We start from the raw sequence: 71,591 nt of genomic DNA on the forward strand, positions 1-71,591 counted from the left end.
TAAATTTTCTTGATAAACATTTAAAATACAGAATGCCCACAATTGTATTATCAAGGACAGAGTTTTCCAGGACTCCTGTAGACACTGTACAGAGCACAGATTTCATTTTCTCTTTTTCTCCCAGGATGGGAGTCATTCTCATGGGACAGATATTTGTCTTTACAGTTCATGCTTTACCTAGAAGCCATAGGATCACTAAAATGAGCCCCTATCTGTGCAATATTTAAAAACTCTTCTATAATTCCTCTCCCTCTTTTGCAAGGTTAATCACAGAGCAATAAAAAAAAGACAGAACCTTCAAGACACAGAACACAGAGGGCAGCAGGTGTCTAAGCACTCTCATGTTGACCATTTCCATGACCAGACAGGGCCAGGTTTATGCTTACATTTTCCTGAAAAGCATGAGATTTATGGTTTGTGAGAACACTCTAAAGAGGCCTGACTATTTCAAGAAACTAACATTAACTGTTTAAGATACAATGGGGGTTTTTTATGGTTTTTTTTTTTCAAATTAACAAACACCCTTATGAATCTTATCACACAAATTCATTGAGAGAAGCAGCTTTCTGCAGCAAGATTGTTATCCATCTGTCTGAGCACAACTGAGGATAAGCAGGTGGGGATTGACATGATCTGTGTGATAAACAACAATTTTCTGAGTCCTTGATCAGGTGGGATCACAAAGTTGCAGTTAGCCCAGTCTCCCCATTTTCCCCTAGTGTTCCCCTAGGGGAAAGTATTTAAGAACTGGTAGGTTAAAGAGATTGTGTTCATGGTGAACCATACAGGGGTCTGGCATTCAAAAGTGGCACCTATTATGTTTTGCTCCTGGAGCAGAATTTGTCTAGGACACTCTTACTAGCCTAATGTTAAAATATCAGATGAAAAATACAAGAAACATGCCTGGCATCTCAGCCTCCAACAGAAAACCTTCATTGGATTGGCACAGACTCTGCTGTTGCCCCTGCTCCCCTCAGGTGGGTTTAACATGCCTGAACCCCATCAGTCCTTGGACCAGAGAGCAATGGGGGAAAACAAATTATAAACTCCTTAAATGGTCCTGCCATCTCTGGGTAGCTGGGAGCCCGCTGGAAAGTTTCCCCAATGCTGCATCCCATTGCTTTTGTTTATCTAGCCTTGCTGACATTTTCTTCAATTAGGAAACAATAGCTCCGTTCCAATGTACTGAGCAGAATTACTGAAACTGAGTCACGTGGCACCAGGAGAGTGTGTTTTCAATTATTCACTCTGTCTTTTTTTGCCAGGCCTATGAAGAAGAACAGCCTTCTGCAGGAGTCAGGTTTGTCTGCCTCGTTGTTGTAAGTTCCTCCTTTTGAATTTTTATTTTACCATTAGGGTTTTTTTTAATTATAATTTTTTATTTCAACTCTCTGAGAGTTTCTTACTCTCTATTAGAAAACTTCAAAACCTTTAGCTCTTACTACTGTGGGGAAACCCTAGACATCTGCAATAATTCAGTGCTAATAGTACTGCTCAGTAATGAATCTGAGTAAGATCACAAGATCTAGATTAAATTAAGATGCAAGATCTAGATTAAAAGAGGATGCTGGTAGCATTTGTTAATGTAAAACTCATATTGTTCTTGCTAGTAAAGTCCTGTCTTTCCTACTGCCTGGTTACTAGCAGAGCATTCACATTCAATCTGGGAGCTACACCAGATTATTTGTATCTTGTAAATGCTTGGTTTAATATCCAACCAAAAATTTGAACCAAATGGCCACAGCTCAGATCGTGTATTTTGTTTGCAGAAGACAGACTGAGTTCGGGCTTTTAAGATTTAAAGCTGGAAAAATAAAGCTTGGGGAAAAAAAAAAAGAAACATAGAAGGAACATTTGGTTTGTATTACAAACCACAGACAGCTTCCATCAAGCAAGCTGGAGGTATAAGAATGGCAGAAGAAAATGACAAGCAGTGAGTGCACTGGAGAAAAAGATGAATGGTTTGAAGAATTGACTTTGAAGTAATTGTTCATGCCATCAATATCTCAAATTAAATTTGGTGGAAGATGGCAATGAATCATAAAGCTTCTCTGGCACTTGTGATATTGTAGGCTGTGTAAAATAACATTTCTGGATATTTTTATTGGAAAACTTATAGATTATGTTTTTGGTGCCTGTTATATTTCTGTCACTTATGCAACCCTGAATCAGCAGCTGTGGAAAGAATGTGGCCTTAGTTAGGACTTGTGATCTAATACTATATATAATATATATACTATATAGCAAGAGCAAGTATTTAACTGGAAGCCTTCAGGTCTAGCAGGTTCAGTTTCACATCAGCCTCTCTCTCCCTGTGAGATTAGGTAAGTCATTCAGGGTTAAACTTGGTCTTTGAGTGGACAGAGCTCTCATGGGGGCTGGGGAGGAGGAAACAGCTGATGGAGCAAGGCAAAGAGTTCTCTCTGCATCAGATAAAATTCCTCAGGAGCATTACAGGGGGATGGGAAAGCAGAATGCACTTAGACCCGTGTTTCCTTCACTGTTTTAACAGGTGCTTCTATGCATCCCTGCATCCCAGATGTTAACAGAGCCAGAGAGGCACTTCTTGGACATTTAGTACTGACAGCAGTTCTCCCTTCTTAAGCTCAACAGCTTCAGGCAGAGCAAGAAAGGATTTCATTCTAGCGTGCCAGTGTGCAAAGAGCTGCATTCTGACAATTAACCTATCAAGTCCTCTGCTTATCCAAATTCTTAATAGCTTTTTTAAAATTCTTCCTCTTTGAGAAAAGTAAGAATGTGTTTAATGTTTGTACAAAATTGAAATACTTGAATGAAAAATGTTCTTTCTTTTAGTTTCCCCACATAGCCGGGATTGTTTAGGTCTGATTGTGCAGCTTGGGTACATTTGTGATGGTGTTACCAGTGTCTAATAGCAATGGCCAGTACCACAGAAGGGGCACTGATCCCTGTGGCAGATTTTCAAGTGATGCACACTCCACTCACCTCCAGCTCTGTTGCTTCCTACCCAGGTGCTGAGAGTAGAGACTTGCAGAAATTACCTTCACCCCAGCCATCCTTTTTCAACTCCACATTCTGGTCTAATGGGCCAGATTGCATTTTTGCCTTCATTTAGACATAAAGAAAACACATAATAGGCTTTAACAAGATTAATTTCCAAATAGTGGAGATGCTAATAGGGATTTCTGAGTTCAAAAATTTTGTTCATGTATATGATGGTAGACTAAACCTTTAGGCTTATCAAAACATTAAAAAGTGCATTTCTTAAAAGTCACAAACAAGGTCTCCAAACCTTACATTTGTGTGATCTGTGTCACAGGAAGAGAGCACGGCTGTGCTGCTGGGCAGTTCTCAATCACACCAAACTCGTCATTTATAAGAGAGGCTACTCTGAAAAAAAGAAAAAAAAGTAGAATGTCTTGTGAACTGAAGGGAATGGGGAATATGCAAGTCCAGTTTGACCCTGAAAGCTTCCCTCATGCCAGTGTCAGGGAGGCTGGGAGCCCAGTGACTTCCATTCCGCTGTTCCAATCCAGCAGGGTCAGACTCCCACAGGAGCAGAGAGGATCCCAAAGACACACAGGGAGGGGCAGAAAGCACACCAGCTTTGGGGATCTTGACATATTCTGGCTACTTTCAACCTTTCCCTGAAACAGTGTCTTGCTAGGAAATCTCAGGAGTTCCAATAATGAGGGCATGAGTTTCTGAAGTGTTAGGGATTTTCTTTTGGAAAAAGAGACATAAGGGAGTAGAGAATAACAGGACTGGTGTGACAGAGGATAAGTAATGATGGAAAGCTGTAGAAACATTACCTACCAAAAATACCAGAAAAGACTGCACAAATAAACACCCTTCTCCCTGGGACATTTCTGCTGCACCTGAAAATGGTTTTAATTTACAATTTCAAGCAAATTCAGATTCATGCTGAACTGTGTATTTCTCCAGAAATGCCATATAGTTCCTTTAGGCAGGTGCTCAGTGGCATAGTGTTTATCATCTGCTTTGTTTTTTCCTGTTTAATTGTATAAGAAAAAAAACCAACAAAAACAAACCCAAGAAAAATAATCCTGCAGCTTTATTACGATGCTGACTTGGATTTATTATCTGATTCTGGCTTGGTCTGAGTTTGTAGGCCTGTGTTTATTGTCATGGCTGAAAGGTGCCTTTAAAAAATCTCCTTCTTCCTTTCTGTATCACCAATGGAACTTCAGGTACAAAGTGCACATATATCTACTCAATTCTGCATACAATCAGGGGAAAAAACAAAACCCCAAACCAAACACAACTCAGTTTAGAGCACAATGGACGAACTTTTTCTCGCAACAGGATACCTTAGAAGTGCTATTCAAATTACATTGATTTTCAGTTTTGTGTATAAAACCTACAGCATTGATGATTTATGCAAATACTTAAGTTTCAATTGGTATTTTCTCTAGAATGGCAACTTTGGTATCTGCTAGGTTTTGTGAGGAGAATAGAAACGTTTGTGTAGTAAATATGATGATAAAACTTAGGTGAGAGAGTCAAAGTAATTAAATTAGATGTTCTCTTGTTGAATTTTCATCACTGACACATACCACTAAAGCATTTCTAGAAAACTTTTTCTGAGGGAGTTTTAATGGCTCCCCTTTGTTATCTTAAAATGCTCGTTACATTACTCATTTTACAAAAGCTCTGAATTTTGCTATATTTTGATTGTATGTTTTGTTTTCCAATTTATCTTAATTTTATATGCTGAATCATGTGCTGAAAGAAACCATTTCTGTAATACGACACTTTTTGATTGATTTACTGGGGCTGTATTCCTTCATAGAATTCAATCCCTAATCAGATATTCACTTCTTAAGTGCTTCACTGGATCTCTCCGTAACTCTTAAATGCAGTCTTAAGTGAGTTCTGGTTTGCAAAGGTGGAAGTTTTATGGCAGACTGACATTCCTTACTCTCTCAAGGCTAAGATCTACTTTTGCTAAACCACTTACAATGTGGATGTGCCAGGCAGAGAACTTAGAGTTGACAATTTGATTAATCTTCTTTGAATTATAGTGGTTTACATGAATCAAACTTCAGAAGGAGCTTCTTCTTTCCAAATAATATTAGGAGGATAGAATAATGCTTTTAAAGTATCTTCCTTTTCAATTTGGGATTTCAACATGCAAATTCAGCAGATGCCCAAAGCAAGCAGACAATTGTAGCACCACAAACATTTATTAAAAGCACTCCACTCTGCTTGGGTAACATGGCAAGAGAATGAAAAGGTGAAGGAGGATCTAGGAGAGCTCTGCACAGAAGTAGAATTAGCAAGTCATGAGATATCACGTGGCTGTTCTCAGACTGAAAGGCTCTGTTGATTCGATTTATTCATTAGGGCTTTCCAGTAGCGTAGGTTATTAAGTGGGAGAAAGTGGGGTATATTACAACTTACTTTTATATTTCCTTTCCTGGAGGATATTTAGCACCACAGAAGCAGAGAAAATTATTGAAAGTATCATGCCACATAAATGGGAGAATGATAGAAAAAAGAGCAGCAGCTCTCTGAAGATGGATCAAAAGAACAGTACTGGGAACAGGAAATCAAGAAAGTTTCGCTCCATTTCAAGATCACTTATACTCTGCAATGCCAAAACCAGTGATGATGGGTCAAGTCCTGATGAGAAATGCCCTGATCCCTTTGAGATCTCTACCAGCTGGGGTCAAGAGGATTTTGACTGCTGTCCCAAAACACAGGTGCCATGTACATCAGAGGCAGAGGACAGCAGCCCACCTGATCCTCCACGTGTGGTCACCAGCATTCTCCAGTCCAAAGCTGCAGCAAATGAGAACTGCAACAACACGAAAAGAAAGTTCCTCACCAAGGTAGGCAACTTGTGCTGTGTATTGTAATGTTTCCCACTGCAGTAGTTCCTAAATGGATTAACTAATATTTCTCAGGAATTTAGGGTTCTACTTGGCTTTTTCAGAGCCTATGAGCCTGCAGTGTTCTGGCTCTGCATAAAAGGCATAGAAATATACTGGCTTCCCTGCTGTGCTGTTGTGTTCTGCTGATGCACAATCTGCTGAAATCAGTGCCTCTAGGCCACTGTCAGTGTTCAGACAAATACAGCTGGTGTGTTCTATCTGCAAGAGACTCTTCAGCTCAAAATATAAACCTGTCGCTGTAGCAAAGCACACCTGCAGTGTGATACCATGATATCTCACAAGACATGCAAGCATGAATTATATTAATACTGTGTCAGACACAGGAGATGCACTAGGCAGATGCTCTTTCCCTTTGATTCAGGAAGAAGGTAGTGATGGCTCTAAAACTATCAGAGATGTCACATTTCCTAGAGATGTGAAAAGTCTAAGAGCCTTGTATTACAATGCTATTCTTTCATCAGCTATGTGAAACCCTAACAATCTGAACAACTTTTCAGTCCGAGCAATATATTTTAGATGGCTTTAGGAAGTTCTTTCAGTAGAACAGCTTAATTTCTCCACCTTCTCTCTACCTGTTGCTGTGATGTGTAAAAGGGACCTCACTGCAAGTGTCATCCTGGCACTTCGTTTTTTACGTGCCTTTTAGCTGTGCAAATATGTGCTTATGTGAAAGAACTGATTCTTTCACATAGTTTTCTTGTATATTCTCTTTTATTTTATATAAAATAGAATATATATTAGCTAAAATTAGACATATATGTCTAAACACACAGTGGCACAAGTGTCACTCAAAATCAGAATCTCCCCTTACCCTTGATAATGACCACAGCATCCCCAGCATTGTTAAGACTGCAGCAGGATGGATGCAAGGTGTTTCCACCCTTGGCAAAGTCCCAGCAGGAAGACAAAACCAAACCAACTTGCTATTGCATACGGACAGAAAACAAGACCCGAGCCCCAAAACTCACTCAAGTCCCCTGCAAAACCTTGCCAACTTTTTTGGAAACAGTCCATATGTACCCTGCTGATGTCTCTGTGAGGGAAGAAGGAGCTGGCCCCTGTGCACTCCCCCAGATTCTCTTCAAAAGTTGAAGCACTTTGGTGTGTGTCAGCTGCCACAGTCTATTTCCTTGCACATTTCCTAAGTGTGCAGGGCTCCAGTAACTGCTGTGATCCATATCCATATGCAACTACTCATTATCTTATTGCAGACTGTAAGTTTAGATCATTTGCTTTTATAGTCGGGAAGCAGCTAAAATAGGGATCTGGGGAACGGAGTAAGTCCCACAATGCCTTTGCACATATAAAATAGAACTGCTAAGGATATAAATCCACTTTTAGGCTGAAGCATCAGTGTCACTGAAGAACATGTGTCAGATGCTGACATAAATCAGGCAGCAGCTCAGTCCCTCACAGCAGCATTTGGGTGCTTACTGCTGCTGTAGACTATGAGTACCGTTAAATTCCCACTCTAGAGCTCTCATAACAATCTAAACCTCTTCAAATTCTACTTGCTAATCTTCCATACCTTTCAGAGTCATGGATCAATGAGTGGTTCTAAAATCTTATCTTGGCATGCTAAGTAGGATGAACATTAGTAACAGCCATACTAACCCTGTCCTGTGCTGCTGCTGCTGAGGCTTTCCCCGTAGAGTATGAGGGCAATGATCTCTACCTTCCATATGGCACAAGCCTGTCAGAACAATCTTCCTGTACCACATCTTACAAAGCTTAAGCCTTCTCTCATTAAGTCAAACAAGAATTTTTTCATGTCCCAGCGTAAGTCTTTCTCCATCTAAATGTGACACTTCAGAAATTCATGATGTGTGACTCAGAGCTGAAGAATCCTTGTCTTTGTTCAAGAAAATTGATTCCATTCTTTCTGTGGTGTTCTTGAGGATATTCCACTATTCTGCTTTCCAGCACCTCCAGCACCTCCAGCCCTGAGCGTGACTCTGAAGGTGTTAATAACTCCCACAGAACTGAACAACTTAATATTGCTGTCACAAGGAAGGAGGGAAGAATGCTTAAAAGTGCTGCATGATTTAATACTCCCTGTGCATTTCTTCTACAGAGTAAGGGGGAACCTGTAACATCAGTACTCAAAATGCAAATTCCATTTTTTTTTCTGTTGAAAACCCTACGTGCCTCTCTGAGCCATATTCTACTGACTGCAGGGGATTCACCATAAGCAATAAATGATTAGCAAATGAGTGTTTCAGGACTAAATAACAGAGGTATTTTTTTCCTTCTCTAATATTCTGTCAGCAATGAGAGCAGATGAAGAGTCTTTTAATTAATTTGGCCTCTATGACCCACTATTCACTTATACTGACTATTGCTTTCTGTGTCTAGAGGCCCTGGGTTACCCAGGCATCATTTGCTCAGACACTTTCTGAGATGAGGTGGGCTTGGTCTGGTCTGGTGGACTGCCAGCTGGTCTATGTATAAACAAGCAGATCTCCTGCACAGTTTGCTTCTCACAAAATCAGAAACTTTCACACAGCCTGAAAGAAAAGAAACCAAAGAACTGGTAAGCAGTATCTGATACCAGGAGTGTGGATGCAGCAAACACTGTGGAAGATGTCTTTGATCACTTAACTGGAGTGATCTCAGACTGAAATCACTCCAGTTGTTGGAGATCTTGGCAGGAAAAGATATCAACTCCTTCAGAGAAGAGCAGGCTCTGCTGAGTGTGAGAGCTGCAAGAAGGACTTCTGCTCCAAGAAGCATTCCATTACATCTTCCCAACAACCCCAGAACCCTGGGAAGCACTGAGAACTACCAGTGGGGCTGGTAGCAGGGTTGAAATAGCATCTAGAATAAGCTAGAATAGAAAAAGGGCTGACTTCTGATGAAATAAATATGGGAGCTTAGCTGACCTGACTGCATGGCTCTGCTTGGTTCTAGAAACTTCTGCACCCTTTCTTCCTTTGATCCCTGACCCTCTGCTTGAAGGAGGTTCAAAAGGTAATTTTTCTCCTTTGGTCATCAGCAGAATATAATTTTATTAACTTGCCTTGATGCAAACACCAGTTAGCTGGCCCTTTGGTACCAGGACAAGTGCTATGGCAACAGACTGTAATGTCTCAAACACAAGCCCACAGGCAGGATGGAAAACCAAAGCCAAGAGAGGAGACTCCATTTATTTAGATATTTATGTGTTCTCCTCAGTTTTCATACTTCTCTCTTTCTGTCTTCCCAGCCTTCTTGCTTTTGCTGCACATCACCCAGGTCATCCTCAGAGCAAGCTGGGAAAGGGTCTGTTCCATTGATACAGTGTGTGCTGCAAAATGCAGGCCAGCAAAGGGTCCCAGAAAAACAGACCTAAGGGCAGAGGATGGGTGGAAAGGTCCTTCTGTAACATCTGATGTGCTGAACTGTCAATCTAGGGCAAAGCTTGGTCTCGTGCTCTGCTCCTTGAATCATCCTTGCTTTCCAGCTTCTGACACTTTACTGGTTTCAGAGGGAATATGCTGCTGGGAAAATGAATTACATCTACTGTAAATATTTTTAGAAGACCAAGGCTTATATTTTTTAAAGACCAAGGGTAAGGTACATCAGAGCCAGTGGAGTGAGTTTATGCCAGAGAGATTCTGGCCCTTTCTCCGTTACAACCGATGCAGAAAAAAATTGCTCCTTGAAGAAAATCCCCAAAGACTGTATTCTCTTGGAAATCCCAGCCATTTCACAGTCATAAGACCAGAAAAACTAAATATTTTAATACATTATTGTACTGGTGTTAGATGTATTTCTTTTCCTTTTAGTTTTTTCCTTTTTTTTTTTTAAACCAGCAGTCAATTAGCTCATTGTCATGCACTGGGTAAGTGAGTCCAAGACCTTACTTGAACTAGCCTTGTATAACATTTCAATTCAGACAATCTAACTACTGTGTCTTACTTTAAGAGTGCACAAAAGTTTTTCAGTTTTCCACAGATGCCATGGTTACCCTTATTTCTAAATAACATCTGGAATTAGATGTTTTGAGATGGGACTCTAGGCTAGAAATGTCTAATGAAAGCACGAAGGAAAAAAGAATCTTTTAAACGGCAGATAAAAAACATCCTCAGAAGCTTTGCATTTTGTATGACAAAAAACAGGAACAGGAAGAGAGAGTCGGCCTGGATGTACAAATTACTTTTCCAGAACTAAACACAAGAAAATTAATCTATTCTCACCTGTGGAAAATTCAAGAAGGCTCTTAAACTCTAATTTTTTATCTTTCAGCCAAGCAGATTCAGTTTAAATAAAAATTTTGCTTTGAGTGGAACTTACAATGCAGATAAGAGTTTCCCCAGAGTCTTGAAGCACTGTGAGAAAAAGCAGAGAGTTTATTCACTGGCAGCAAATATATGCTTAAATATATGTTCAAATAATGAAGAGACAAAGTTGACTGAGGATCCACCTGCCCCCACATCAAACCTGGCAACCTTCTTTTAGCAAATTTTCACTACTCACTGTATTCAGACCTATAAATCACCTTTCAAAACAAACAGGACACTTTAAAAAGGAGAAGGATGCAAAAATAAGTATTGTCTTTACTCTTGGAACCATCAGCAGTATTTATATGCACAAAAAAATCAGAGAGGGAAAGAAAATTAAAGAACTAAAGCCAAAGCAAATTGACTGTGGGCACAAGAATTGGTCAGACATTTATTTTTCTGAAGAACAGCTTTTATTAATTTTCTGTCATGTTGCAATAACTTGGATATGAATATAATGATCTATATCCAGGACCCAAAAAATACAGATGTTGACAACATACAGATATTTGCCACATGTCCATAGACCAACAAAAACTTTATTTCTTTAAGTAATTCATCTAAATGAATTTCAGCAATGATTGAGACACAGAGATAATTTGAAATGTGTCCCAACCGGGTAAGATGACTACATATCTAAACAAAAATTGTTCCCAAGATTTTTCTGCAGTGTACAAGGGATTTAACCTCTACTTTCCTAGTGACCAAGTGCATGCAGCTTCATATCAGTTTTGATTTGATGACATTTCACATGGATGTCCCAATAAACCCAGAATTTCCAGCCTGGCATGTGTCCCATTGTACAAAATACTATCCTATCCCCAAAGGACTTACATGTGCTGCAGTGAAAAACCTCAGAGCCAAACCCACTGCTCTCTGTGATGTCCTGTGAAACTGGGCAGAGGCATATCACTTTTAGACAATTAATTATGAAAATATTTATAAACACAGGCTATAGGAAACGTGTGACTCAGCTTTTAACAGAGACAAGTTGGGGACAGTCTGAAAAGGCCAATGAAAATCAATAAGAAAATGAAGTGTGGAGAACAGCTGTGCAAAGTTGTGTGCATGTGTCTGACAAGTGTCTGAGAAGATACATGTATCTTTCAAGGGAGCATTTCACAAGAGTAGGGACTCCTAAGAAGAGAAGTTGGCAAGTCCAAACTTGAATTCTGACTACAGGAAAAACAAAGAAAATTACTTTTTTAAACACTGAGTTTTTAGTAGCATTGTTCTTTTACAACAGCCCCAATCTACAAGCAGCTGACATCTCAGAAATACTCAGACAAATGGCAGAACAATTTCCTATCTTTAATATCTATGTTACATTTCTCATGTTTTACAACAAGCACACTACCTTACAGAAAACCCTGTGAGTTTTAGTGGATACTCCGTGTATGCAGAATCTGACCTGTAATGTCATAATCATACCTGAAATAAAGGACAGTGCAAACAAACAGAAAAGGGAACTCACATTTTTTGCTACTCAAGATCTCAAATTTTAAGGCATCAGAATGTTAAGCTTTATTTTGCTACCACGCTGAAGACTTCAAAGAACTGCCATAAGACAAAAAAAAAAAAAAAAAAAAGAACATAATGTAATCCTGATTTCAAGTAAGCATTTCCCAAGATATTTATCTTGGGTGAAAAGTAAATATAAAAGCTCCAAAACTAATATTAGAGTTCAAGCCAATTGGTTTAAGATAGAATCCTGTCCATGCTTATATCCTTACCAACATATTACTCACCAGAAGAATTCTTCACGAACAAAAAAGGCTTCGTAAAATTCAGACACTCCTCGTTAAAGGCAGACAATCTGGAATGTAAGCAAACCCACAGAGTTAACGAGTCAGTCAATACAAGTATAGCTCTTATCCATTACCTACTGAATACAGCCTGCAGTGAGCCCTGGGCCCCAAGTTAAATATTTCATTCATTCACAGCCTTAGATTTACTCTGGCAAGTTTCAGAATGGGAGCCAGCCTTCGGCAGTCAGCCTGAAAGATAATGACCTTTATTGACATTGCTGTAAATTTGTGTTTTGTGTTTGCTGTCAGTCAGGTATGATGTGATCCCTATTGATTTGTGGTAAAGGAGCACAATGATTCTCATCCTCAGGGCTGGATGAGCTCTGCCTAGGGCAGAAATGAAGCCATACTGATGGTGAAAATGGCTACACACAGCTTTCCTTGTGCTCTCAGAGGACTACAGATTACTGGAAATAGTTTATGCCACTTTGACCAGGGGCCCTGGGAGCAACACAGACAGTTGACCACTGTTATGTTTTGTGGCCTGTCCTAACATATGAAATTTGCCTCCCCTTCAGAAATCTATACCTCAGTCATACAAATCTCTTGGGAACAAGCCTGGATCCAGGATACACTGAGAGCCCTCTTCACTTTGTGGAGTATGGAGAGGCTGGCGAGGGCAGAGGAGGTGGGTTCAGTTGGGAGCAGAATGAGTGAATACTTGAAACAGGAGAAATACTAAGCAAATGGAAAAGAAATTGTGCGCTAACCTTCCAGCTTTCCTCATCTCTTTAGAATTTTTAGGTATATTTGTGCCACAGGAGTGTATTTCCTAGTCAAATGTGTTGTGCTTCATGCGCTTAGTTGCTCCATTCTTTGCTTTCCATATATGTCTCAAAGCACTACTTCTCCTTCTGAATGGCCCTGTGTTAATGATTCAAAACTGCATTAAAGATATGCTTACAATGAGTCCTCCAGATGCAATGCAGACTACAGCAACTTCAACCAGTCTGGAGTGGACAAAGAATTTTCCACCGCTGCAGACCTCTCTGGTCCCCTGCCCCCACTTAACAAGTCAGCAGCAGGGGTGGAGCTTCTAGTGTTTTGTATACACTTATTCTATTTATTTTCCATTCAGACCTCTTCTGTTTTCCAGAGCATTTAATTTTCTGGCATGTGTTTACTTTCCCCCCTGTCTTTTCTTACAATAGTTAGCATAGGCAAAGTTTACTCAGTTACTATGAAAAGTCTGTTGTCTGTTCTCTTCCCCTCATGCAAAGGCACACTATATTATAATTCTTCCCTCTTGTAGCCAGAAGCCACTGAAGTCCTAAGGAAAATAACTTTTGTAAAACACTGACTCTATATTACCATTGTTTTTTCTCAAATGGACAGTGTTAAAGGCTCCTGTTCTCCTGGGAGGCAACCTGGTTCAAAACCTTTCTTAAAAGGGCTCAGAATAAGTGTAAGTAACTTTTAGCAGCTTCAGTACATTTTTGCTCATGCAACCTTTCATCTTCTGGATCAGGACAGCTGCATCTGCAGGCTGTGTTCAACACCAGGGAATAGCAGCTCAGGAATCAAGCTCTCTAGGAGTCCAAGATGTGCATCTTTCTGGAAAGGGTTAACAGGCAGCCACGTGCCTGCTGAAGGCCCAGCAAACAGGTACAGTACATGTGGAGTTAGCAAGTTATTACAGAGACATTTGTTTGCACGGACTTTGCACAAGCAGTTTTCTGTGACAAGCTATGCCTTGCAGCTCAGCTCCAGAGAAAAGAAGTGATGTCTGGGAATCATTCCTTACATCGCTTCCAGCTGGAGACACAGGTCAAGATTCTAGAAAAATAAAACTGCCACCACTCAGGGATCTAATGCTGCTCAATTACACCAAGAAATAAAACCTGGAAGAATGAGATAGTGTACATAACATCAAGTTTTCCAACAGTGATGCCTTGTTAAAGGGCAGTGTTGGGTGGCATCAGTCCCGCAAGGCCACTGGAAAGCAATGCAAGCCAAGGCTCCTGACAGGGAGTAAATGTAGTCTTCAATCAATTTTTGAGTGCAAGATGGTGAGAAGGGAGGTATATCTTGCCTGAATGTTAGCTGTATGATCACCAGGAGCCAGTGATCACCAGGACTAAGCACAGAGAGCAGCAATGGGAAAAAATCCTAGCAGGGGATGAAGTGTGTCACACATCCAGGCACCTCATGGCAAGTCAAGGCAAAAGGAGAACTGCAGCTGGCTCCTCAGATAGACAGGCAGCACATGGAACAGGCCATATTATTCTGAGTGAAATAATTTACAAATGGTTGTTTTTTTCCTTTAAGGGACAGTTGCCTGAGCCCAAGGGATGAACTGTTAACACTAAATGTACAATCACTGAAAGACATGTCCAGAAAGGAGGCTGAGTCTCTCATTCCCCCAACAACACGGCTGGTGAACATCATGATGGCTCACAAAGTAAGCATGAGCAACTGTGGGGTGATTGGACATTTACTTTAGAGAGGAGGGGAATTTGTTCACCAGATGTTTGAAGAACATGGTTTTGCCTTTCCTGACAAAACCCAAAACCTCTCGTGGTCAGACTCTGGTGACTTTCAGCATAGCTTTTTCCCAGATAAACAGAGGCTATGGGGAGGCCGAGGCCCTGGGAAACTCTCACAAGGGCTGTTCAAACCCTTCTTTTAGAAACACACAGCTTGCCAACGTTAATTTTCCATTCAGAAGTTGAAGAAAGGCAGAAATGGATTTAAGGTAAGATCCATGAACCCCAGAAGGCCAGAGAGCAGGTCCTGTAACAAAGTTCTGTGGATCTAGGTTCTATGGTTAATAGCAAAAACTTTTCAAGATAGGTAGCTTGGTAAGAGTAACACTGCAAAATAATTTTCAAAAATCAACTTTAAGGATCTTCTCTGTATTTCTTATTCTGAAGAGTTCCCAAAGGGAATGGGACTGGAAAGCCCAAGTAGGATTTTGTTACTTGGCAATACCCCCACCTGCTGTCCAAGAGGAAAATTAGCATTCCTTATCTCCAAACAGAACTCCTGAAATCAGGGTTCTGAAACTAAGTGTTTGTCTTGGCTAGCTCCAGTTAGATTAGAACATACAGCTCTGCAACAGGAGATTCCAACTGGAAGGTACTGATTTTTTTGAAAACTCTAAAACTTGGACCTCAGAGGTTTTTAAATTCTCAGATTATATTTTGACTAAAATACATCCCTCTGAATCAGAAGACACCTATCCACCATTGCATAGATGGGCTTAAGAATTTTCCTCTTGAATTTAACACCTCCCTAAGGTGCTTGAGTAGCTGAAAAGTATGAGCTATCTCCAGAAATTAGACAGGCATGGCTATATCTTACCCATCCATCAAACCATTAATCTGTCTGGACCAACTGGGGGTGTCCAATCAATTTTCTGTTCATGCTGTCTAAGAACCTGAATCTATTTCTATCTTATTACTTTCCTATAATCATTTTTATAGTAAACTTGAGCTTCATTCCCCTTTATTGTCCTATTTATTTTAAATAACGAATTTTGCTCCATGTTTTTGTTTTTTTTTCTCTTATTCGGATGAAATCTGTGCAAGCCAAATTAGATTAAGTTTGTTTTTTAAGAATAGATCATTTTGGAAACTTCTTGCGTAGTGATGGGTTTTGTTTGTTGGGGTTTTGTTTGTTTTTTTTTAGGAAACACAAAAGGAAAGGCCTTTGGAAATACAGAATGGTTTTCTGCATGGTAAGGCTGCATGTCAGCGGACTCGCAGTAACTCCACCAGTAAGTCACAGAGCAATAATCTGTTTTCTTTTAATGCTCAGGGAGTGCAGATCACAGGCCCCCATTTTGTGATGGTACTAAAAGAAATGTTGTCCAAATTTATTCTGGGATCCTTAGCTAAGATTTGCTGATGCATAAAATCATCAGCTTCTGTATTCACAACATCCTGCAGCCAGGTTTGGTGCATAATGTTTGCATTTTATGGTCTAGGGCTTTTTTAATGGTGTATTCTACTTTTTTGGTAGGGAATGCTTGCTTTTTTACTATATTTAACATTAATGGCTATCCCTAACCTGACAACAGGAAACATCAATCCCTTCACAAAGAGATCTACAAAGGGAAAAAAAACATTTCTAAGTAACATTTACCTAAAATGCCTGTGCATATGTGTGTAACCCTTGTGAAGTAACACGCTCTGTCCCCACCGCTGGCAGGTGTGAGCCCGTTCTGGGCCGGGGATGGGGAGGCCGCAGCGCCCCTCAGGGACCGACAGCCCCTCAGGGACCGACAGCCCCACACCCTCCAGGCCAGCCGAAAGTCACTGTCCCAGCAGCTGGACTGCCCGGCAGGGAGAGCCCCGGTAAGTGCCGCAGGAGTCACCTGAAGCACCCAGCGCTGTGGCCAGCAGGGCCCTCTGCTTTCCTGCCAGAACCCACCTGCCCTGCAGGCCCTGCCGTGCTCACTCTGCCTCCTCTGCTTTCCGCCCCCATCTCCTCTCTGAGGGGTGGGAGAGCGGGAGAGGCTCCGTGCCAGCAAACCCCCATTTCTCCAGCTTCTCCCCCGCATTGCCCAGCGGGTTGTACGGTGTGTCTGAATTCCCAAGGCTGGTTTACACCACCCACTCTGAGCCCGAGTGCCGCCGATCTTCCCCAGCCACCGGCGCTGGCGCAGCCGTGGCTACCAGCGGGTACTGACTCAGCATGGTCCCCACTGAACGAGACAGCTGGAAACACCTGCTAAAGGAGGTGCAGACCGGCTCCTGTGCTCTCCAGATGGATGCCAAGTGGCCCATCAGAGGCTGGGAGAGGTTGCAGTATTCATGGCCAAAGGTCCCCAAATTCAGATCTGGAGGAGGAGATGAAGACAAAGCTCCTCACACTCAGCTCCCACCTCCCTCCCTGCTTCTCCCTGCCTTTCCCTGGCCCATCACTCACCCTGAAGGATCCAAGGCTTTAACATGAATGAGGCTGCAAACCAGAGCACAAACCCCAAGCAAACCACACGTGAGTGCACAGACAGATCCTCAGGGATTCACCAGGCTTCCTTCTCATCAAAGCTCTTGCAGGGCACATGCTGCCCATTTGACCAGGCTTTTTGGCAGCATCCTGGCTTTGGGTCTTGCTACCCACCACAGACAGAAATAAACAATACACCTCTTCACACAGAAGCAAAAGAAATTTGAAAATTTCCCATTTTGGGTACAGAAGACCCATACTGGTATAAACAGTCACCCTGGTCTGACAAAGGAATGCATTTTGGAGGAATGCATTTTGTGTTTTTGATGTTGCACACCTGTTTGCCTCTTAATCCCATTCCCAATCCCATGTTGAATAGATAATCGGGTTTTCATGTCAAAATTGAAACTCTAGCATATGCAGAAGCCAAAATTTTCACTTATTTTCCACATTCTTTGACATCTGTTAGTTTCACTTTGCTGCATTAAAAAAAAAAAAAAAAAAAAAGTGTTGAACTCTTTCAGATGTGTAATGATTGCAATTAACTCTGGCCCTGCTGAACTTCATGCACAGTTAGCTTTGGGTAATGACTTCTGTCAGTGCTTAAATTATCTTGTACTACCCAATTGCATATTGAAATAGGAGGTTTTCATTAAACATTTCACTGAATATTTCATTAAAAGTTCATTAGAATGGGGCAAATCTCAGAGGCTGAATTTAGGAAATACAGCACAAATTCATATTTTGGGGGAAATGCTGAAAATAGGTTTAGTATTTGCCAAGATAAAGTTTTAGTCACGAGATAAAGGAAAGATTTTGAATGTCTTGATTCTAGTTCAGTTCTTGAAGGCAAAAATGATAATACTTGTTTATATCCCCTAATGACCACAAATGGGGTTTTGGCATGGGGACTCAAGCCAGAGCACAAAATATCTTTCTACACCATTGCACCACTTCAATGACAAACTTCTTAATTTTTCTCCAATTTAGTCCCTACAGGACAAATTCAGTGAGCAATGATTTTCTAAATAACAAATAGCTTATGAAAATTAGTATTTTTTTAAAAAAAAAAGAATTTTTAATACCGTCAGTTATAAGGAAGAAAATTTAAAATAAACAAGTTGCTGCAATGTATGTTCAAAAAATTCTGCTTATGCATAAAAGAAAATGGTGGGTTTTGTTGTTTTTTTTAATGTTCACAGGCAATTTCAAGGCCATCTAGATCCCTAAGTACAGCACAACTAGTGCACACATCCTGTGGCTCACAGGCTTCAGTAATCTCAAACATTGTATTGATGAAAGGACAAGGAAAGGTAAGACTGGCCCTGTTGATTTACCTTGAGTTTTACTTCATCTCACAAATGTGATCTGCAAAGTGCAGAGAAGTGACTGCAGGTATTAATATTGCCACTTTTGGGCTGCCAATTCATATCCAAGCAAAAATTAAAAAAATAATTTAGACACCTTCCTATGTGCATATAATAGTGAATTAATTAATTGGAATGAACAAAAACCAAAACATGAGTGGATTCTGCTGAAATTCCCATTTACTCTTACTACAGGAATGTGTTTGACTATTTTTTTATGCATTATACTACTCCACTGACAATACTGCCCATGTAAGTAATGCAGAAGAAACTGCAAATGAATGAGAGTTATTATGAGAACTGATCATATGTTCTCACACACTTTTTCTTCCATAAATTAGGGTTTGGGCTTCAGTATCGTTGGTGGTAAAGACAGCATTTATGGACCAATAGGGATCTACGTAAAAACCATCTTTCCTGGTGGAGCTGCTGCTGCTGATGGAAGGCTACAAGAAGGTGGGAAATACATCTTCTCTCCCTTTTCCCACTTCCCAAAAAATGGTGCTGAAAGACAGATTAAAGCTGAAATGAGCCATAAGTGACTTTTACACCTGCATCCATTTTTGCATTTGCAAGAGTACTTTTGAGTGCATGTATGTTATCATGTAACTTATTGCACAATAATAAGTAATACAATTTTTTCTCTATCAAAACAGGTGATGAAATCCTGGAATTGAATGGAGAATCCATGCATGGATTAACACATTATGATGCTTTACAGAAGTTCAAGGTTATGTACTCTCCTTCCAGAACAACCTGTTTTTAGACACAATGTGCATGTAAGCTCAACCCATTCACTCATTGTCTGTTCCTTCTAGCAGGCTAAAAAGGGTCTTCTGACACTTACAGTCAGGACAAGCTTCAGCACACCTCATTCTGCTTCCAGCTGTCAGTCACCCCTCTTGTGTCAGTCACTGAGCTCCAGCACATGCATAACCAAGGAAAACAGCTCTTTCAGCTCAGAAAATGCAGCATTCTCATTAAATCCTACAAAGCCCAATGACAGGGTCATAATGGAAGTTACCCTAAACAAAGGTGAGTGTTGACATTAACTGAACACTGCCAACAAAGCACTGACTGAAAAACCACTGTTCATTTGCTCTCTGAATGTCTTTCCTCACTAACCTGATTATTTTCCTGAACTAAGTTTTTTTTAGTACACTAAATTAGATCTTGATGCCTGTCAGTGCTAACAAGTATCTATCAACAGCAGGATTTTGAACACCATCTGTCCTCAAGAGCCAATCATTGAGTTTTTTTCTCTCAAGCATTAGAGTCACATTCATATCCTTCATGTGAAAAAGTAAAGCTCTTGTCAACAAATGTGTCTTATTAAGCAGATTGTGCAACTCTTACCCATAATTATGCAAGCAGTTAATTTCACTCTTGAAAAGGCTTAAAAACCAAATAAAATAAGTATCTATAGCTTCTTGTAGTTCTTTCACCTCCTCTCCAACTGTCATCATCTTCTATTTATAAACAATCACTGGCACAATTAAATACACTTTTAAATATGGGAACATCCAAGCAACAAACAAAGCAAAGCCTCTATGAGGTACCAGTGACTTCCCAAACACACAGTATGGGATCTGACATCAGTGACTGTCCAGAGCAAAGAGGATAAACTCACAGAAGTCTGAAGTTGTATTATGTAACACAGAGGGAAGACTGAAATGATATAGCTAACAGTAACCATATATCCTTAATTTTAGCTCCTTGGTTTTTTATTCTATCTCCTTGTAAAGTCATTTGAATTCGTCTGTAATGACAGATATTTTGCAAAATAAACCAGCATTCCATTCTGTCTGTTACACTTTAATCATGAGGGGGACAAAAGCCCCCATGAGAGCCCCACAATAAAACAACAGAAAGGTATAGAAAAATGCAGTGGAAGCAGCAACAAATACTGAATGTGCAACATTTATGAACATAAGACTTTGGTTCTGCTTTGTGCAGAAAAAAATAATTAAATTAAATTAATTTTTAAAGAGGTTCTTCAATGGTTTGCTTTGACTGTTTCTTATGTCTTTTTAAAATAATGATTGATTCTTTCAGAGCCAGGTGTTGGCCTTGGAATTGGGTTATGCAGCATCCCTTACTTTCAGTGTATTTCAGGGATCTTTATTCACACCCTCTCGCCAGGCTCAGTGGCACATATGGATGGGAGACTCAGGTAGGATGAGAAAGGCTGGCTGTCTTCTGCACAAGTTTCTCACTGATCTGTTTTATGGGTTTATTTTTGACCTATTTGGGCAGGAAGAAATATTGATTTCTGGGAATTTGAGGTTTAAAGCACGTGTGCTATTCTACAAATCAGTGACTTCAGTCAGGCTCTTAATGTGTGTGAGAACTAGAGCAGAGTAAGGTAATCTTAGTTTCCATGTGAGCCAAATTTGGATTTTATCTAGAAAGATCCGGTTTAGCAGATTTTGATAGTTTGTCATTAGAATTTTTCTTTTAACAAGTTACTCACATATGTAGCAGAAATATCCTTTTTGACCTTAAATTGCACTAACATAATATAAAGACATGAAAAGTGAAGTGTTAACTGGAAAGGAAGGAAGGAAGGTGTAGGTGGAAGCAGCAGCTGAGCTGCAGACAGCAGAAAGAACACCAAGTGTGCACAGCTGCACATGCAGAAAGCTCATTTTGCATGCAATATGTCGGATCAAAACCCCTTGACATCCAACTCATTCCCATTTCTGCAACAGGACAGAAAGAAAGATTAAATCTGTAAGCAAATTAGAGGTCAACCTTATGAATTTGCTTTTTGTATGTTTTCACATGGGTGAGACAAGGTCAGGAGAAAATCTCTTTTGTTTACATCCTTTCTCTTTTTCAAAATATCTCTCTAGGTGTGGAGATGAAATTCTTGAAATTAATGAAACTTCAGTACAAAATACAACCCTTAATGAAGTTTATGCTGTGCTAAGCCACTGTGATCCTGGTGCAGTACAAATCATTATTAGCAGACACCCTGAACCACAGGTAGCACAGTCCATTTTCTTTCTGACTTTCGATATAGCATGTATTGAGAACTAAGAGGGAGTAAGTGCTAATCTAATACAGGTGGAAAAATGTTGACTACAAAAATGCTGATCTCTTTATGATCATCACTGCACACAAAAAAATCTGAGATATGCACTCTTAAGTAGAATCATTTAAGATTTGAAGATTGCTGGTGACAGTCTTAGATGAGGTTCTATGAAGTGAATAAGGAAATTACAGAAATAACATTTAAGGAATAACCCAGAATATAGTTCTTATGTAAGAAAGAATTAACAATAATAAGTAAATAATTTGAAAGAGGGAACATACCTCCCTGAGAAGAAATAAATGTTTATACACTTGTCTTTCAGTAATTAAAATTTAGGTCTTGCCCTGCCAATATTTATAATTAAATTAATATTGATGTAAAATGTTTTATGCTTGCAAGGTTTTTCTACAAAATGCTTCCTAACACCAAATACTGTATAAATTATAATCAAGTTTAAATTGTTACATAAACTATGCTATATTGAGTTACCTTATACTGGTAAATCTAAGACTCCGCTTCTAGTAAAATCTGCAAAAGAATGTTTATCTTTGAAAAGTCCCATTTTACCTAAACAGCCACTAAAAGCATCATGTCCATATATATACCTCATATATACTGGGATATATACAATTATAATGGTGTGCAATTAACTTGCCTCATGAGAGTAAAATGGCATGATATTTCCTAGGTGTCTGAGCAACAGCTAAAAGAAGCTGTTGCACAAGCTGTGGAAAGCAACAGATTTGGAAAGGAGAGACACCAATGGAGTACTGAAGGTAAGGGAATAAATGCATTCACTGAGACATGGTGATTTTGTCTTAAAAGATGTCAAGGATGAGTACATGGTGTATTAGAATCCTCGAAAACAGTCAAGTAACCCAGAGCAGAAAGAGGAGGAGACCTCACAGGACAACCCTCCTAATATATCTCCAACATTACCAGAGTGCTGAGAACAGACCAAGTCTGTCTTATTACCAACAAAAATTGTTGTGCAAGTTTCCTCTCATAGTTGCTCATCCTCTCCAATTCACAAGCTCTGCTTAGAGCTTTTCAAGCAATGGTAAGACTATGACAACAAGAACTGCACAATGAAGGTGATGTCCTAGGGGTAAACTTTGTTAATCCCTTATTTGTGAGGAAAGGCATATGCAGTCATGGCTGGAGCTATTAGCCCAGCTCAGGTATGACATCATCTCCTAGAAATGCATTGAATGATACTCCTTTGAGTGTCTTACAAAGGACTAATAGGTAACAGTCATCATCAGTAAAACTATAGTGCTGACATACTTATATATAGGGAAAAATGTTATTTGGGTGTTCAGGAACTTGGCTGTTGACTTTTGAGCCTACAAGCCTTCAATGCATAAATCATACCTTCACATCCACTGTGGATGATATTTAGCTGCAGATTTCATCAGCTGACTCCTAGAAGCGAGCACTTTGCGTGTACTGAACAGACATTTTGAACATGTTCCTGACCCAGGTGTTAAGAGGCTGGACACAAGCTGGCATGGAAAGCACCCCTGTGAGAAGCACATGGACAGGAGCGCGGGTTACTGCAGCCGCAGGGCAGAGCGGCTCATGACCCGCTCCAGCAGCGACAGCAGCTACAACCCCCGGGCCTCGTGTGCCACTGCTGCTGTGCACCAGCTCACGGACTTGAAAGCGAGAGTACACAGTGTAGATGTACCAATCACACGGCAACCTGGGCTGCTGTATTCATTCTCTGCCAATAATTCAGGGAGAAATTCCCCTCCAACCTGTAGTGAAAGCGGTCGAGCCTTGCAAAACACTAAGAAGTCATCAGAAATCCTCGTTAGAAAACCTAAATCATCGAAGCCCAAACCTCCACCAAGGAAATACTTCAAGCAGGACTGCACGTGTGACGACCAGGGTAATGCAGACAGAAAAGGAAAGCTTGTATCAGAAGTGGGTGCATCACCTTCTGCAAGTGTTCAGGTAAAGTAAAATTTACAACATTTTTCTTGTGTCTGCTTATTTGTGAGGCAGGGGAAGGAGGAAGGCAAAGTGGCTTTGCATGGCAGCAGGAAGAAGGGTAAGAAAGAAACACGTGAAAACTGGGGGAAGAAGATGAGGCTCTTCTGTTTTGAAAAGAAGGTGTGTATCTTAGTGAAAGCAGTTTAGTACAAAATGCTATGTTCAAGGTAAGGTCAGAAGGCAGAGTATTGTCTGAAGAAAATCTTCTGTACTAAGGTATCTGAGTTAAAATCCCAGCAAGAGCAGCTGCAAGAATGAATCTGAGTCCCTGCCCGTCCTCATGAGCGTGTGCCACTGGTAGTATCGAGCACACTCTGGTTCTGGGGTTATGCCCTAGGCTGGGACTGGAGGGGTTTACACAGCCTCTGATGCCAGCTTGGTGTGCCAGAGTCATAGCATTTATGAAGTAATCATGAAATAATTTCTTTGTTTCTGTAGTGGATTTTTATTGGAAGCACTGTTATGTACAGCAGGGAATCTTGGGCTCAGATGCATTACTTGAGACCAGGAGGTATTAAATAAACCCATTTAAATTGTAGTGCACATACATATTTGTTGATGAGCTTACAGTATTTGAAAAGAGTGTACTTTTGTACATTACTAAATTTCAGTTCCCTCTCTTATCTAAGGCAACAGAGAGTGTTTCACTTTTGCATGAGCGTGAAGGATTGTGAGATTTGCATGTTGAAACAAAATTGTGGTTTGTTTAAAACTGAAACCTCTTTTCCCCAGGTTTAGTAATATGCCAGTAGAAATGAACTGTTCTCAGTTCAATGCAAAGGAAAAAAACAACAAAACCCCACAAACCCACAAAACCCCAAACAGTTCCCAAGCTGGAAAGATCAATACAAAATTATATAGACCAAACTGAAGTCCACATATAATGTTACTATCCAATAAAATATCAGTTAAGCATCTTAGGTAAGGTCACTTTTACCATCCCCTAAGCAGAAACCGCTGCTAGAAAATCAACTTTCCAAAGTAAAATTAAGGGAAATAAGTACTTGTTGAACTTACCACTCCCTGCAACTTCTTATTTGGTCACTCTAAATGACGGTGAGAAAAAACTAAATCTTAAGGTCAATAAAATCCATAAAAAATCAAGGTTTGTTTAGGAAGACAACTTCCTCCATTAAGACAGTCTATATATCTATATGTACCCAAGAAAGAAAGTTTCTTGTCAGAATGTATTTCAGATCATTAAGAGAAGGTTTTATTAGTGCTTTTAATCTTATTTTTAACCTTTATTCCCCACAAAGTTTGTATTGGTCAGTCTGAGGCCTGTGTTCCACAATTTTATATGGGGTTTCTGGATTTTTTCCAGATTCATATATTTTTTCAGACTTTTTTCAGATTCATATATAGTGTGGTTTGCATACTTGCATTCTGACACATTTCTCTTTCCTGTTTGTTCAGCAGGAAGTTGGAGAACCAGTGCTAGAGGAACATCAAACTGATGTAACTCACGGTGTCTTCACCACTTCTCCTACAGCATATGATAAGGAACCCTCAACTGCTGCTCCAGTGGGCAGAGATCAAGAAAGAAAAGAAAAATTAGGTATGTTTAACTCCAAGAACTTTTTTTTTCCCACAGCTAAATAAATTGTATTTAGTTTGGATTCCAAAATGGGTACTGAGCTGACTTCACTTTCTCCTTAAATGTAGCCTTCAAACCAAAACTGTAAATTTTGGGGCGAACAGATGAAATTTCAAATTATTGATTAATCTCTGTACAGAAAGGGAAAGTAGATCAAAATCAGCATAAGAGATGATTTACTGTATTTTTTTAAATTATTGATTAATCTTTGTAAAAAAGAGAAACTAGATAAAAAGCAGAATAAGAGATGATTTCTTGTAAAAATTGTTAATGGACAGGTACAATATTGCTGTTTTGCTTCAGATGAAGCTGCTTATTTATACTAAATATCAGATATTAAAGCTTAGTTTTTAGCACTTCTAAAGGATATTTTTATGCAAAATTTCAGGGCTCTGGTATTGCAATGGCACAAACCAGTGACAAGTTACTTTTCTGCTGTGCTAGTTAGAATTAAGGAAACTTAGTGTTAAGGGAACAAGAATCTCAAGAGGTCTCTTACAACATAAAGGCTTATGTAATTCTGTAAGTTATAGCTCAGATCATTAAAATAAGTAAAAATGTTGCCTTAAAAAAGAAGTTCACACTGAAGCAGAAAACAGTACCTGTTTGCACAAACAGAAGTTTGCTGCCATTCAGCCTAACCACATCTAACATTAAAATTCTTAATTGCTCTGTGAAGTAAAAAATATTCCCATATTAGAATCACATTTTTACTTACCAGAAAAATCAACTGGAAATGCCTGGGGAAATTTGAGGAAGCATAAATATCAAAGATCTTCCTATGATAGTCTTTTTAGAGTAGGATATACTTATAAATGTAGAAAATAAAAAATGTTTTTAAAAATAATTTACCGTAGCACCAGCATTTTCTCCAGGCTGCAAACATTGCAGTTTTAACTTTCTCTTTTAGCTGTTACAGCCTGTATCAAGATTTCAGCACCCCAGAATTTCAGTACTTATAAACCTTTAAAAAAAGCAATCTTGTATTTAAGTGTACAGGAGCCTTGTTTTTCCATTTAATTTCGGTGTCTGGATTAAGAACTTAGAGATTAAGAGTTATGAATTTTTAAAAAGTTTAAACTTTCTAAAAACTTTAAAAAAATCTATCAGAGGCTTGAATGAAATTCAAGCTTAATGAATTAGTAATGATGCAGTGAGAAGGGAGGGAGAAGCAGACAGATGGTTGTTTATAATCGATGTCTCTTTATTACAGGGACTCCACTTTCATCAGTACAAAGACCTGTACTTAAAAGACAAGCACGGGTAGATTATAGTCTTGATACAACAGAAGACCCCTGGGTTAAAATTTCTGACTGCATAAAAAGCTTATTTAATCCTACCATGAGTGAAAACAATGTCCACTTGGATTTACAACCTGGCAAAGACAAAAAAAAAGAGAATCAAAATCGAAGCAGCTCCGAGACAGTTCTGAAGAAATCAGAATCAGAATTAGTCGGTTCCAAAGTTCCAAAATCAGATGAAAATGACACTGTGAAAAAGGGTCCTCCTGTTGCACCTAAGCCCACCTGGTTCCGCCAAAGTCTGAAAGGACTGAGGAAAGCAAATTCAGATCTAAAACCACAGGCAGATCAAAGTCCTCCCAACCATGACACTATTTCCAGCAAAAAACTGCCATCCAGCTTATCACGTGTGTCTCCTGGGGGATCATCAATAAAACAAAGAATAAGCTCATTTGAATCCTTGAGTGCTCCACAGTCACCTGAAAAAGCCCCCCGAAGGTTGAGCCTAAAACCATCGGTGCAGAAAGAACCTTCTCCCACTGCAGCAGGGGCAGAGGCAGCTCCAGTGTGTTCAAACCAACCCTTCCTCCACCATTGTGAAAACAGCCACCAACAGCCACCTGTGGCTGTAGCTACAAAGAGCCTGGATAGAGCTTCATCTCACAGGGAGGGTATTGCAGCCAGCTCAGAGAAAAGCAGCAATGCCAGCACTGAAAATTCATCAAGCCTCTTAACTCCAGGAGCCATTGCAAACTCCCATCTTGTGTCGGTAGCAAAAGCACACAGCCTAAGGTCACGAAGCTTCCCTCTTTCTGCAGCCCAGGCTTGTGAGATAATGAAGCCGTGTGATGAGAAGTGTAACAAAATCTATTCCATCAGCAGCCAGGTGTCATCTGCTTTAATGAAATCATTGCTTTGCCTTCCTCAGTCCCAAGCCTCTTCTGGAAACAGTGCATGGGAAACTCTGGACACAGTGTCTCAGTCCTCCATGGAGGAGGATGGGGCTCCCATCTCACCTGCAAGTGAGAATCATCACCTGGACACTGGGTTTTCCCTAAAGTAAGATATCATGTTTAAAACTCAGATTTACAGGTTTACTGATTCACTGACAGATTAAAGTTCTAAGGTAGCAGTACACTTACAGAAGTAAAGCACAGATTAAGAACTTTTGAGAGCACGAAGGTTAAATGACTCATGACCGTTAATTTTGTTCCTAATTTGTATTATGTACATACATGCATATTTCAAACATGCTCCCCCAGCATTATTTCTAGTATCTCCACGATAAAGCAGATTTAAGTGTCTTTGCCTGAGGCCATGAGATTATTCTTATTATTCTTTTATGCAATGGATTCCACTTCCTTTAAGTTAACACAATTAATTTCCATTTGCCATTATATATTTTTAAAATATATTTTCCATGTTAATAGTTATAGGAGTTACCACCAAATTGCATGGTAATAAGATGAAAAGGTGACTGCTCCAAAATTGCCTTTTATTTAGAGGGTATGTTCTCTCATAGCTCAGTGTTTCTTTTTTGTTCTTGTCACAATGTGACAGCCTCTCAGAGCTGAGAGAATACACAGTGAGCCTTGCAGACAAAGGGAAGGAGGAAGACAAACAGCAACAGGGCTCACCTCAAGCATCCGGTGTGTCGGGGCAGTCAGTCATCTCTCTGCTTTCCCCTGAGGAGCTGGCAAAGCTTATAGAGGAAGTCAAAGCTCTAGATGAAGAAACCTTAAAGGTAAACCTGCCTTTTTTTCTTTTTTTTTTGGTGCATGAGTTTCAGAAAGCTGAGAGTGAATGTGTCTAATTAATCTTTGCAACCTTATATTTTGCTTATGCCACTAAGTCTCATTAAAAAAATGCACAACAGATTTTCCAATCATTGTGCCATATCTTTTGGGAAGTTCTTGAATTTATTCCTTTCTCTGCCTAGGAATTTGATGATATTCATGTTACAGTTTTGCATAAAGAAGAAGATACTGGGCTTGGATTCAGCCTGGCAGGGGGCATTGATCTAGAAAACAAAGTGGTAACAGTAAGTAGCATCTTAAAAAATACATACCTTATTGATTTTCTTTTACAGTTTTTGGCTTTCAGATAATCAAAGCAGGCAGCTGTATTGATAGGGTTGGAAGGACCATAAGGGGTGAAAACGGGTTCCTTCTGGACCTCCTTCCCCAACAGCTCTGAAAGCTGAGGCAGAACACACAGCCCTCGGCAGGAAATAACACCACCTTACTCACGTGCTTACAGAAGACCATACAGGATGGTCTGGAGGAACGGGGTGGGTGAAAACATATCAGGGGTCTGGAAGTTAGAGATAAGTCTCACACCTCCTTCCTCTCACAAGCAGAGCGGCAAGAGGGTCAGGAAGTAGAATATGCAAGATACACAGCACGGGCAGCACAGCTGTACTAGAGCCAAACTGCTCCCCTGGCTGCTTGAGGAGGGATGTGTACAGGAAAACTTCTCCATGCAAATTTATTCAGTCCTCCATCCTGAAATGTGATAGAAGCAACTTGTTCCTGGCAAAGAATGCAAAATGCACATGGTGTAAACTGTTAACTAAGGGATTTGGTGACTTGTCCTTGTTTCTTCCCTTCTGTGTGTGTGGTGACTGGGCTCTTCAATAGGTTCACAAAGTATTTCCCAATGGACTGGCCTGTCAGGAGGGAACTATTCAGAAAGGAGATGAAGTACTCTCCATTAATGGGAAGTCTCTGAAAGGTGCAACTCACAGTGATGCCTCAGCAATCATGCGACAGGCCCGGCAACCCAGACAAGCTGTGGTTGTCACCAGAAAATCCAAAGATGGAGAAAAAAATCTCAATGTTTCAATCAGTTCTAGTACATCATCAGTAGCAAGCAATGCCTCACAAGAGTCTGGTAAGTTTAGTGGCATTATCTTGCAGCCCCCACCTGATAAGTGTTTACTCATCACCTGAAATCCAGGTGTTCGTAAAACCAGTAGTGGCTGCATAAATCTGTGAACCCTGATTAAAGACAGCACAGTTAATAAAACATTCCTGAAATAAACACTGAAATATTTGAAATAACATTATTGAAAAGGGAAAAAAATTAATGGATTTCTAAACTAACTCCTTAAAAAACCCAAGCAAGTGTGATTCTCCATATGAATTTCTGTAGATGTACAAAGATGGCTATTGTAGCAACACATCTAATTGAAGGTATAATGACTGCTCAGTGAACAGTGATTCTTTATTCTAATATTGTTACATGACTTGTTCTCCATGAAAGAGAATTCCAGTTTGAACAAACAATGTGCTGTTGTCTGATATAGCAGGTGGCTACATCAGAAACACAGCAAGGTTAGAGTTTTGCAGAATATTTCACTTTCAGAATTGTTTGGAGTTTTGGTTTGGTTTTGGGTTTTTTTTTTAAAGCATGATTTGGAGATCTGTAGCTTTATTTCCATACTGCAAATTAGCAGCCTTGTAGTCAATAACAACTTCATAACTAATACAACGTCATGTATTTCCCTTAGATTTTGTTAATTTAACAGATTTTTATAATTCCAATAAATGTCTTACATTTCCATTCTCCCATTAATTCAAACATAACTTTCTCCAACTTCCCAGAGGGCCTTGTATGAGAAAATGAGAAATTAAAAGCTTTCATTTTCTCTTTCATTTGGCAGTTTATAGGACCTTTGCAAACAACCCAAAAGTTAATGTTTTGTAACAGATGTTTGAGCTTTTTAGACTGTGTGCTGTCCATGTGGTAACTTTCCATTTGTTTGCAGCCACTGGAGATACAATCTGCACTGTAACTCTAGAAAAAACATCTGCTGGTTTAGGATTCAGTCTGGAAGGAGGCAAAGGCTCTGTTCAGGGAGATAAACCCATCATGATCAACAGGATATTTAAAGGTAAACACACTTAACATGTTCCCAACTCAGGCAGACTTGTGGGGTTCATAACTGAATGCTGATTTATAACTATGGAAATGTTATTTTTTCAAATGCAGCATTATATTGTTTGGTGCCAGTAATTTGTTGCCTCCTGGGATCAGGTGGTTTATAACATGCTGATGATCCATTCACTAGTAAGTGAAGGATCCATTAAAGTTTCTTCCACAGAAAGAATTAAAAGAAATTCTTTTTCTGTCCCCAGGGACTGCACTGGAACAGAGCAGCCCTGTTCAGCCTGGTGATGAGCTCCTACAAGTGCACACAAGTGTCATGCAAGGACTCACTCGTTTTGAGGCATGGAATGTAATCAAGGCATTACCTGATGGGCCCATCACAGCCATCATCAAGAGGAAGAATCGCAGCTCTGTTACCAGCAAGTCATCTGAAACTTTGTAAGAGGAGGGATTAGACTACTGCCAATATTAAAACAAAGGATTTTATTACTTGCAGACACTTGGCTGGTACAGCAATATACTCAGAAAATACCCATGAGGAGTACACTGGAACTTACTGCCAGTTACAGAGAAAACTGTCTGGGATTATCTAAAGTGATTCTTATTTCAGTCTTCTGAAACAGATGTTACAAAGCATATAATTATAAAATAATGACTTTGTTAATAATATACTGGTTGTAATAAAATACATGACAGCTATAGTACTCTCCTATTTAAAGTTATTAATTTAACAAGTATCAGAAGCAGACCCTGTGCTAAATTTTCAGTGCTACTCTCCAAGTCCTGTTCTCTCCCTTATCTTCCCAGCAACAAGAAACATGTCTACAAGCCTACAACTAAACATTGCCTTTAGAGAATGGGTAGGGCAGAGAAAGGGGTTGCAGTTTTGTGTGTCAAAACGTTCCCTAGAAAATTCTAGCTTTCCTATTAAAAACAGAGCATTCAGCACAGCCAAAACCTGTAAAAGTGACTTTCTACTGGCAGCTGTCAGAGCCATCTCAACTGCAGCAGGCAAACACAGGGTGGGAGGGAGTTCTCATGGTACTGCAAAAGGAAGGCAGGAAGCTGAGGGTAATGTAGAGGAAGTTTTCCTCCTCTGGCCAGAGGTCTCAAGAGGACTACAGCAGGAGAATAACAAGGCTGCTCAGAACAAAATCTTACCTTCTAACAACACTTTTAAACGTCTGTGTTAATTTTGCAAGGCAAAGTACCAGCAGGAGTAATTGTGCATCCAAGTACTTCTGAACTGTTTATTCTGGAAAGGTTAAATAACTTGGAGACAAACCTATGCTTCAAACATGGCCTCCTATATGCACTGTATGGAATTCTACCAGCAGCACAAGCACCTGTGGCAAAATGATCTCATACACCCACTTGGTCTTCTCTGACCTGCTTCATTAAAGAGAGAGATGCAGTGGCAGGATGGAAGCAGTGACTCCCTAGCTGAGAGCCAGATGGCTGGCCTGATAATTGTCCTTGGCTCTTCACCTTCCCAGAGATGGGAATTTTCTGTTCCCTCCTTCAGTTACCTAATTTCACCAGGAAGAAATTAAGGAGCTCAGGAGCTGTTTTCCATACACCCAACACAATGCCTCAAAAACAGCAATTAAAGAGAAAAGGAAGGATAATAGGCAGGAGAAGGTATTAATTAAATCCAGGCATTGAACTTGCTGTGGCCTTTTCTTGCAAGAAAACTGTAAATTAATCCTTGAAAGAACATTCTTGACAAGCCATCTGTCCCCACACTTCCAAACACTTCCTCAGCTGAGCTCTCTTTCCCAAAAAATAACCTCTATCTCAAAACAAAAATTTTATTAGTTGGGTATCGATAAGAGAAATATGTGAGAAAATCTTCCTATACTCTTTTGAACTGGTACCTACATCAAAAACTTTGCCAAAACATTTCCAACTCAAATTTGGCAGGGCAGAAGGCTGAATGTGAGAAGCTCTTAATTCCTGGCTGGAAGGTGTTGAGCACTCAGAAAAGGTGATCTTAAGTTATTCCAGTGAAGTGTCTTTCCACCTTTATTGCTCAAAGCAATAAAAAAAAATATGAATAGCTAATAAGAAACCACATTATCTGCAAAAATAATTTGCATTATTTGCAGAAATAATGAGTGGCAACCTCAGCTGTGTTTCTTGAACTTTCTGCTAATTAAATTCATGATAATCCTGACAGGACTTGCCAAGATATTAGAATGCATGCCTAACAACCTCAGTACATTTACAAAAATAGGTATAAGCCTCCATAGTATCAAGGCCCACATCTCTTCTCAGTGAACTTGTTATTCTTCCTAAGTATAGACAGCAGCAACTGGAAGTAAATACCAAACAAGGGCAAAGAACCTTGAGGGTGAGTATTCTCACCAAAATACCTCTTCCCTAGGCAGTGGACATCATCAGGGAAGGCTTTTTCCCTCTCTTTGCTTTAAATTTAGAGAAATGCTGGAGCTCTAAGCAGCTCTTTGTCTTCCCTGATGGCAGAACAGGTGTACGAGGAACGATTTCAAAGGATGATTCAGGAAAAACAGTAAGATATAGCACACAAAATATTTATTTCACCACACTCACACAAGTTTTTACATCTTTGTATACAAAGGAGACTGGACTAAAAACTGTTCCCTTGAAAAACTGGTCCATAGGATGAGGTTTACAGTGGGAAATTTATTGTGCAAGTCCATACCTATATCAAAGATAAAAAAATACAGGGACAGAAAGCAGAGCATATTAATCTTGTTAAATAATCGAGTCACCACAGTAAAATCACAACCTTAATTTAACTTCCTCACTCAAAAACTATTTTTACTTTTGTAATCATATGTAATCCATAGTAATGGTAACATTCCTGTAGCAACCAGCACCATAGATACCTCTTCAAATGGACACACCTTGGCACACAAAACCAGGTGCTGATTTCCCAACGTAATGTTGGGAGGCAAACCAGTCTTAGAAAAAAGCAACATCGTTATGGCCTGCCAAGGCAAAGCTAATGAAAAGATTATTTACCCGTTAAAACCTCTCACCACAGGAAACCAAAAAAACATTCAAATACGGTTCAAAATGGTCATTTCATGTGCCTTTTAAAAATTGGTAAGTAAAGTGCTTAATCCTCTTTATTTATTGCCTCTATGTCGGTTCAGTTTGTGTCGTGACACTATGAAACCACTGGTTTTGGTGGCAGAGAGGGGAAAGGGAGAATGTCTATTTGCCAGCCCACATACTTATGCATTGATTAGCACTGCTGGACCTTGACTTACAAAAAAGCACTTAAGGCATATTTACCATCAACATTGATGTCTGCTGGAACAAACAAGTGAAATCCTCTACATAATCCCATTTTTTCTGGCGTTCACAATTTACTGGCTGGACCCACTGAGGCATCTTAGCAGCTCTAGGAGTGCTAGCAGCAGAAGGGATAGATCTTTTGGGAGAGAAGCATTTTTCCACAGAAATCTACAGGGAGCTTCAGAGACCAAACAGAGCTGACCTGCACCTGGCTGTGGTGCTAAGTAGATTTGAGCAATGCTTCTCCTCACAGACACTGATAAAGAATCGATCCAGCATGTCCATCTTCTCCCTGCAGACAGTCACCACTGCTGCCTCCGGGATTTTTCCAGCCTCTGGTGTGGTATTTTTCTAATCATTGAAGTGAAGAATTTAATATTACATAAGACTGCATTGTTCTGCATGGAGTCAGGTAGAAAACGCTGTTTTAAAATGTATTGTACTCAGTTCATTGTTTCATATCTCCTTTCTTAAGTATCTTAGCTGATAGAAGAGTCCTGAGGCCAACTTTGTATTTTTTACCCATAAGCTGACAGGCTGTTTCCTACCCTCAGCTGGAGAGGTCAACAATTCGTCCTGTCATGCTTTTAATGCCTTAAGAGCTTTGGTCAGGTTGCTGTAAAATCCAGATATACTAGATGGAAAAAAGGAATCCACCACTGTCTGAGGAAGATAGCCACCAAGATCCGTCTGAAAGAAAGTGAGGAGCTCAGTCCTGTCTGGCTCCCTGCAAAGACAATGAAAATGATTTTATAGCCCATGGTTTAAGAGCATTAAGAACTTTTCAGTGACTCTTACTTGTAGTAGAATAGATACTTCCAAAAGCTTTTCTTTTTTAAAACAAAGAAATTTCAGTGAATGTCACTACAAAATTAAAGTTTACATATGCCCTAATTAGCTACATGAATCCATCCATAAATTATGGCAAATCAACCAGATAATCATTCACCAAAACTTAAGACCATGCTTGTACATTTTGCTGATTCTCTGCTCAAGAGGTCATGATAACATTCCTGTAACATTAAATACTTCCCTCTAGGAAATGAAGAGAAACTAACTAATTGCATAAAAATGAGAACAGAAAGGGCACTCAGTTATAACAGTTACTGGGAAGACATTGCCAAGAGCTTACAGGTCACATGTGGCCACACACACGTAAACACACCACACAATGGAGAAGAGGAGCTTCAGAATTTAAAATATTCAAGCAGATTGTTTCTTACCCTGGAACAGGTATGCAGAAACAGCCACAGGGATAATTAAAACCTCTCACAAAATTTGGTTGAGGAGGACACAGAGGGTGTTCCACATTGGTGGCTGAAAGAAAAAGCATTGAAGGAAGGTGTCATTCTTCCAGAAGACAGGAAAGATTTCTTGGTATCCAAAGCTCCAGATGGGAAGCAAACTCACTATACAAAACGTATTGAAAAAGAACTGCAGTACAACCTGTTCAGTGTGGGGCTGACAAGTGGTCAGAAAAGATCATTAAAAGGAACTACTCTGGCCTCAGAATGGGGAAATCAAAGAAGCACTGAATAAGCAATTGTTACTGAGCTCTGAAGGAGGAAGCATGGACACTTAGACACAGTTTCATCGAGTCCATGTTGCGTGAGGGCACTGCTTTTCTTGAGAGGTCATTTGGGTTACTTCCAACAAATCCACCTCACACAGATACATCACTTCCCTGCTGAAAAGCTGCACTCAAGCAAGAATATAAACTCCTGACAAGGCTTTTCTGAACGGGATGGGAAAATGGGACACATGAACAGTGGAGCAATAAAAGTTCAGACTTGTAACAGTTAAACGGAATGAAAGTGAAAAAACAAATTAAACACTTCTGTACAGTGGTAGCCCCTTGAAAATCAGCACTATTTGTTTTCATGAAACCAACTATTTTCACAAACAGGACTGGTACATTTATTCAATGGCTTCACTGAAACCTGTGCAGAAAATGCTCAAACAGTATTTAGTCTAAATGGGACTCCTTTTAGAAAGTTCTGTAAACTCATAAAACAAAGAAACACACTCAGAATACCCCAGAATTTAAGAAAGTAAATTACTTATTCGTTCTCAAAAGCATAGCAAGGGAAAAAAACATAGGCCAGTCTTATCATTATCTGAGTATTAAGATGATTTACATACTCTAGGAACAACAATGTAGGGAGATTACTATTTTCTCTTCTGATCAAGATGAGGTCAACTACTGAACAGCTTGTTACTTAGTTTTAATTATATGTTTATTTCTGGTAGCTTTTATTTTATAGCTGTTTCCAGTAGTTGTTGGTTATCTCCAAATGTAGCATGAAGCTGTTCAGAATACAAGTGCCTTACCAGCAGACAGCATTGTCCCATCTTCATATTCCTTCATTACTACTACATCCACAAATTCCCTTGGTGAAATAATCCTCATGCAGGCTGAAGGGGTTGTGGTTCTGCATACAGACACAGTCTGGAAATCATAGAACAGAGTTATGTCAGTTGATGTTCTCAAAAGTACAGCAGAAAAATCCCTGTACTTTCTGGCACTCTTTTAGTTACACGTTATAAACTCCATCAAGGAGTTGTTCTACATCCTTTGTTGAACAAGATGTAAATCAGCACAGTCAAAAGGCACTACCAAAATCAATCAAGGACAGGAAAAAAACAGAGTGACAAAGTGTTGCTTCGACATTCAGAGCGGACAGATACCACAAGGGATGCTGAAATGAAAACCTGGCACATCTGTGCTCCCAGGACAGTTAAAACCCTCGTCCTCCCCAGGACACTAGCAAAGTGAAGTGTACACAGCATACAACCTGATAACCCGGTCTGTTACACTGCACTAACATTAACACTACCGTCTGCTTCCCTGATTGGCTCCCAAAACAAGTTTCTACCACACTGGTAGGTGCTGGCAAGTCTGTGAATTTCAAGTGGCAGGATGCAGCATTCCTGAAGTTGTCTATAATGAATACTAAATGCCTATAGGATTCCTCCAAGAAAAATAAACTTCCTGGAACTCCCAAAAACATTTCTGGGACTAGTTGTGCTTGCACCTGGCTGTCTCCCAGCACATACAACCACTTCAGACTGGGGATCTAAACTCAATGCCCTTTTAATTTTCCAACACACTTTAAAAAAAAAGGAATTAGACTGTACAAGTGTGACAGCAGAAGCTGCTGCTCATACACAGCCCTGCTCATCTGTCTGCTCAAAAGTGCAGCATCTCCATTTTAATGAAAGATGCAAACCACTGGTTGCTGAGGCAGGGTGTGATGTGCAGGGCAGAGTGTCACTGCTGCCATGGTGAAAGATGGATGGGGCCTGAATTGATGGCTGATGACGTGAATGCTTCACTGCTTAGCTAAGTCTATGTACTCTCTAAACGTCCTCTTCCCTCACAGCGAGCTTGCTAAAAACAATCGTGCTTAGCTTGATTTGCAGCATTAACAACAACGTTGTGCAGGAATCTTTAACGTCATATATTTAATGTTATATGTATATATAAATATATATATATATGTTACACATTTGCAGATTTTAAGTACACAGTATTTAGGCACAAATGATTTTCCTTTCCTTTCAGAAAGATGAGCTATTTTCTATATACTTATATATGTTAATAAAAATGTATAAAATTTATAGAAAAGGATAAAGAAAAAAACAAAACACAAAGCCAAAAAGGTCATTTTTTCCAGCATCGTTCAGCTGATCCAGCCAGAAACACAGCACAACTTAAGACTTGCTACCTCCCTGCACATAAGATTGGCTGTCTCATAAGGCCCGACGCTGCATAAATTTCGCCGGAATAGTTTTTAAGGAACTTACATCACTGATGGCTTCGATGACCTCGAAGTCCTTCACGTTTTGGTCCCACTTGGTCCTGAGCCCGCCGGCCACCGGCTTTATGTACTCCCAGACATCCTGCGGGCTGGCGGCCAGGACGCCCTCTCCCTTGTACCTGCGGGGGACGAAAGGAAAGCGAACCGCGCTGCTCTACCCTGCCCGGCCCCGGCAGCACCGCGGGCAGGACCCCGCGCCCCGGGAACGAGCCGTACTCACAGATTGCCAGCGAACTCCGCCGAGGGTCTCCAGGACACCGCGACCTCACCCTGCGGGACGGGAAGCGTTCAGCCGCCGGCTGAACCGGGCAGGCTCCCGCCCCTCCCCGCCGCAGCCCCCCGACCCACCGTGCTGCGGCAGCCCCCCGACCCACCGTGCTGCGGCAGCCCCCTGACCCACCGTGCTGCGGCAGCCCCGCCAGCCCTCGGGCTCCCGCCGGTAGAGCCGCAGCTTCTCGGCCGCCGCCTCAGCGCGCCCCACGCAGTCCATGGCGGGCGGGCGGAGCCGCTGCGGCGCCGCTTTGAGCGCCCGCGCCGCGCCGCCCCTGGGCCGATGGCGGCACCGCCCCTCACCTGAGGGTGACGCCGGCCCGGCCCGGCCCGGCCCGGCCCGACGGGACAGAGAATGCGGGGCTGGCAGGGGGCAGAGCCCGGGCAGCGGGGATGGCACCGCGGGGATGGCACCGCGGGGATGTGGTAACGCGTGTGGGATCGGAGGCGGAGCAGTGCTTCCTCAGAGATGGGGCCGCCCAGCGCTCGTCACTGGTGTGATCCCAGTCCCAGGGGCACGGAGAGAAGCAAGCGAAAAACCAACCAACCTCAGTATCTAAAGGAAGTGCAGAATTGCAGTGGTGTGTAAAAAATTTAGAAACTGCAAGTAATGAAGTGGGTCTTTTAAAGGCCACGGATCGAAAGTTTACCGCTGAGAAGTTTACCAGGATGGTCTGAGACTTACCAGAAAATTAGTATAGGATCTAGGATTTAATCCAGAAGTCTGACTCATGTTGTCAAATAACTCCCCTGCCCATGTGATACACTCTAAAGAAACTCACTAGTCTCTCTAGTTAACCTTTCTTCCTGATTTGTTTGGGACACAGCATATTCAAAGCACACCAAGATCAACTCTAAGTAGCAACTCCGTTTGCAGGAAGCTGATTCCCTGCTGAATTTATTCAGGAAGCATCTTCAACTCTGTCTGTGTCAGATAGAAAGAGCCTTATCTGCTGTATTTTTGTACTGGTTTAATTGAAGTGCCTCAAGTACATGGCTTTTGATTTTCCAGTAGGCAGAGATTTTGGGTTCTGACAGCATAACAGTAAGGAATAAATTGGAATAAGCTTCTTCTCTAAAATACGCGACATATCAGTTGTGATATTAAAGCAAAGTACAATAAAGAGAAAAACACAAGCCTTTTCCTACCCTGAGTGGCTGCATACGCGATTCTTACAAAAAGTACGTCGCAGTTACTCTGACAGACGTCAAACAGAAAGTAAAGTACAACAGCACATACACTGGCTCAAAACACAACGAGGTTGAGACACTTCCTCAGACATTTGAGCACACCAGTTCACTAGGCTCAGACATACTTAGATCAACACTGTTTTTAGATTTCTTTTTGTTGAGTTTTGCCCCAGCTTTTGGATACTTGTCCTTGGTATGAATGACCTGTATGTACTGGTCATTGCTGCTGTTCTGCGGATCACTGCTCGATGCAATGGAAATGGAATCAGACTCTGTTAGAGATTGCTCCAGCTTTTGCTTTGATTTTGGTTTCACACGTGGCTCCAGATAATTCAGATGTACTTTCTTGTAAGCATACGGAGGCCTGTCCAGGTCCAGCTCAAAACCATCATCCCAGGATTTGTAATGCACTCTGGCTAGGTCTTTGCTCATTAAAATGTGACCATCAGCACGATCCCCAATGTAAAACCGTGGTGCTGGGCGAAGGTCAGACAGTGAGCGAGGACGATGGGATCTGTTCATGAATTCTCTCTCAAGTTCTTCTTCATCCTCATCATCACTGGGATGAGGGGAATACATCTGATGTGGTGTTCGAACCACATATCTTCTGATGTGGCGTGGATACAATTCAATAATGTCTCCTGATTCCTCCTTTCTGAAATGCCTTTGGAGTCGGGAGGAAGAACGGAGCGATTTTTTGCGGGACTCGTTTTCATTAACCAGAAAATACCTGGTAGCATATGGTCTACATCCCAAAAATACAGGAGCCCCTGCCCCATGGGCATCTGAATTTACCTGCCGAGTGGCTTTTCTGAAGAGAGGGTCAGAATGAACATCTTCAGTGTGCTTTTTGAAAGTCACTGGTGTATAGGGCTTTGTTTTGCACAGCTCACTTGCACTCCTATGAACAACACTTGGGTATCTTTAGGAAGGAAGAAAAAGAGAAGAAATATTAATATACACACTTATCAGTTAATGGAATTGAAACATATAAGAGAATTCACTGTTCTGGAAGTCAAAGACTAGGTTGAAAAAGTGGAGATTATTATATTTCCACTGTTCCAAATTTTTAGAACTATTTTGAGAACTACAAATTAGGAGATGTATTTGTTCTTGTCTAAGAAAAGGTAACACAATGGTCCTCTCAAGTTATATTCCCTTTCTGTTTTATTAGTGTTCTGAGAATTGTTCTTTATTCACTTGGAAAAAAAACCCAATAGTTTAAAGCATCTTCTTATTGATATACCAGACTGGTTGTCTTACAACTAAAGCTGCACAGACATTCTACATAGAGTTCCTTCACTCTGTATTTGTTTTGTTCATGGAGATGGTATCCTGCACAAACTATTTTAGTTATGTGCCTGAGGGCAAGTCTAGTATTTACCTTTGCTTGAGCTGTGTGTAAACTCCATCAGCTACATCATTTCAAAAGGTTTATAATCCCATCTCTGTTAAGGGAGAGTTAAGGATGTGGTGTCACCAGTACTATCAATAGTACCTGTAAATGAATCTGCTTTAAAAAAATTCCTCTGCTGTCTTACAGCTCCAGACAGTCTGAATGCACAGATGTTTTGTAAAAAAAACAGGTATGGCATGGAGTTGCTGGAATAAATACCATTTCAAAACCAAAGCAGTCTTACCTGTTTGTGATATGATCATTTCTTGGTTTCTGTACACTTGACACAGAGGGAGCTGGTGTTAAAGAGGTCGAAGTTGTGGGAGTTGTGTTGGCAGGTCTCACAGCATCAGCTGATGGCACAGCTTGGGGCACAGACTGGGAAATGGTTTGTATTCTGGTGCCTTTGCTCACAGGAGATTCAAAGTTCAAGACACTGCCATTCTTTCGGGGTGTGGAGGACCGAACAGAAGACTCCTGGCTGATAATATCGGTTTCTTGCTCTGGTCTTTTGTCATTAGCATCCAGATTTTGGATTCTGGCTAGAAAACAGAAATTGTTAGAGGAACTTTCCAGGTCTCTGCATTTAGAAACTGCTGTATAAATTCAGTGGCTGGAATTCCCCCTTCAGTCAGGGATCCAAGTCCAGCAGAACCCCCTGTATTCAGAAAAGAAAAACTGGTGTCACAGGGGAGACTTGGTGATAAAGGGGTAGATCTTCATACTACAGTACATAGCAGATGGAGTACTGGGGACACAGAACAAACTGATTGTTGCACTGTAGGATTCCAAAATGAGCAACAAGTCAATTTTTCTTTTGCCTACCAGCCTCTGATTTGCATGCAAAGTCTGAGATTATCTGAATCATTAGAGATGCATCCCAGGTTCTTCTCTGTGGTGATAAAAGCAGGAGAATATCCAGTTCAAATATTCCAGGTGAATTCAAGTTTAAACTACACACAATGTCTTTCAGTGTTGCCAAGATTAAGTCAAACTGAGCTCAGAAATCATCTAAAAGAAGGATTCTATGGGAAATACACTTTTTAAAATGTAGTTGTACTTCCCTATGTGTATGAGAAATCAAAATGGGTTTATGTGCACATGCTTTAGTGGCATTCTAAATTCAATTTCTAAATTCATCACCAACTTACCTACTGCCATCTGAACCACCTTTTTCTTATCTTCAGTTCTTTCCTAAAATACATTCAGAAGAATGAGAATTTGTAAATTATTATGGATTAGAGGGATGAAAAAGACAGGATTTGTTTTCTGTTGCAGAACAGTAGAAGTGACTTTTGAGATTTAATTAGGCTCATACTCTGCATAAGACCCCCCCAAATTACATGTAAAAGTGCTTTTCACCATACTCACTGTTTGTATCTTCATTCTCAGTTGATTGTTGGTGAATTTTAATGATCTTGCAATACTTTGTAGGTAGTAGATTAGCATGCTAGAAGTGAAAGGGGTGATATAAGTCACTTCAGACATTCTTGATGGTTTCTTTTTGAGGGTTTATAGGTCAAAATGATGTACAAGTTCAGCTGCTGCTCTGTAGCATTTCCCTTACACTGTAATAATGGATTACAGCCCTCTTTCAAGCAACCATGGATGAAAGAAAGAAATGACACTGAAAACAGACTTAACAGCAGTTCTAATTTCGCCTGTGGTTTTTTCAGGTCTTTTCATTGTATTTGTAACCTGGGATGCATTTCTAGTTGGTTTTATTTGTTTTGTTTGTTTTGTTTTCATTAATTCTAGACAAATCATTTTGACAGATATTGTTTTGTCTTTTTTTCCCAAGGTTACAGAACAGAGACACCAGAGTTACAGTGGAGTTTGCACAACCATACCAATGCAATTTTGTTGGCTGGCTGAAATAACACCTTGTTTACCCTGGAACAGATGAGATCAGATCCTGGCAGATTAGGGCCTGACATAATGGGTTGCACTGGCTTTCAGACAAAGTCTTATAGCTAGACTTCATACCACAAACAATTACATATGTGCTTAGCCGTCAGTTTGAAGCAGTCAGTATGAATAGTTAAATTTGTAAATATTACATGGCTGGAACCTCAGAGGAAAAGTTTGCAAATAGGAAATGTTGCTTTGGTCTTTCTGATTTGCAAAGCCACCAGTGGGATAAACTCTGCCTTTGTTTGCAGTTTACATAGGAAAAAAGAGGTACAAAGGTACAGGCAAAACAAAATAGAACTTTTCAGAGAAGCAAAGTGAATTTCAAACAGCTCAAAATCAATACTATTTCCCAACTGTGAACAATTATTTATAACCCAAGTGAGAAAAGACTTCTAGTGGAGGGTCTGCAGCCAGTTATATTACATTAACACTTAATAGCAGAGCGTCATAATTGATTTATCTTGTCATAAATCAGAATGACTGAGTAGCTTCTTTAAATGACAGCCTGAACCCTGTTCACTATCATAAACTGAACTAATGACCATGAAGAAATGGAAAATTTATTTCTGAGGAACTCTTAAAAGGGAAAAAGGTTCTTAAACTTCCTGTAACCATCAGCACTGCAAGCCTTGACACAGTACAGTGAACTTGCTCTAACAAAATATCCCAGAATGAGAAATTCCTTTTGACAGTTTTTTTAATATACTTTAATTCCTGTCTGGTCCATATACCACACATTCAGTGAGGTGTTGGAATTGTTTTTTCAGTTATGCTTAATGAAACTACAACAATGCAGTGTTTGTTCCCCAGTATCCACATTTGACTCTCCAGAGATAAGGCTAGTATTAATACAATCAATTTAGCCTGCCTACAAAAACCAAAGTACTTACAATAATAGTAGTAGTGCAGGGAGGACAACCACAGGACTGCTGATGTAAGTAATCACTGTGTTGAACCATGTGGGAAAATCATTTTGAATCGTTTCAGAAACAATATCATATATTTTTTCTTGACCACTATAGAAGGTGTGGGAGGGAAAAAAGGTAAAATTAAGTTGTAAGGAATGCTGAGTTATTTGTTAAGCAGTGTTGCACTGAATAATAAACAAGCTTGGAGGATGCAGGAAGGGAGACGCAAGACAGTGATGTTTGGGAGATTGCTCAGTGGCATATTACTTTATACAAATATAAACTAACTTAATTATGTATATAAAGCAAATCAGCTCAGAACTTTGACCTATTCACCTTGTTAAACCTTAAAATGTAAAATACTGGTAGCAGAAAAGCATTGTCCTATCAATTTGTTTTGAATTTACATCTGTAATTTGTGTATTATTAACACAATAATATGTGTTTTTGTGTTATTATTATGTGTTATTAACACAATTATATGTATGATAATTTTACTGTAAGAGGGGGAAATAAAATCTTTGCAATTTTCATTGGTCCATTATACCTTACCTGAAGGGGCCGCAGCTTAAGGATGGCTTATATCGGGCAATAGCAAAAATTGTTGGTAACATGCACAAGAACAACATAAACAGCAACATGGCCAAGTAGAAATTATTGGATCTGCAAGAAGGTGTAACATGTTTCAGATTATACTAATCAGAGAGGAAAGCAGAGACAACATAAAAGGTGCAAGTCTGAATCTACCTATCCAGTTCAAGGTCAACATGTCTGAAAGATTAAAATCATTCTGCTATAATTAGAAAGTCTGAACAGAGATGGTTTAAACAGACTCTTAATAATCAAAATTTTATTTGTACTGCTTTCCAGATACCACTGTGGCAGCCAGAGAACTGGTTACTGGACCCTTTGACAAAAGCTGCCCTTACTGCCCAGTTGTGTTGGAGGAGAAAAAGAACAGCAGCAGAAGTTAACTCATCTTAAGAAAAAACATAAGAAATAACTGATTACTAAGAATTAAAGATGCCCAAAATTATTTCTGTTTTGAGTAAACAATTAAGATATTCATCGTGATAGAAGCAAAATGAGGAAGTCTGTTGTGCAGTGCAACAGACAAAAGCAGATATTGCATAGCTTTTAAAGAGAGAAACATCAAGAAATAGGACTTGCAACAGTTAACACATACAGGTTATTGTGCTCTGTCAGATTTGTATGGAAAAAAAGCATTTATGTTAGGCCATAATAGCTATCTAGGAATAGTCCCTGAAATATTTCCTAGTTCTTGCACATCTTCAACTACTACCCTCCTTCACAAACCCTCCAGTTTCTCAGTAACTATGTCTTTTTTCCTTAGACCTGTGCTATCAGTGTTAGTGCAAAATTTGGTTGGCAACTTTTAGAGCTAAAATCTCCGGTAATTTTCTTCATATTGATGAAAGATATTTCCATTGTCTGCATTTGATTTTTTCCTTATCTTTCGTTCTCATTTTGACTCACCGAGATGCTCTGAAAACCTGCTGATGTGGTACATTGCATGTCAGCACAGCCCAGCTCCTCAGGTACATGAGTCCAATCAACTTGAGTACATTGAATGCTGGTAAGCAAGGTGAAAAGAAAGCTCCCATCCTGGAAAAATCATATCATGTCAGTGCTCAGTGTTGCCAGAAGCCATTTTGATAGCAATAGTATAGACTAAACCCCACACCAGGTAAACAGATTAACAGCTCACTATTAACAAATGATCTCTTAATATAAAAGAATACACTGTCAATATCCTACTTAAATAGAGGTTTAATTTAAATCATCAGACTGACTAGCAATCAGTCAACACAAGGCAAGAAAAAACTCGTTTGGATTACATACCAGATCATTCCTTGGTTGTAAACCAAATGCAATACATTCTCTGCAATTTTGAATTCTCCATATTCTGGCTACAAGAAACACAGTGTAAGATTAATATTTTTGTCTTAATCTTGTTTTCAGACCATTTATTAGACTCATTTGACTGAATCAGTTTGCAGACAGTACATAGCCTGAAACATCCAGATCAAATACCAACTGCTGGCAGGTAGTGGGAACACAGCAAAACCTATTCTGCAGCCACAGATTAAATTAATTTTTTCCTCTCTAGTTTACTTCACATCTTTAAGGACAAAGAACAGTCCACAGCCTTTCATGCCAACAGCTTCTTGCTAAGCATTACCCACTGTAATTTCCTTAAAGGGCTGTGTTCTTTTGATTACTCTTTCTTGTACCACTGTCTGCATTAGGTAAAGATGTTAGAGCTGCAGAAGAGAGGATATGGGGAGCAACTACATGCATTCTGTGTCACCTTAAACTTTAGGAACTTCTCTATGACATTATTTTGTGTAAACCAAAAATTTTTTGCACCAGAGCCATGTGAGTAGGCTTGAGAAAAACATTAATCACAACATTTATCCTGTACCCTCCAACTTAAGCTCAGTGTGCCTTTATAGATGTGGGCTACCAAGAAATTTTTCATCTGTGGAAAGACTTTAAGGACATTTATTACTGAGGGAAGAAGCTTACCCACCTTCAACATCTTAGCTTGATAAAATAAGGATTGTACTTACAAACTTGCTTTCTAGATCCCAGCACCAGCAATCACTCAAATATCGTACACACAGTCCACGGAAAAAATCAATTAGCAGGATGCTTGCGACTGTGAAAATCATGTCGATAATTGAAAGCTTGAGCATCTCCTGAAATACACATTGTTCACACATACTGAGTCATTCTGAAAGAAAATGGACTGCATATGGCTCTTTTGCATTTGTACTTGTATTTTTGGCTCAAGATTGGTATCCTGACAAAATATGAATTGAATATATAAATAATTTCCTTTTAAAATTTTCCTGTTTGACTTTTTCCTTACTTGTTTTTGTTCTGTTAAAGAGAATAAATATAATCAAGTTTCCAGAGTGCCTTTTATAGCTTGCAGCAGTAAAATTCTGATCATGATGGTATCAAACTTTCTTTTTAATGAGTTTCTTTTTAATGTTCTAAAAATGTATCTAGCTAAATGGGTTGCTTTTTTTCTATCGCACCCATGCTTTTACTAAGCTGACTCTTGTAATACATATTTGCAAAGTGTTTCATAATGAGAAAACCTTATTACTCAGATAAACCCACAACCCAATGTCATAGGATCATTAAGCCATAAAAAATAGTTGTTTAGTGCTTACAAAAGGATGTGGTTATCCTATATTTAATTGAGATTTAAAAAGATACAATTAAAATAGGAAGAATTCAGTACTATACATCTCTAGGCCATTCTGGAGAAAAAAAATCAAATATTCAAACCCTCTATTTTCTATGAGATTGTGCAAAAGGGATATGCAAGAATACAAGTCAGGCTAATAAAGCTCAAAGAGGTCTTTTCCTCTGAAACAAGACCTTTAGTATTCCTCATTCTGGAACAAGAAGCTCAGAAAATCAGAAGCACACTAACACGGTTCTTAATCCAGTGGCCTAGACATGAGTGTGATACTGCCAGAGACCACAGACTCAAATGGATCAGTGACATCTGCATTTTTGTGGTTAAAATTTCTCTCTGAATGTATTAGTCCCCCTGGAAGTCACAAGTAATGTACCCTTCACATGTAGGGAAGCAAAAGGCGTCATATTAAATCTGCAGATTTTCTGCACCCCGAATATGGGAACATGGCACTGCCCCATTCCTACAAACTGATGGGATTTTGAAACCTTTTGTTGTTATTCTCTCTCCCTCTGAAAAACTGAAGAGCACTTGATTGCTTAGAGATTTATTGAGGCAGAATGAATAGAGACTTCTGATATTGTACAATTGACCAAGAGCATAGTCTTGTGCTTGTTTCAGGTCTGCATCTCCATCTCTTGAGGCAGCAATCTGAATCTGCACAGAGTGCATGTTACTGCTCATGTTGTTATAGTCTTGTTTCTCTGTAAGGGTTAGAAGGATGTACCCTGTTAAAGTAGGATCCATATCACAAATCTGTACAGACCTGTCTGTGCAGAGCTGAAGACAGAGACCAAAGCCTGTCAAAAGAGCATCTGAACAGCACTAAACATACTGTAGATACTGCAAAAAACCCAAAGCTCGTATCTGTGGCCATAGCACTTTGCACAGTCTTTACTCTTCCTACGTCATCCTTAGCTAAATTCTGCAATTTATACAAAGAAAAGTTCTAAAATTAAACACAGCACAACATTTTAATTTTTTGTCAAATGTGGATTAAGTGGAGTAAGTTAATGACAATAAAACAATTACATACTTGACCAACATATGTCTCCCAGCACTGATCCTGTGGGTTCTGGGTGTTAAAGGAAATTGTTTGGTTAACCACTGAGTCTGAGACTGTCAGGCCTTGGGTGCGATGCTCTTCTGATGTGACAAAGCCATTTCTCTTAATTTGTACTTTGGGAATGGTTAAGTTGTCATCCTTAGAAAGAGCGTTGGTTGCTAAGGAGGTGGTAGAATTACTTGCATTGTTGTTCACATCAGAGTCCTGAAATAATAAATGTCCCAAAAGCTACTTTTTAACTGTACCTAGGTGCAGATGTCTGCACCTTCTACAGCACACACACACACAGATATTTCTTCATATATTTCCAAGCAGCAGTTAGGCAACTGTTAAACAGCTGTCAATGGACAGAGTCAGAACACCAAAGGGCAGGACTTAAAGCTAATTTAGGTAGGTGGAAATATTTGACCTACAGTGATGAGGTTGTTTTTTTTTAATAGTTCAGCAATGCACAGAAATCTATCTCGTTACATCAGCAATTACATGGATCCAGTTATCCTTAAAGACTAATTTAAAAGACTCAATAAGTAGTTGTGAATACACATTACTATCTAAACTTAACTACAGTCTTATCAAACCATAATATTTTAATCAATTTCAAACAGATTTTCCTCTGACTTAATATACTTCACAATAAAAAGAATTCTATCTGTGAAGTCTACTAACTTTACACATCAGAAAACAAGTTAAACTTACAGTGACACTCATACTGTCCACTTTATCCAGGAGAGCAATGATTAAACTGTAGAGGTTTCCCAGGTACAGGACAAGAACCCTGAAAAGAGAATAAAACATGGGTTACCAGCATTGGTAACCACTGACATCTCATACGTTCTCTTGTTTGGCTGTATTAAAACATCAACCAGAACACACCTCTCCTTTCCTCCTTTTCTCTCCACATATTTTTTACACTGAATAATGCCCATACCTGGCAAGCTGGAAGCGAAGAGTGGTCCTTGGATGATACATCTCCAGAGCTGCAACAAGTTCAAAAGCAGAGGGTGCAATCATTGTGATCAGTGACACAACTACGCTGACCTATGGAACAGAAACATGTGGCATTTTTGTAGTGTTTGATGAAGGTCTTCTGTGAAATCTTGAGGGATGATTGAATTGCTGCTGAGGCACCTGCTTTGGTGATTGCTTTCCTTGGAGATGATGCTTTAAAAAGTTATTATTGAGATTGTTAATAACAGTAGTTGTGATCAAAAATTATAGATCTGGAATACTTCTCAGGAGTCTTTACTCCAGATATTGTAGCTTCAAAGTTCCACTTCATTAATTCAAATTAAAAGTTAACATGTAGCCAATATGACGCTAGCATCTTCCACTGAAATGGGTGAGTGGCTTCTTCATGCCTATTCACTTCCTACTCTCGCTCATTTCTCTGGAAATAGTCACAGAACATTCAGTGTCCCCTGATACTGAATCAGTCACTGTTATCCAAGTCAATTCTGTTCTGGTCCATCCGCCCAGTGTTTGCTCAGCTCAGTTCTGGGTGGAAAAGTAGGTTTATGAGTGACAGGAGAGATTAAGCTTGGTGCTCACAAAATAGGGACCTGCTAGAACTGCAGTGTCTGTGAAATGAGCACTTGCACTCCCCCTGCCCAGTTCAGCTGCGCTAACACCTGGCTGCAGAGCTGAGGGAGCAAGTGTGCCAAGGCAGATCCTGGTCTGCCCGCTCAATCCTCCTGGCTCATCTCTTGCTATTCACACCTCTGTGCACAATATTGCTGCAGAAAGCCCCCAGACAGCAACCCTGCTTCTAACAGAGAGGTGGCACAAAGACAGTGTACCTCATTTTTTTCCCAAAGAGTCAATTCCTTCTTGGTGCGCTCTAACCTTTGGGATCGATCCACGACAAAGTAGATGATGTAAATACTTCCCGCAAGGGAGAGAAGCACGAGGATATTTGCAATAATTCTTAAGCTTATGGTCACTGCCCTAGGAGAAATAGGAAGATAGAACCAATACAGCAGATGGCTTGTATGACACCAGGGGTCATTTCTAACAGGGTTTAGAAGTACAGGACAAGGAGATTAGCACTGATATCTGCATTGAAACAGTGCTTTGAAAAGTATCTCTTATCTTATATACATACAAGTTTTTGCTTTTCTTCTTTTCCTGCTCTTCCAATATAGCCTCCTTGAAAGAAACACAGCATTATCATTTTAATAATGTTCAGCAAAAATAATGCACATATCTTTCACAGAAATTAAAGTATACTAATAAAAAACCATCACATCCTGGAGGTGCAAGCAGATAAACACCACTGTCCTCATTGATTTGTAGCACTGATATGTGATATTAAAGAGTGATGGAGATTTCTGAGAAACAAATACACAGTAATCAGATACTCAGACACTTTCAGCCATGCATGTTCAAGGAGATACAACAAGAGGGTTACGCTTCCAGACGTTTTGGAAGGTGTGCCTTTAAAATCTGTGTGTCACTAATATAATACAGTACCATCAAAAGTTATCCTCAGTCACTGAAATAACTAAATATCATATGTTATTAATTTACCCTTGGCACAATTTGAAGTAATTTTTGTTCAATGATAGTGGGAATACACCAAGTTTGGGAAATAAATTACTTTTGATAAAACCACATATACTCTTAAATTCTAGACGCAAAACATCTGTATTTTTAACAACTTTCTAATATTGAGAGACCTGTAAGATGTCCCTCCATTTGTTATGGAGAGATTAAATAAACCATAGAATTATAGAATATCTCAAGTTGGAAAGGACCCAAAAAGGCCATTGAGTCCAACATCCTGGTACTCAGAGGAATACTTAAAACTAAACCATTTGACTAAAAGCATCATCCAGATGCTCCTTGGACTCCAACAGGCTTGATGCCATGACCTTTTCCCTGGGGAGCCTAATTAATAGCTGATAAAATAAAGAAGAAAGAACAATAAATTGTGTGCAGAAAGTTTTAAACCAAAGAGAGATATAAAACTTACTATCATGTAAAAAAGCATCTTGTAAAATATGAGCTGTTGTACATGGATTCCTTGAGGCATAAAACACTTCCTTTGCATAAAAACAATTATACATTCTATAAATTTGGTTATTTTCCTGCCAAATCAATTGTTAACACAAATTTGATTCCAACACTCAATGAAATTTCATCACTAGCAGATTTGTTTCTAGTTATCTAACTTCTTGTCACACATACAGGCGCATTAAATAAAACTCTCCCAAGGAAGGACACAGCAGCCTTGCCAGGATGTCAGCAAATATGATGTGCCTGTAATACCACACAGATGTGATCCTAGCCCTCCCCTAGGCAAATAGATCTGTAAATAAATACAAAAAGCAATAGGAAGTGCAATGGGATGAGAGGAAAAATTTACATGGCTTACAGATTAACAAGTCAATCAACTTGAAATAATTCGAAGGTCAGTTGCTCACCCTGATGCTGTTGACTATGGCAGCAGCTTTGCTCTCTGCAGCCTCGGGGTTTCCTATCAAATAGTCCCAAGCACAGAACAGTCTCCAGCAGAATGTGTAATTTTCATCAGAGGCGCTTGCTAAACTCATTCTTGAGTTCTTTGCCATTCTGTAAAAAAAATAAACAGGTATTTAACTGCTTCTGGTGTGTGAAGATGGTAATGAAGGAAGTCACTGGTTTGGTTCATGGTTTTCAGATGTTTTTACATTTAGAGCTACCAAAGGTAATTAGTATCACTGAAATTAGTATCACTGCTGGAAGCTTTCTGAGGAACATAAAACAGGGTGAGGTGCAGCTCATAAACTTGAATTTACATCTAGAGAGAAATGACTCATTGTGGAACGGCATTTCAATATTTACAGTCTTTATAACTGACAAATAAAGGACATAAATCTCACTAGAACTGTGGGCTTTCACCTGTTTCAGTTTTACAACCTCTAGGTAAGTTCCTGCTGGAATATACCATCACTATCATCACTGCTACAGGAATTAAATCTAGTCTGGCATAACTAGTGATTGATCTGTTTATTTGCTGTACTGTTTTAACCCTCAAAATATATGTTATTGTCAAATAGAAACCCAGTGCCATTTTACAGACCGTGGAAAAAAGAAAGAAAACCCCTCCTACTCATGTCAGGTGAGCAAGATGGCAGAATATTGCAAAACACAGGAAATTAAATGAAGATTAATAGATTATGAAATAAAGGGCATCTGAAAGGACAGTGTTAAAGGGGAGCTGTATACAGCTAAGCAGAGAATCACTGAGCTAAGTCAGAAGGAGAAGAGCTGATCATATCTAGAAATTGCAGATACATAGATCAGTGCCAAATGTACCAGTGACCCTTGGCACAAACCAGCAGGTAGATTAAAAATAAATGAAAAGGGAAGGTTTGACCTCAAAACTGAGAGCTATTAAAGACAGCACTGGAAACGTCCCTGGACTGCACTGTGCCAGACAAATAGGTATCCAGAAGGAAAGAGAAAGCAAATCAGGAGAGGATAGAGTGACCTTGCCCCTTCTCAAAGCATTGCTCATCCCTGGATTTATGGTCAGCACAGGCAGTCTTGCTCTCTCTGCTAAATAACTCCTACTCCTGGCCCTTCCACAGCAAAGAAATTCAGCTTCCAAGGTGATGCCACGTACCCACTAAAGAAATGTGAATGATATTACACCTAGGATGGAAGTTTTATATTTGTATTTCAATAGAGGGGAATATTAATAATGCTCTTCCAATATACATTTCTGTGATAGCATTATTTGTAACAGAAAAGAGGGGAAAGGACTTCCATGGGTGTCAGGCCTTAAACTGCACAAAGTATGCAGATGATCTGTGCTGCCCTCTTTTTATAGGCTGGGAAATGGAACAGAGAGTGAACATTAAAACAAGATAAAGGGCAGTCTAGAGTTGAGCTCAGTCTGCCTCCATGATACTAGCAGAGGTGAGCATGTTAATAGAACAACACAGAAAAAATACAGAGGAAGTGGAGTGAATACCATTGCTGATTGCCTGAACACACAAGTTTATGAACAGCAGTAAATGGGAGGTTTTACTTTTTTAGAAGAATGATGAAGCTGTAAGCAAACACAGCCATTCCAACAAGGAAGTAGGCAAGAGGCAGCCGGTATCCAGCCTTCCCAATCTTCCTGTCACGACCATAATAGCCATAAAACAGAACAGAGTACTGGAGGTAGCCCTGCAAAGACCAGAGCCCGTCAGTGAGAGCAGTAACCAACAATTGCAGCACAACAGAGACAGCAAATAATAAGGAGTGGTTTGAGTCTTGCCCCTAGTGACCAGATGGTGTCCAGGTCCTGAGCAGATGCAATGTGCTCCTTGGGAATGGTCTTGCTGAGCGTGCTGCCGAACGGGGCTCCAGCCAGGAGCTGCGGGAGAGAGAGGAGGTCTCAGGAGATGGGGAAAGGAGAGGAGGTCTCAGGAGATGGGGAAAGGAGAGGAGGTCTCAGGAGATGGGGAAAGGAGAGGAGGTCTCAGGAGATGGGGAAAGGAGAGGAGGTGTCAGGAGATGGGGAAAGGAGAGGAGGTGTCAGGAGATGGGGAAAGGAGAGGAGGTGTCAGGAGATGGGGAAAGGAGAGGAGGTCTCAGGAGATGGGGAGAGGAGAGGAGGTCTCAGGAGATGGGGAGAGGAGAGGAGGTCTCAGGAGATGGGGAAAGGAGAGGAGGTCTCAGGAGATGGGGAAAGGAGAGGAGGTCTCAGGAGATGGGGAAAGGAGAGGAGGTCTCAGGAGATGGGGAAAGGAGAGGAGGTCTCAGGAGCTGCCCAAGCCCATCTGAGCCAGGGCTGCACATTGGAACCCATCAAGAGCTGCTCACATGGGTGGTATTCCCAGGGTAGCAAGCACTGTGTCAGCACTGCGCCAGCTTTAAAAGCCATGCTTTCAATGGGAGCATTTTTAAATTAAATGGGGCAATGTTTGATCTCAAAATGATAGTTCAGGATTAAATTTACTTTTCTTTAAAAATTAAAAAATGAACGTGAATACGTTTTGGGTTTTTTTCCCAGTTTACTTTTTATTTGTTTGAGGGGTATTTACTTTGTTTTTTATTTTGCTCAATAAAAATAAAATCAGGTATTCCCATGTTTTCTGATAACGTTATTAAAGTACAGAGTAGGTGAGGCAAAATAATGTTTATGAATAATTTAACAAAGTTAACAAATTGCCTTACTTGTATGCAAGAACTAAAAAAAAGTTGTGGCTGTTCAGAACTTGCAGGAAATGCTTTCTAATGAATAATAACCCAGAGTCTGGAGAGGGATGCTCTGTTTTTTTCCCTGTAAATGACACTAATGGGACTTGAATGTATTCAACACCCACTACGTCTTTTAAGAATGGGTTCTTTATTTTGGTAATCAGATAAAAACATATTCTCTAAAAGCATTAGTACCATGTTGACAAAATACCATCTCTAACACTAATAGAAAAAATGTGTTATCATTTGGCAGAGAAAAACCTCTTAGTAGGGGAATTTACTTTAAATAATTCATTTTAAAGTGTACATTTAAAACTGATGCATGATTTTAAGAGTGGTGTTTGCTCCATTGAGAAATGAAAGTGCAACAGTCAGTGTTTGTCTGTAAATATTAACAGTGTGTTCTTACCTCTGGTAGGACTACAAATGCTCCTGTCATTATGGTAAGGACAATATTGATTCCAAACAGCCATCTCAGGAAGATGAAGTAAGAGGCAACTCCAGACCCAAAATGACCTTAAACCACAAAAACCAGTTACCTGACCTGCACAGTCCATGAAAGCTTGTATCATTTATCCATGAAGTATTTCAGTAACAGGCCAAAAAGAAAAACCTCTCTTATGGAGGGCACTCAGCACACTAGAGAATTTTTTCATTTTCAGAATCCCAAAGGGACAAAATTGACTCAAAAGTTGCCCCCCAATTAAGACCATCAATGAGAACTGTGCAGTCTCTGAGGCACCGGGAAAAGATGAAAAAGCAAAGTTTTAAATAAAGAATTCACCGCTGAAAATACTCATTTAGCTCCCTCCCAAATATTACTTAATTCAATACATTAAAAAAATACACCATAAGGCTCAGCATTTTAGAAGGAGTTTTACTAATACCATTAAATCTTTATACTTACTCTCGATTTTCTTTATTCTCATTTCCCAAGGAATGAAGACTACCACAAAATTATATGCAAGTCGAATAAACTTCCTCCAAAGCTGAGAAAAAAGCAGAGAAATATGACACCTCTCCACATTAAAAAAAAAAAAATGAGGTGCTGAGTATTTTGCTCATGTCTTACAAACATGATGTACAAGTTACAAACATTGATGACTAAGGTCTTATTAGGAGCATGATGCCTCAGAGGAAATTCTCTTAGAGGAAAAATAAGCTTTTTTAATTTAACAGCAGCAAATTTAAATGCTGTATTCTAAGCTCTATATATTGCAGCCAACCCCTGCAGAAATCCTGTGGTTATATTTTGTAGAGTCTTTATTCAACCTCCATTTTTTGCACGGTCAGAGGATCTTCCTGTACCTACATGAGAGAAAAAGTAAAATCCACCTGTGCAAAAGTGAGAGCAATTTTTGGGTTGTTGAGTTAGAGCCATAACTTTACAGTAGCAACAGGAAAAAAAAGTTGTATTCCAGGCATTATAAATTTTTAGTACAGCTAGATATTAAAATCCCACCTATATTTTAGGCCTTTTTTATAGCAGTGTCAATATCCTATCTTGTAATTTAATCTCATAAAATTATAGAGGAGTAAATAACATTTTAATTACTGAATAATATTTTAAAAAAATTAGTCTTTTTGGCCAAAGTTAATATCTATGAAGATATGGGTATTTAATTGCATGAATGGGAAGTATTTTAATTAAAGAAATGGTAGATGCTGGGAACTGCATGGGAATTGTTGGGATTGCAACTTTCAGTTGAAAACAGGGTTCACGGGGCTGAGAAAGGACTCAAGCACCTGGTGCCAGCTGCACTACAGATTTATAAAGAATAACAATGTGTCGACAGTGAAGTAAAACTTGCTAAAATTACCATTGGATAGCTATAATCTCTTTTCTTCCCTATTATGTACCTGGATGTATAATTTACACTCCTAGAACCCACAGTATGGGCATCTGGCTTTAACTGGGCAAAAACAAACAAACAAAAAAAACCAACTACAAAGTGTAAAATAATTGAATTGAAAAAAAAAGAAAATTGCTTTCAGTGTCAAGAGAGTAAAAATGCATTTTAACTTAAATTTTCCTGAATAATGCCATGAGTGGATTGTCCAGTCATGAACAGTATATATTTTGCAAATTAAAAAACTTATGTAAATACATATACACCTCGTAGCTGCATTTTGTTCTTAGCACATGTTCAGCCACCGAATTCTTAATTTTGATGATGTAGTGCTTGTTTTGCTCTGCTACAATTTTTGTCTCCTTGGTCGCCATGCTATTTTCTAAGAAAATATGTGAGGAAAAAATCTCTTCTAGTTAAAAAAAACACAAACAAAAAAGCCCCCCACACCAAAAAAAAGGCAGCTCATTCTGTTGCTGTTGCTGAATTTAGCCTAATGTAAAGGCTTTACCCCCTAATTTGTGCTAGGATAAAAGAATACAGATCCCCTACATGCAATGAATGGTACTAATTGACTGCTGAATTACATCCCTGTGCTGAATGTCCTCAAGCAAATACAATAGAGGCAATTAGATTAGACACAAACTTTTATTCACTGTGAACGCTAAGATAAAAGCTTTTGGTTTTGTATAGGAAGAATTATATGAATAAGCACTGAGCCCAGTCTCTGATTTATTGACATTCTGATTTAGCACTTCTCTTTCTAGCTAAAGTCCTAATTCCACTCATATCAAAGGCAAAAAATAGCATTTATTTTGTGAGCATTTTTGCTTCCACTGCATTTTCCATACATGCAAAGGCAGAACAAGGAAAACTTACTCTTTCTACATTGGAAAGTGGACATTGCTTCTGAGGGCCAGCGTCCCAGAGCACCAGATATATGTGCAGCTCTCCACTTGTTCACATGAATAAAATGCAATAAAATCTACTGGCCTAACCCTGCTTTTTTGAATTAAAATAAATTAGTAATTTAAAGTCTACTTGTAATGAGGACAAAAATATTCTTGACTGCTTAGATGACTAAAGAAGTCTTCTCTTGGTTGCCTATTAAATATAATTTCCTGCATATTATAAAATTCCAGAAACTCAGGCCAGTGTCTATTTTCAGTGGTGTAAATAGATTTGCTAAGATTTTATTACAATTCTCTGAGTATTATGCAAGCAAATCCCCCTCTTTAATAATGTATTTAACATAAGCTATTGTAGCATTGTTTTCCAAACCCAAATCTAGACACATTTTTCATATTTAGCTATTGAACTGTGGCCTGTTTGTTGAAATAGCTCTTCAGAGGATACTGCATCGTGTTTATTGTTATCCTATTCTAATCACCCCCCTCACAGGCATCAATATTTGTAGGCTGTCTGAAAAGAAAGCTTATACTGCATTAACAGGAGGATATTCATCCCTCAACACACAAAATTAATCAGCAAAAATGTAATTACTAAAACTACAATGAAAAAAAAAAAAAGGAAAAAAAATAATAAAGAAGCTTTCAGCTGCTTTTTTCTCCCTCTACAATCCTGAGCTGAAGTATCAGGAGTGCTTAGCAAACACACAGTTCTCTTAATGAGAGGTGCAAATGGCTATTGGAACAATAAATCGAAGAGATATTTGACCAAGCAGCCGTACCTCTGCCCCAGCAGCCTGGTATCCTCTCGTCCTCGTGAGCCTCCCTTCGTACTTGAGCACGATCTCCTTGGCCTGCCTGCACAAGAGGGGAGGCTCAGTCTCCACACTGATCCCTTGCTCACATCTCTTACTCTGCACAAGCAGCAGCTACCAAGGGCTCAAATGCTCTGAAATACAGCCATGGGCTGCCCCACCATCAGCCCCTAATCCAGGCAGTGCTTTTTTTCTCTTACTGTTGAGCTTTTTACTGGTATTTTAAAACCACTCAGACTTTTGTCTGAGAGAACTTGGCGTTCGAGAATTTGACTGCAGGGATGGTTTTCTGTTCCTCTTATTTCTCTGTCCTTTTGTTTCAAAATCTTTCTTTTAAAATGGTAGAACCCAAATGAGTAAAATAGCAAGATCCCTTTTACAGTCTGGAAATCTCCTGGATACTGACACCTCCTCTGCAGGTATGGAGTAGCTGTCTTGTGAGATTCAAAGAGGTGCACGTTCACCTGGCCACACACAGTCTTTGACCTCAACAGGAGGTGGATTGGGACCACCAAGATCTGATCAAAAGGAATGGGAAAGCAGGAAGGCACAGACTCTGCCTAAGAGAGAAAAACTTCCCTTTGCTTTCCAGATTACACAAGGGCTCTTGGTAGGGTCGGGATTCCTCATGGCTGCATTGCCATCTGAGCACCATACAGGGTTTTGAGAGAAAATTCCAGATGAAAAGGGCAAAAAAAAAACAAACCCAAGCGTCACACAGATCATGAAATGAAAGACCTTACATAGTTTAGACAGGTGGCCCAAAGAGTTACTCATATGCTCTTTCATTGGAAATCTGGAATTATAATTATTGAAATCCTAAACTGTAAAAGATATTTTTACTACACTAACCATACTTTTTCAACTTAAAAGTGTCCAGTATTTACTGCATTTACAATATGTTGCCTGAAGATATGACAAGCTGCTGTTCTCATACCATGTAACTACCTTAAGAAGGCAGGCTGGTTCTCCTTTTTGGGACACAGTGAAACAATTTAACTTAAAAACATATTATGGAGCATTATCAACAGTCTTCTTTTAGACCAGTGAATAGCTGACAGTCTCTTTCAGTACTTAATAGCCAAGGCATGATTTCTTGCTCTCTTTTGTGCTGTGACTCTCTAAAGGGAGCCACAGGCATGTGCTGGAGACACCTTCCCTTACAGACTGTCCACCCAGAGGCTGCTGCCTTCAGCCAGCCCTCAGATCATCCCAGAGCATCCTCATGGAACACTCCCCTAGCAGCTCTAAATCACTCCTGTGTTCAAACCCTTCATCTTACACTGAACATCTCCCGAGGCTGGAAGCACTGTGACAGTCAGTGAGCCTGAAAACCTCTGTGCAGGCACCTTTACCTGAGCGCCCTCAGCTTCTGCCTCATCGGCCACGGCCGGCAGCGGATATTGGACATAATCTCCTTCTGGTACTGGATGTTCTGAAAGATCTGCTCTGGGTCATGGCTCTCAGCCTTCTCTTCACCAGTGTCATCATCTGAGTTGCTGGCAGCCCAGCACACACCCCACGAGAGGAAAAAGGAGACAAGTTATTCCCGTTCGGATTCCCAGCAGAGCGCTGACTGCACAGGATCCAACCTATTACAGCACTGTAAGAACAGGGAGCTAGGAAACCCACATGACCTTATTGTTTTAATGTTGATTAATAGTTTGGATGGTTTCCCCATCTCCAGGACATACATCTTTCCTTCCCCACCTCTTGCTCAGTCACTTATGGTCAGTCATAAATTATTCCCTCTCCTGACCATGAACCCCAGTCTTTCTTCTCCAAGCATTTCCAGTCATTCAGCTTGTACATCATGCTAGCAAGACTCTCTGTATATTTTTTCTGGGACTAAGTGCTGTCTAAACATTTCCAGAAAGAGCAGATAACACTAATTTATTAATCATACCTATTATTTTTATTTGAATAATGATAAAATATTTTATTGCTAGAATGAGGAAAGAAGGTGATTCAGTTGTGGTCACCATTTAATCCTATTCCCTGCTGAGGGGCACAGGGGTGTGGGACCCCACATATCCAGAATTACTTCTGTGAAAAGATTCATGTGCTTTGATAGATTTCCATGGATGATTGTTAAATCGTCTGTTCTGATGCTGTCACCACATTTGCTAAGCTACAGCTCTTGCAATTCCCTGTTGGTGTATGAAGCAGCAGCAACATTCATTCTTACAGAGGCTTAGGTCTAAAAACCTGTGGGTGACTGCTTTTCCCTGGATGGGATGAAGGGATCTGAAGTACTGCAGCAACCACCAGCCAGGAAGTTTCCCAATTGTATTGCTATGTATTTGTTGGGAAAGTTTCCTGCAATTTTGCTGAAAAGGCAGTCTTTTAATCACTTAGAAATAAATCATAACCTAAACAATGTCACAGAATAATATTTGGGGGGCATGCTTCATCAGTCCACTAATCCACTGGTCTGCAGTCCTGTCCCTTCAGTCACAGGGGACATTCAAGGGAAATTTTTAATTACATAGGGAAAGAATAACAGACTTCTTACCATGTTATACCCTGAAGTCTTTGGAGTTACTTTGCTTTATATATAGTGTTTATATTTCAGTATGAAATGTGACTTTGACAAAATAAAAAACCCCAAGTACGTTTGAAATACATCTTAAAATACAGAAAAGGATTTTTCTCATGCTCATTTCCATGCTACCACACTGTTACTCAAAACAGACTACCTTCTCCAGCCTGACACACACTCTGCATGAAAGTGAAAAGACAAGATCCCACTGCTGTGCCAGGTAAAGCAGGGGTGATCCCTTACCTGTGGGGTGGCTCCTGGTAGGTGTAGATGCCAGTTTGCCTCTTCACCGTGCGCTGTTTCTTGCAGGACCTGGCAGCTCTGAGCGCAGGGGAGCCCGGCGCTGCTGCCATGGTGGCAGGTGGGACTCTGCTGAGCTGGGAGGCAGCTTGGAGCTCGCTGCTCAGGCGTCTCAGCAGCAGCCAAACGTTATTAAGCAGAGAGCTGTGAGTGCTGCAAGCCCTGTGGAGCAGAGCATCACTGCCTGGTGCTCCTGGCTGGAGGAGCCGCTGCCTGGCAGAGCCTTAAAGCCGCAGCACAGGGCAGCCCCACCACCGCCCCTGCAAGCCCAGACCAAGGTGGGAAGCAGAGCTCAAAGGTGGCCCAGCTGTGACCCTCAAGTCACAGCCAAATTTCCCTTGTTGTGGCTGAGGGCCATCCCTCCCAGTGCCATCCCAGCACACCGCGCTGCCCCGCTCTGGGTGCTGTCTCCAACACTGTGCGAGCTGTTGATGTTTCTGCTTCCTGTGCTTGAGACAAGGTTCTTGCTTAGGAAAAGCGAGATGGTTTGTGTTTTGGACTTTAGTAACAGAGAAACATGCAATGTCATTCTCCCACAGGGTTTCCAGTTTTAATGGTGGAGAGTCCCCTGACACCCTTTCCAGGGTCAGCAGCAGCACAGCCTCTCTGCCAGCATCTCCGTCATACTGGGCTTGGTTGCCAGGGTAGAATAAACTGCTTCAGGTCCTGCTGGGGCCAGAGAAGAAAATTTCCAGTGTTTTTCTCCATCATAGAAATTACAGATGTTCTGGTCCTGTTATTAAAACACAGCAAAATAGACCAAAAATACTAGATATTAATAGTTCCTGCAGCCATAATTCGATGCTCAGAAAGCAGGAGTGAAAGGAAGAGTTTGCAGAGAGTTTTTACTTGTTCCTAACTTGGTATTTTCTCTCCTTAATAGCTCTGCACACAGTGCAGCAACAATTTTGATTGCATAAATCAGTGGTCTGTTGCAGTTAACTTTTGTTTGCAGTGTCTGACAAAAAGAACATTTAGTTCTCTCTTCTAAATTTCCTGTAGAGAATACCACAGGCTGCTTTTTCTCTCTGTTCTGAATTAATCTAAAATATTGGCACTTGGTGGGAAGTTTTACTTTTTTACTGTCTATTGTCTTAGACTTATTTAGTTGAATAACTAAAGGGCTAAGTAGTCACAAGCCTTATCTTTTGTTACATTATTGAAAGAGTAAGCCCATTTGGTGTAATTCAATTTCTGAGTTGACAAGTATGGACCAGAAAAATTTGATTCTGCATTTTGAAAACGTATCTCACAATAAAGCCCAGAGTTTGCTTGCTGGGTCTGGTTTGAGGCCTCCCCAGAAATCTGGGATTTCCATTAGCACAAAGCAGAATGCTAAAGAAATGCCCCTATTCAGAGTTCAGCTGTATTTTGCACCACAGGATGTGTCATATGCATGACTACTAAAGCCTGCTAAAACCCACTTACTGTGTGAGGCTTTTTCTGTGAGCTGAACTGTCTAGTCCCAACTTCACTCTAAGCATCTCTTGCACCCACCTCCTTTAGCCATAGCAGAGACTAAAGCCTCTGGACTCCAGGTTTCAGCTTACCATGGATGGATCACAGAAAAATTTACTTTTTTCTGTACTGTGTTTTATTATTTTTTGTTTGAAATCTGTAAAACAAAGGCTGTTAGAGCTTTGACATCTCAGTCTTTCTGTACCATTCCTAAATCCACAAACCTCTCAATGGCTTTCCTATTTGGCTTCCAGTTCACAGGACAAAGGACATATCACACAACCCTCTCTCTCTCAGACCATTCGTCAAGTGAAAGCAAACAGCCAAAAGGAGTAGATATCAGCCCAGAAGCACATCTCCATTAAAAATATTATCACCTCTTCCCAGCTGGAAAAACAAAAGAACTATTCTGGATTCAGGAACGCCCTTTAGAGCTTTGATGCTCAGAGAACTGCAAGCACACCCACATCACCACTTTTTTGACATGGCTCAAGACACATTTTCAATTATATAATTTAAAAGCAGGAATATGCTAGTTCAAATGTCCTTCCTTGGCTGTAGTTATTTTCTTTGCATGTCAGCCAGTGGCACAGCACTGGGGGCCAGGCTCTGCTGCCTTAGCTCATGAGGATAAGTGCCCCTCTAGTCAGGCCACTCTACCACAGTCCATTAGCTCCTTGCTTATTCCAGCTATGTGCACAAACATTAATCTCATGTTGCAGATAAACACTCATGAAGGAAATGCCTCAAAAGGCACGTTTTGACACAATAATGGCCTGAATTTCCCAGAAGACATAAGCTAGATCTCCAAAATCTGCAGGAGAGAAACACAGATATCTCTCCTTCTGTACTACCATTCCTGCCTCGTAGTTTTTCCTTGAGATTTTAGATGTCATACTTTTTCATCTGAAGGAGCCAGAGTGGAGAGATTAAAATCTAACACCATCTATAGTTCCTAGAGATGACTCTATTTCACAAATAAAGCAGCATCCTTTAATGTCATGGTGTTCAAGCACTACCAAACCCATTAAAACACTGTCATTACTGATTTACATGGATTTAATTGGCTAGTGTATCTTTAGGTGTCAATGAGGCAGACAGATTTTGTTCCCCTTTGTTAGAAGAAAGCTGAGAGTATAAAGAAAACAAAGGGACAATTTAAGCCTGACATTTATACAGCTCTAATGGTGCCAATGCTTGAGGCACATACATCATATGAAGTTACTACCAAACACTAAAAGCACAATGAGCAGCAAGAGACTTATGAATTCCGAGCCCATCTGACAGAAGGATGCAGGGAAAACAGAAAGCAGGATTCAACAGCTTAGCCCTGAAGTTGGCAACATCCTATGCTGTCCATGATCCCTGCAGTAGCCTCTTTAAGGAATTCAAGCGTTAACTCAGGTCACAGAGAGGGTTTTGGTTTTGCTTTTCAACTCAGCCAGCAATTCAGCAACCAGAACACCCAGCTGCCCATTTCAATATGCTCTATTGAATCCAGAAACCTACTTGGGTTCGTTTTAGTCTGAGTGAATACTACAAGGGTTATAGATTTGATTTCAATTGCTATTAACGGGATGTAAAACAGGACATTAGCTTTTTACTGCAAAACTTTCAGCTCTCTGTGTGTAATAGGAAGACTCACATTTGATCCATAGGATCATTTTGCATTTTCAAACACTTACCCAGGAAAAAGCTGGGCTGATGAGCTCTGCTTACTGAAAATTCAAGGAAACAGTAGGCTTTATTCTTTCCCATATACTCTATTCCCATACAGAGTAGAGTTTAAATTTTACCCATCATTCCAGCACTGCAGTTCAACTCGGGACCTTTTCAAGATCTCCCTGCTTGGGAGATTCAGAACATCGCTGATCTCAATTTCAAGGTAAAAAATTAAGAAAGGGACTAGTTTTCCAGTCATCTTTGTAAGAAAAAGAGATTATCCCTCCAGATCCTTAAGTACATAAAACAAAAGGGGGAAAAAGCATTTGGAAACACTGACCAAGACAGCTTGTGTATCTAATGTGAACTAATTATCAGTAGTGCTGAAAACATTCACAGAACCCAGTGATAGGTAATGATGCTGTAGAGCATCCAAGTTTGTGTGAAAACATTGAAGCTCCTTGTGGCTAGAGGACCTTTACTTGCTGAGCTGAAAGAACTAAGATCAAAAGACACCTCAGTTAGACTTCAAAGACTGACATTTCATTCTCAAATTACAACCTCAGTTCACCTGTTTAGTCCCCAGAGGAAACACAGATATGCAGCTGCACATAAGAGCAGTTATGAGATTTCTAGGGTAACAGTGCCAAAGCCATCCTTTTCACTTACTGAGCATAAAATTGATCTACTGAGCTCTGGTAAATCATTCACTCCCCCTAAGATTGTTTGGACAGTCTAATTTCATTCAGTGGGTTCTGCTCTTCAGTTTCACCATGTTCATAACTCTTGCTGACATTTATCGCACTTGGATCAAGGGGAATGCTCCCATTGTAGTTTAATTTTCTTTGTGAATTCACAACCCACATAAAAAAAAAATCCATTTAAAAAGGTCCTCCTGTGCAGTTAACTGATCTTACAGCATCAAGAGATGACTATTTTTATTCTTGGATGAGTATCATGACTATTAAAATATACATTTCTCTGACAGTGCAACTCACAAGAGAATATATTAAAATGAGGAAATTTTCAGGAGTGTTTAAGGGGCCAATGCTAAGACAGAGGCTAAGGAAGAAAACCAAGAAGACAGCCAAGCCAAGCACTCATGGAGGGGCAGAACAGGCATGAACAGCTTTCACAGCCAGTTCAGCCCTGCCCTGGCCTGCCTGGCTCACTGTCCCTGGGACTTGAGCCTCTCTACTTTCAGGTGGCAAAAAAAGTAATTAGACACCATCAGAAAACCGATTTTTCAAGCTGTAGCTTCTTCTGTACTTTGTTCAGCTTTGCCTACCCAGCAGCATGACGTGCATCCCACAGACGTGAGCATTTCACCAGGGACGTTTTTGAAAGCACTGTAACCAAATTATTGTCCAGACTTACGTGAGTCGTTACAAGCCAGACCTAGGAGTCAGTGAAAGTGAAGAAGATAATTTTAGGTTATTTAATAAATAAATTTTAAAAAATTAAAAAAAGAGAGAGAGAAGAAATTTCTCATTTCAGAAGAAGGGAGGAAGAGTTCCAGGAACTGACAAAGACAGAAAGTAACTGCATATAGCCAGGACTTTCCAGAGTGATGATATCTGGGACAACCTTGCTAGTCAAAAGTCTGGAAGAGGTGGGACGTATCTGGAGCAGACATCCATCCATAAAAATCTATTTCTAGTTTCCTTTGGTTTTGTAACATACACTCAATTTCCCAGGGTAAAACAGCACCCTAATTTTAGAGGGTTTGGCATTGGAATAGTAAGATTAGTTCACCTACATTTATTGACTAACATCTTCACAAAGGAGATGTTCATGAAAAATGGGAGAGGAAAATCAGATGAGCTTAATTCACTGCATAAGGAATGTTAGTAATTCTATTACAACCCAGGAGGTTGTTTAGGTACATAATACTTAACTCATTAGCAAACAGTAATCATCATTTGTTCAAGAAAAAACCACAAATGCAGCTACTCAAATTACTGTCTGCAAAGAGATGAGTTTATTCCTCTTGCTCTCCAGGATATTGCATCAACCCTGTACTTGGGAAAGCTGGGGCTGCCAGGCTGTGCTTACATGATCACCTAAATTCAGCACCTAACACATTAGTTAAAAAAAATAGATCTAGAAATAGATCAAGAAACTATGCAGGAGAAACTCTGAAAGTGTAACAAAACAAAAAAGAAAATCTTGGGAGACTTCAAAATATTACACCCTTGCAGAAAACTATTTTTAATATTCTTCACACAAAGACAGCGTTTTACTGGCTAAATGCTGCAGTAACTCAATGCAATAAAATTGGTCATTTCTTCTTACCCTACCCCAAAGACACACCTCTACAGCTAAAAATAATGATGTTCAGAATGATGTTTATTAAAAGTAGGCAAAATTTTATTAATTTTGTACAGTTTCAGAAGCCCTGTGCTGCCTGAGCTTACTAAATATCAGGTGACCTTGAAAGTGCCTGAGTCACGGGCAGTTCAAGCTGCAACCTAAACAAGCATCCTAAATCTTGTACGTTGTCACGTGCTCATTATCTGGACTTTGTACTTTCCTACCACTGAGGGATTTTCACATAAATTACACAGGAAATGAAGCAAAATGCAATTACAGTCTCCAACAGCTCCAAGGCAGATAGATAGCAAAGGCATGCAGCACAGTTCAAGAGTCAGCTTTCAACAAATGTCACCTATTAGGAAGAATCTAAATGAAACATATATCACTAAGACTCCCACTTCTAAATTATATCATTATCTCATCACTAGGATAAGCAGTTATAAGGTTACAGTGATTTCAAATAATCAGCTTTCAAACAGATTTCTCAAAGGGACTTTTCATCTCTGCTTTTACACATCACCATTTGGACTTTCACATATACTAGAAAATTCTATTATACTATATTAAATTGAGTTATCCCAATGAAAACATCTCTAGTAAGGTTAACCCAGACACTTAATAATCCATTAGCACCCTCTCTTTTTCAGCATAACAAGTTTTCTCATAATAGCTTTTCAGTCTCAAAAGGAAAAGACACAGCTACAGAACTTCTGAGTGTTCTGAATTGATGGGATTCAGCTCAACAGTGGGAGCACTGCAATGATGAATAAAATCATATTTTTTCCTCTGCCTTCAGTGGATGGTAAATCAGCCCCACAGCCTTTGCATTAACTGCTCACAGGAGCAGGTCCTAGGAGGCCACATGGAACACTCACATCTTCAAGGGAGGATCCTTTCTTAACCCATTTTTTAAAGTGAGGATCTCGGACTTTTTTGTTGCTTGCATTTGGGGGGGCTTTTATGTGTTCTACACTCAGTGCAAAAGGATTAGTAGAGTAATACAAAATGCAGTTTACAAACATTAGGTAAACACTAACAATATCTTGATACGTATATTTAAAATAGTTCTTTCTTCCCAGGATCTCACCATGCAAATACCTTTATCTGCTGCTGAATTAATTATCACTGAGGTTATGGACATCAAGTGTTTGAGGCCAAACGTTACAAGAAAAGCCTCAAATCATAAAGCAGTGAAGAAACTCTCTTAGTTACTGTGGTAATGATCTCCTTCCTGCCAGCACACATTAAACACATGCTGGTTTTTGTAAGTTCATCTATTGTGTTCACTGGTCTCATGGTATGTTTTATTTCCTCTGTAGGTGGAATGTTTTGAGAAAGCTCTTTAATAGCCAGCATGGGCTTTGCTAAATTAACCCATCAAAGATTTGAGATGTGCTATGAAGATACATATGAGCAGCCTCTAAGGCTCAGCTCCAGCAAAACAGTTTAAATCTTAATAAGAAAATTATGACTCACAACCTATCATTAATATTTAGCTGTTCATTATTATTACACAACAAACTAAGTCTGATTTCTTTTTTTCACTCCCCTTTCTTGTATTTCCTGCTTATGGTGTAATCATTAATTTCTCATTACAGTATTGAACTTTCACACTCTTAAACAACACCATATATTCTTAAGGTTTTAAGATGTGCAGTTTTTTCATGATTGAAAAATATTTTTCAAGTGACACCTAAATGCAGAATATATATCAACAGAATGAAATAATTTTTTTTAGGTTTAATTAAAGTGCAATCTCTTCACAACTCGTAAATCATCTTAGCTGTAACTAATTCTGATTTGTTTAATTGGGTAACTGGTTTAAATGCTTAAAGAATTAAACTACACCAGCTCCAAGGTAGGAAGCTTTTTTTATTTAATTCAGCCTGTGCAGACCTTTAGATTAATACTGTATTTCAAAGCACATAAAGGTGAAGAAGAAAACAACTACCAAAAATATTGGTTTATGGTTTAATTAGTCGTTTCAGGATGTGTATTTGTTTTTAAAGAGATAACATATCTATCAATAGGAAAGAAAAAGTTATGAAAGTGGTGACAGCTGGAAAAAAAAAACAACCAAAAAGAACATGAGTGAAAGTTCTTATAAAAAGTCTTACTTTTTATGAATAAAAGGATTTTCCTTCGAGGCTCTGTTTCTTTTATCACACAATGACTCTTCTGCCATCACAAACACAGATATTCCCTTAAGTCTGCACAAACACCAAAAGCTCTTTGTCTTACCTTCACCCTGGAAGGGCTTCTGTGTTAGTGAGGAGGTATCAGCAGTTTATTGGGTAATGTTCCTGCATCTCCTGCTGCTCCTCAGCCTTTCCCTTCCCTGTGCTCCGAGCCAAGCATTGCCCAGGGGGAGGCTGGAGGAAGACAGAGCACCTTGGGAGATTTGCAGGCCTGAGGAGAGGTGAGGAGAGGTGAGGAGAGGTGAGGAGAGGTGAGGAGAGGTGAGGCCAGGTGTGTCCAGGTGTGTCCAGGTGAGGCCAGGTGTGTCCAGGTGAGGAAGGTGAGGCCAGGTGTGTCCAGGTGTGTCCAGCTGAGGCCAGCACCCTGCTGCTCTCTGCAGCCCAGGTGTGTGCATGTCAGGAACCTGATGCATCCAGGGGGCTCGGTACATTGAGAACCCCTTCACCTGCACTTGATGGGAGGTTAAGAGTGCAGCCCTAATGCTGAAGGTAAACTGGATTTGCTGGCCTCAGTTAAACTCAGTTAAACAATTAATTTCACATTAATTTGATGCTGTTTCCGGACCTGGGCAGAGGTAAAAGCTATTCCCGCCTCTTATTGCACGTATAAGCATAAATCTCCGTAAAGATCAGTGCTTCCAGGAGAACTTCCAGGACTCACAGCATCCCTCTCTGCTGGAGGATCCTGGCAGTGAGGCAGTTTTGGATTTTTCCCTGCAGAGAGCCGAACGCTCCACCGCGTGGCCAAGCTGCTCCTGCCTACACGGCTGCTCTGGGTTAACGGGTGTTACACCGCCAAGAAAATTTGATTAACTCTTGGGAAAGAAGCAAAAAACCCCGTCAAATAGATGCTCCTGATACAGTCACGTTTATCTGGTTTGCTTATAGAATGTAGGGTGTGTAATACAGATCATCAGCCGTGGGAAGCTGAGACAAACCCATCACAGGAAAATGATGTGAAAGTCCAGAAGCAGTTACATTCCCACTCAAAGTCCATATCAGAGTTTAAAAATCAAGGACCATTCTTTTCATTTGTTAATAAGGTGTAAGCAATTAATAAGGGGGAAAAAACCCCCAACTATATATTATGCAAAATGCTCTTATTATCCTTGTTCCTCTCTGAGATGTGTAAACTGCACCACTTTTTCACTCAGGGTTGGGGTTTTTTTCCTTTACTTTTTAATATCAGAAGCATTAAGAATGGAATGCTCTTTAACCTTTTTGCTTAAGTGAACTTTTTAAGCACTACTTCTTCAGTATAGTATAAATATTCAGTGCCACAAAAAATGTTTAATATCTGCAGGTGACTAGAAAAATAAATATTATTGTTATTAACATTTATCAATAAAAATCCCAAAAAGAAGGGCTATTTAGGCTTCCATTTAGAGACATAACCTTCTGCTGAAAGGTGAAGTTCTCATAAGTAATTAGATGGTTTTGATACTGAAGAGAGGCATCTGATTCTGAGTAATGTTTCCTAGAAATGTGACTTCATTTTCTAATTTTCATAAAACTAATTTCTTTCTTCTCGTAATGATGAATAATAAAATCAATATATAGGAAGTGTCAGAACATAAAACAAACTTGGAGTGCAGAGCATGTGATTTGTCACATTCAAAGTCCTTTTTGAAGAAGGTAAATGAAAGAGTTGAAACAGCAATGATATTTCAACTGCCAGAGCATACACCAAAAAATCACTTTCTCAAATTATGAGTATAATCCACTGTTTACTTATTGTGAAAAGTCTCCTTGAAATAAAATTAAGGGGTGGTGCATTCAATACTGAGTTCTCTGCTCCTCCTGCACACCCAAAGCAGACAAATTCTGTAAAACAAAAGTTTTTAAGTACAAGTTCACATTTAAGTGTTCTGTTTAAGCACAATAAACTAATCTGATTTTCTTGTAACCTGATTTGAAGTTTGTAACATGACCTAAAATGAAGAAACCAGATCAATGAGATTAAGAACCTGTACTTTTCTTAGGAAAAAAAAGGCAACAGAATAAATTTATTCACAGACATGCACAGAGACAAAACAACTGGAATCTGAGATGAATGTAGCTAAACAAGATTCTGTCATTTGAGATGACATACACTGATTTCCTGGAACATTTAACATCAATGTGATTTGCTGTAGATCAATTATAAACGAAGAATACCTGAAAGGGAAGGGTTCAAGTCACTGGATCATAAATCTCCATTTTAGAAGGTAAAATTTTTCAGCACCCATTCCTGATGGTCATATTCTCCCTGTGACCAGCGCAGCACCTCGCAGGAAATTCTCTAGTGGGAAGAAAAGTCAGGGCATGAAAGCAATGCCTAAAGCATTTGTCTCCTGGTTTGGGAAAGTGCTGCAAAGCACAACTTGATAGAAGTGGGAAATGTAAGAGTGCAGCAACCAGGCAGCAACAGGAGAACAGGGTTCAGCAGAGTTCCAACCCAGTCTGAAAGGAATCCTTCTGAGACATTGCTGTGATAAACAAACGTTGTCTAAATGTCCAGATCTCAGAATACATAAAAGATTATTTAGCTATGAGTTTCACTGGTTGTTCATGGGTCATGTGTGTTTCAGCAAACAACATGAGTGACACATAGAGAGAAATTATCAGGTGAGGAAAATTATTGAGTGATTCCTAGGAACAGAAGTTATAGGGGAAACACTGAGATGCCTGAAAAAAACATTTTTGAAAACCCAGGTATCCACATCAATAATTATTACACCTCTGGTAATTACACTTTGATTTAGCTTTCATATTTCATCCCACACCTCAGATCTGGTTAACACTGCTGGTTAACTGTTAAACAACTTACGGTGCTTTTTTACACACACACAGGTGGTTTGGCTATTTAATCCTTTTCATTGCAAGTTCAGCTGTTGGGGATAATAGTCTCTGAGCATTTAAATGAGTGCTACAATAAACTGCAATTCCCTGATCATACAGCAAGAAAAAGATGATTTTTTTTATTATTATTATTATTTTTTACCCTTTTCTGTGTACACATTTCTGAAGCACAGTTGAGAGAAGAACTTCAGTGGGGGACCAAAGACAGAGAGCTGTAGAAAGCAACAAGGCTACAGCTTCTGCAGCTACTCAGCTCTTCACCTTTTGCCATGACCTCTCATACATTTAGAACACAGGCACTTGTTCTCACCAAGAAATCATGTCCACTCTGCCCACCAGGCCAAGGAAACAAGGTCATTAAGAACCAAACCCGAGGACTGGAATCCTCCCATTGCCAAGTGAATGGTTAAACATGGCCAGCTCACCTGGGAATGGTGGTGGTGGGCTGTCTTGCTAGGGATCTGCAGGAACTTCCCCTAAAGAATTCAAAGAAATTGTATTCAGTGTGGTGAAGGTATTTCTACCTGGCTGGGTGAACAGCCTGTGGTACCTCTGTGTCCCAAGCTGCTGGTGAATCACTGGAAGCAGAAAGGGAAGCTTTGCCTGGAATATTTAACTGCACCTGCTGGGGCACAAGGCTGACTGCTGGCAGTGATATAAGCATAGTCAAAAGTCATTAATAGCCCTTAGAAAAGAATCCATGGAGTGAATGGCCTGTACCTCCATCGCTTGATCCTGTCAGGACAAATCAGCTTGCTTGGTCTCTGCCTTTCTGTAAGCCGAGTAAACAAAACCCTCAGGAAAACGATTGCTATTTCCAGTGAAATGAGCAGCCTTTCTTTCACTGATTTGCAGAGCAAAAAGCTGCCAAGAGGACATAGAGAGGAAGACAGTCGAACAGTTATGAAAAAGGAAATACTGTCCCCAAGTTGAATTTGGCTGGTTAAGTTGGCAGGATGGGATCAGTAAGGGTATAATCAGAGAGAGCAGAATAACAGAAGGCATCTGAGTCGACAGGAGGAGGGAGCAGAAATAGATTGTTCAGCCTTGCAGCCTGTTGGTGCTGCTGTCAAACACGGGCAGCCCTTCCAAGGCTCCTTCGGGAAGCCGGGTGCTCTGCCAGGACACGATAGATGGAGCTTCAGCATGAAAGGGACCTTCAGCTGCTTTGCAGCCAGTGCCCCAGGCTCTGCTTGCTTGCTCCTGCAGTAAGTCTGTGATGATTAGGGAGGGGGAAAACGCCCAGGATTTGGATGTGAGAAATCACCCACCAGTATTTGCAGTCACTTCTTGCTGGCATGTGCTGCAGGACTCTGCCTACTGTGCCCCAGAAAGGATTGATTGTGACAAGGAAACAAAGGCTGGAGATGAGCCTTTCCCAGGCAGGCTGAGCTGCTGAGCAGCTCAGTGTCCAGCCTGGCTCTCCTCAGTGACCAGGCACAGTGTC

The 71,591-nt window shown here is 40.0% G+C and overlaps 3 protein-coding genes across 3 annotated transcripts; 1 reads left to right on the forward strand and 2 right to left on the reverse strand.

Annotated features, from left to right (window-relative positions):
• Positions 1–1,269: 1,269 nt before the first annotated feature.
• IL16 (interleukin 16) lies at positions 1,270–32,402 on the forward strand. The gene is made up of 21 exons (XM_058846968.1): positions 1,270–1,319; positions 5,426–5,834; positions 13,436–13,572; positions 14,236–14,344; positions 15,598–15,685; positions 16,120–16,265; positions 18,063–18,173; positions 18,569–18,683; positions 18,884–18,957; positions 19,049–19,262; positions 20,283–20,400; positions 21,083–21,215; positions 21,953–22,040; positions 22,748–23,223; positions 24,682–24,820; positions 26,073–27,159; positions 27,661–27,844; positions 28,040–28,141; positions 28,740–28,992; positions 29,870–29,995; positions 30,240–32,402. Exons 1-21 carry the CDS (start codon positions 1,270–1,272, stop codon positions 30,431–30,433), a joined length of 4,353 nt encoding a protein of 1,450 aa, XP_058702951.1. The 3' UTR covers positions 30,434–32,402.
• Positions 32,403–32,522: 120 nt separating this feature from the next.
• Positions 32,523–37,766, reverse strand: STARD5 (StAR related lipid transfer domain containing 5). The gene is made up of 6 exons (XM_058846969.1): positions 37,498–37,766; positions 37,318–37,367; positions 37,084–37,216; positions 35,608–35,725; positions 34,500–34,593; positions 32,523–34,003 (listed from the first exon to the last, which is right to left on the reverse strand). Exons 1-6 carry the CDS (start codon positions 37,585–37,587, stop codon positions 33,856–33,858), a joined length of 633 nt encoding a protein of 210 aa, XP_058702952.1. The 5' UTR covers positions 37,588–37,766; the 3' UTR covers positions 32,523–33,855.
• Positions 37,767–38,292: 526 nt separating this feature from the next.
• On the reverse strand, positions 38,293–59,722 carry TMC3 (transmembrane channel like 3). The gene is made up of 22 exons (XM_058846897.1): positions 59,613–59,722; positions 58,183–58,326; positions 56,795–56,870; positions 54,162–54,243; positions 53,664–53,770; positions 52,329–52,427; positions 52,095–52,237; positions 50,503–50,650; positions 49,182–49,225; positions 48,877–49,024; positions 48,009–48,118; positions 47,777–47,855; positions 47,051–47,284; positions 45,371–45,499; positions 44,640–44,707; positions 44,274–44,402; positions 43,329–43,439; positions 42,759–42,884; positions 41,326–41,404; positions 41,106–41,148; positions 40,199–40,496; positions 38,293–39,480 (listed from the first exon to the last, which is right to left on the reverse strand). The coding sequence occupies exons 1-22, from the start codon at positions 59,720–59,722 to the stop codon at positions 38,643–38,645; spliced, it is 3,345 nt and encodes a 1,114-aa protein (XP_058702880.1). The 3' UTR covers positions 38,293–38,642.
• Positions 59,723–71,591: the final 11,869 nt, after the last annotated feature.

The sequence above is a fragment of the Poecile atricapillus genome, chromosome 11, assembly GCF_030490865.1.
Source record: "Poecile atricapillus isolate bPoeAtr1 chromosome 11, bPoeAtr1.hap1, whole genome shotgun sequence".
NCBI classification, from domain to species: Eukaryota; Metazoa; Chordata; class Aves; order Passeriformes; family Paridae; genus Poecile; species Poecile atricapillus.

Bases quoted from the DNA above. Each gene is read 5' to 3' on its own strand.
- TMC3 (XM_058846897.1), bottom strand. From the start codon at position 59,722: ATGGCAGCAGCGCCGGGCTCCCCTGCGCTCAGAGCTGCCAGGTCCTGC. The intron at 54,244-56,794 runs GTACGGCTGCTT...CTTTTTTCTCAG, and splicing joins ACCAGGCTGCTGGGGCAGAG to CTTTGGAGGAAGTTTATTCG. The intron at 47,856-48,008 runs GTATGGGCATTA...TTCTCTTTTCAG, and splicing joins CTTCGCTTCCAGCTTGCCAG to GGTTCTTGTCCTGTACCTGG.
- IL16 (XM_058846968.1), top strand. From the start codon at position 1,270: ATGAAGAAGAACAGCCTTCTGCAGGAGTCAGGTTTGTCTGCCTCGTTG. The intron at 27,845-28,039 runs GTAAACCTGCCT...TTCTCTGCCTAG, and splicing joins TAGATGAAGAAACCTTAAAG to GAATTTGATGATATTCATGT. The intron at 29,996-30,239 runs GTAAACACACTT...TTCTGTCCCCAG, and splicing joins GATCAACAGGATATTTAAAG to GGACTGCACTGGAACAGAGC.
- STARD5 (XM_058846969.1), bottom strand. From the start codon at position 37,587: ATGGACTGCGTGGGGCGCGCTGAGGCGGCGGCCGAGAAGCTGCGGCTC. The intron at 37,368-37,497 runs GTGGGTCAGGGG...CCCGTCCCGCAG, and splicing joins GGCGGGGCTGCCGCAGCACG to GGTGAGGTCGCGGTGTCCTG. The intron at 35,726-37,083 runs GTAAGTTCCTTA...TATGATTTCCAG, and splicing joins TCATCGAAGCCATCAGTGAT to ACTGTGTCTGTATGCAGAAC.